This window comes from Camellia sinensis, chromosome 9, assembly GCF_055761805.1.
Source record: "Camellia sinensis isolate YWXY chromosome 9, ASM5576180v1, whole genome shotgun sequence".
NCBI classification, from domain to species: Eukaryota; Viridiplantae; Streptophyta; class Magnoliopsida; order Ericales; family Theaceae; genus Camellia; species Camellia sinensis.
In genome coordinates this window covers 167,085,324-167,157,412 of record NC_138969.1, presented here as the reverse complement: position 1 = coordinate 167,157,412, position 72,089 = coordinate 167,085,324, and the positions used below count along the sequence as shown (strand labels likewise).

Below are 72,089 nucleotides of genomic sequence, written 5' to 3'. Positions count from 1 at the left end.
CCACTGCATTTCTCCGGTTTTGTAAGTGGAACATTGGTGTGAGTTTAATTTTTTCTGGGGTGGATAATTTCGATGCGCCGTGACATTATGGTTTAAAATTTTGTTGATGTATGTCCCATTTTCATGTAATATTATACAACATTGGCCATTCCTGGTGACACCACGTTCCATATGTGAAACGGACAGTAACGTAAGGAAATCGGATGGGGGAATGGTAAAACGCAGTTTGCTGGGTAGTGCACATGATGAAAAAATTGGTAATCACCGTATGTATTTGTAAAGAGAAATTAATACTACGAACATGTGCATTGTGCACCCATCTTATTTGAAGGAAACTTTCACCGAATGCAATGTGGTTCCTAGTGTTATTGAATATAAAAATGTGTCCGACCTTGTTAAGATTATACATTATGTGTGCATCGTGTGTTTATCACACTGGTTCGCCATTGACGGTTGTAGCTGTATTGCAAGTTGTGACCTTTGGCTTTTGGTTTTGGCAAAGATAGTGCATTGGGATTGTAATTTCATGTGGTCATACTTTGTTATAATAAACTCATTACGATCTGTATTACTTGTTTGGTGTGTTATATTTGATGTTGTTACGCTGTGTACAATGTGCCTGTAGGTGAATTGCGGCAAACTTGGGATTACTTTACTTGAGCGGTTCAATTTGAATATATCCAGTGATGACGATGTGGTGGGACATAAAGTAAAAGGCGAATTGAAGGTCCAGATAGACCCAAAAAATGATGCAGTTGGTACGGTTGTCAGGGAAAGGAATGACATCGAGCCGAGCTTTGATTATTGGAGGCCGGACTCCCCAACCGGTGGGCATGTTGACAGTGAACCCAAAACTGATCAAGCCGTGGAGGTTAAGGACGTTGCAGCTGTGACAAGACGTGGATGCGCTACTATGCATGTAGCAAGTGAGGGGTACCCAAACCTGTTCCCAGATCTTCTTGATTTGGCAAGCACACCTGCTGGTGATGATGTTAGCGGTGCGGATTCAGAATTAGCAATTGCGACTCAGAAAATTAAAGATTTGGAGAATGCAAACCTAATGAAGACAGAACGTGTAAACGAGTTGGAAGGGCGAATTGCCACCATGAATCGGCTGATCGGTGCACAAGCAACGAATATGTTTATTGGGTTTGATAGCGTACTTATGGCAAAGGACGATGAGATAGCGTAGTTGAACGCTTTGGTATTGCATTTGCAGGAGAGGATTTCAACGTTACAAGATGAAGTGGATGAACACGAAACACACGCGGTAACACAGTCAACAACAAATACGGAATCATGTAGGAAGATATCATTAGAACACCAAACAAATAAGGGGGGCAGTCATAGTCAGCCACTTAGCAGTGACAGTGAGCAACGTACTGCGATGCCTAAAACCAAATGTTACCCCGTGCTTCCAGTTGGTTCGGTGTGCATTGACATTGCAGAATTCATGGATGTTGAAAACCCTGCAAATACCACCCGGTTGGGAGTCCCAAACCTGCCTATCTCACTGGGGTGTCCATCTCCACCCGTTGTTCAAACTGGCCGAAAGTCTCTTGGGGAAATCCATGTCGATGAGAACGTTAGTTTGACCAGCGTTGTGGTTACAGAGGAAGGTGTGATCAGTTTCCCCCTAAAGGTGTCGTCATTGGTCCGGCGTGCTAAAAACAAATCGAGGCGGGAGTTAAGGTTGGATGATTATGAGTATTTAGATTTTATTGGATGGGTCAGGCAATCTATGAAACTAAGAGCACCGATTCCACATTATGTCGTGAACATTGATGAGACAGACATTGAGAATAAAACATGGAACGGGTTTGGTATGAACAACAAACATGTAGTGTGGACAATGTTGTCGGTAAATGAAAAGAAGCAACCTGAAGATGTGTACCGTCTTCATGGATACGGGTAATTCCCATGTTAGATTGTAACGGATGTGATGTTATGTTAGATTTTGACATCAACTGTACTGATTAGTTGTTTATTTATTTGTAGAGCTGTTGTTTGGGATGGTGGTGATACCGGTGTTTTTGTGTATTTCACTGACATCTAGGATTTGGTGAGGCAATTAAGTATAAGCGGGAATGTATGTGCCATGTGAAGGTTATAGGTGGTTGGTGATGGGGCGTGGGTGGGAAAGGTTTGCTTACCTACTAGTACGTATCAAACGTTTACTGGAGTGATTAATGAAATTGTTTATCATCATGATGTATATTGTAGGTTATTGATGCATATGCCGCCATCCTCACTGATTTACAGCAAAGGTCTTCTGCGCAAGGCAATTATGGGGACACCTGTTACTTTTACAGCAGCATTTGTGTGGTACGTTTGTTCAAAACCTCATACGAAATGTATATGGCAATTGTATTATAATTCTAATGTTACTAACTGAATGAACAGGACATGATGAGAAACCCGAGTGCAACCTCGAAGGAGAAGTACATTTCTGCAAACATCAAGGCTGCGCAGTCACACCGTTACATCCATTACCCCATCTACCATGACAATCATTGGACTATCATGGTGAATGATGCAAAGTGGGGGACTTGGAAACACTACAACTCTATAAGACAACGGCGTGGGATTCGCGATAATCATCTTACAGAGGCTTTGAAAGTGGTAAGTGTAGTAATTTTTGTTTTTTTTGTTTTTTTGTTGTTGTTGTGTCGAATGTGAGAAATTGAGTGATAGACTTAACTGTGAAGTGAATGGAATAAAAGGGTGTACCTTAAATTAGCATGTGCCAATTAGCATGTTCTAATATGCATAAGTGGCATATGTATTATTGTAATGGGGTGATGAGTTTGGCTTGTATATTGCAATGATGTAACTTTTGAATGTATTTACATACAGAAACAGTGGGTGGTCAAACACCAAAACCATGATATGGATAGCAAAATAACAACGAACAATAAGGCAGCACACTGTATCGACGGCACATTGGAGTCGGTGATGGATTGCCCCTAACAAGAGCCTGGCACGTAAGTTGGAACGAATCAGGAGGACTTCTCCTCCATGAATTACAATTAAGGTTTTGTTTCTTTGAACTAGCTGATTGTGTTTATTGGAATTGCAGGGCCAAATGTGCAATGATGGTATGTTTCATCATGCGACAATACGTACACATTGGTGAAATTGGTGCAATTGACAATACCATGGACAGCCTCACCCCTAATGTTTACCAGGCAGCAATGGTGAAAACTTTTGTGAATGATCCAAACAGAGGGCTGTGTGCTAGGGCATTGTGATACACATACAACGTCCCCTGCTCTGTGATAAGGAAAAAATTATTTACAACCAATTTTTGTTAAATTATATTCTATGTTTTGACGAATGTGGATATGTTGGCATATGTCGTTTTTGATAGTTTTTGTTTTTTGGTGTGCTTCGATGCACAGTAGGTGATGTAGATTTTTATTAATGTGTTCGACTTTTGTAACTTGGATTGGTTTGTTACGTTATGTCGATCGTTACAGAACATTGTTTTTACTGTGTGAATGTTGAAGCAGTTAGGATATGAATTTTGTTTGCACACAAGGAGACATGTGGATGATCCATATCTGTTCGTAATTTTTGAATATGCAAGAACAAAGTTGTTGCCTTTATAAAACACACATATTCTGGACTAACTACGTCAAATATGAGGATGATAATGAAATATTGAACATGTTAATGTCATTGGATCTGCCCACAGGATAACATACATATTGCATACATTACCAAACATGAACAAAAATAATTACAACACATGTACTAAATAATTAATGCAGACGTTTGAATGTTTGTGTTGTTACCTTTGCTGCATATGGTATTTTCATCATTCCAACAATGCAATGCAAAGACAAGCAACATATGGCACACCTTGCATAAAACTCAACAATACAAACATATAATACACCTTACAAACTAGATGAACCACACACTGAATTAAATGTTATGAAAAAAAGAACAACAACATAGTGGTCACCCCTTACAGCCATGATGCATAACGAGCGCTAGACCCATCACCTGGCACTTGGTGTCAATACATAACATTTTGCCAAAAAAAGTGCAGGAACATCTAATAATACGCGTATGTGACGTATTTTTTGTTTTTTTAACAATAGCAACATGGATGAACATAGGAAATTGTTGTACTAAACATACGTGTGAATTTAAATGTAATACCGGCTAAATAAGTCATTAACATTTACGTATTACGTAAAACAAACAAAAATGAGAAAGTGTTGCCATAATAAAGAAATATGCAATATAATTTGACGTGCGCTAATGCAACGTCAACACATTCAACAAACTCTAAAATTCGAAAAAAACCGTGCAACTTTACCGGGCAACCCCCAACCAGAAACGAAAATGTAGAATATACTTAAAATTGGCAATGGTTTAGAATGCATTATGGCTAAATCGGTTCCTTGCATGTCTTCCTGTTATGATTACCCATCTTCCCACATTGACTACACCGAATGCGTTGCACCACTTCACCCTTTGACGGAATCCTCCTCCGTTTCGGTCTTTCCGGTGGACGCCTGACAGCAGGCGGTGCAATTAGGTAATCATTAGGCGTGACCATGGGTTTGTCAACCGTCAGAATGGGATAGATGGACCCAGAATACAATGCTTTGAACTCAGTAACATGATAAAAAGCCTCAATGGAATCATAAATGTTCCTCTCACTATTACGGAATGCAACCATGGCGTGTGCACATGGGAACCCATTCAGCTGCCACTAATAGCACGAACATGTCCGCCGATTGACATCAACGAATACCGACGAGTGCGAGTGAACCTCATACACATCCTCATCCGATTGACTTACAATCCACGCTCTACTACTTTTGTATTCATCCTCCAATTTCGTCTCCATCTTAGGGCAAATATGGGCAGCCCACTTGCTACATTTCACCCTATGCTTCGAAATTTGCCCCATGATTTGACCCCTAATAGCATCAACCAATTGCGTAATAGGAAGATGACGTGCTTCTCGAATCTAATTGTTGAATGACTCGGCCTCGTTTGATGACATCTCTCCGTACCGGCGACCCCCGCACACTTACACAATCAATGAAAGGCCCAAAAAATTAAAAACAAATACAGTTGGTTTTTAAAAAATATACGATTACGGTTACGTACCTAAAATACGCGTTAGCCCAATGTTCGGGGTCCAAATCTTTCAAGAAATCCCCCACGATCACCGGACTACACAATTTAAGAAGCTCAATTTTCTAATTGAACGATGTGATCGTGGGTGCGTACGCACATTCGCGTAACTTGCGCATAAGTCCATTTTTTTGCTCGGCGTTAACATATTTCATTCGGTCTTTCAGGTTGATCTGAAGATGCACGAGACAAAATGCATGATGAGCCAACGGGAATACATGCGGAATGGCATGTAGCAGGCGAATGTGATGATCCGAAACAAATGTCAAGGGCCGATCACCATCAACAACCTCCGCCAGTTGACGAAGAAACCAGTCCCAATTTGCTGTGTTTTCGGAATCAACAATTGCAAATGTGACGGGAAACAAACCCGTGTTTTGTCAATGAAACAAAGTGCAATAACACTCAACCCCATATAAATGTGTCACGATTAAAACAACAAAAACACAGATTAATAAATAAAAAATAAACAAACAACCATCCCATGTGGTAGAACATTACACGCACACACCAACAAAACACCCACTAGACAACATCGGTAGACCCAAAAAAAATTGGCCTGCCATATAAGATTGAGATTGGAAACAACCTAGATATAATAAGAACAACCCATAGCACCACAACACACACAACACACACATTACCTTGGTTCCCATCCTTTGCTAGCGGCAAGCAAATTACCCTTAAATCTATCCTTCAAAAACGTACCATCCAGAAATAACAACGGTCGACAATGCTTGAACCCATTTATGCACGCACAGAATGATATAAAATCCCTCACAAACCTCCCGGTTCACTGTTCAAACTTGAGATTTATGCAACTATTTGGATTATTGGCCGTAACTGCATCACTATACCACCTAAGTTGGTCGAATGACATAGCTTGATCACCATATACTTCACCTCTCGCTTTCTCGACACCAAGCCAAGCAACCCGATAACTAATATCCAACCCGTAATCATTTTTCAACCCAAATACGACATCAGTGGGACGCGTCATAGGCTGAGCACGCACCTGATATGCAACAACGTTGGCTACCAAATCGTAACCGGTATGTGGGTTCCTAGATGTCCGTACAGCCGCACCACATATGTGCAAATTATTAAACCTCTTCAAACAAAAAATATCGTTCGATGCTAACACCCTAGCATGTACCAACCACATACACCCCGCCGACATTGCAAACTTACAAACAGTTGTAACACGAACCGAATCATTTTTTGTATATTTAAATTGAAACCCACACTCGACAGCGTACTTGGAAAGCACCGTCCAAAATTCGTTTGCTCCACCCATAAAAAATTGGCCCACGTTTGTAACAGCACTTGCCCACCCAGTCGACAAATACGTCTTCAATCTATGCTGGCAGTACGATGGTAATAAATCAGAACGGCCATCCACAACAAACATCTGCTCCCCGCCGGCACTGTGGTTGTCTTCATCCACCATATTGCGTTTTTGAACACTAACATCGACATGCTCGAGTGCAAAAGACTTAGCAAGCGACATCATATTCTGAACATCCTCATCACAAACAACCTTGAACTTATTATATCCGGGAATGGTAAAGAATAATAATACCATCTCGGGGGACAACCCATCAAACTTTAGGCATATCCCATTGATCAATTCTGCATATGTCAACGTTTGACAAAGCCGAACAACAGCATTGGTTTGCCCGTAAGAACACAACAACAAACTAGCAAACTCCATCCCTACAAACCAAAATACATTACCACAGATTCAGGATTACACATTAGGAAACAAAATCAAAAATTAAAATAACAGATCACATCGCATGATCAAAATATACAATTACACACACCACACTCCGACACATTTGCATTACGAATAAACAGAAATTAAAATATTGCCTTCGCCGACAACCCACAACAGTAATACAGACTTCAACGAACCAGAACGGCAACACAGACTACTGAATACTATCAAACAATAAACCTGCAACATAAAAATCGACATCAACAATCTGACAAATTACACCGAAGACCACGAAATCAAATATATACAAAACGACAATGTACAAATACATTACCACAAATTCAGGAATCAACATCCGAAGACAAGATCAACGCAATCCCCAACAAAGGTTAAAAGAGTAAACTACAACAATACCCAAACGAACATAGAGATTCCATCCCAACTAAATAGGACCTAACGGTTAATAAAAAATAACACAGGATCAAATGGGTTAACATTCCTTGATTTGGGACTTATCAGTAATTTTTCCTAGATTAATCAACATGAGAATTATACATAATTAATTAAGATTAATAAGTGACTAAAAAAAATTATAAAGTCAACTTTATGAGTAGAGTTATTATTTTAAATCAAAAGTTAAAAGCTGAGATGATATAACAAACCATAACGCTTTGTTTGGTTAAAAATCTTTGGAAGGGATTTGGAAAGAAAAAAAGAAAAGATAAGTGAAATATAAATAAAATATATCTATACACTTAATTTCACACATTTTTTCATTTTTTCTTTCCAAATCCCTTCATAAATTCCCTAACCAAACACAACATAAGTGACAAGTTTAATTGAATCATTTTAATATGTAGAACGTTATGAGAGTTTAATTAAAAATCTGATTCAGATTAATAAAGTTGAGAATAATTAAATTAATCCTTAATTGAGATTAATTATATTAATTAAGTTTTATGGTAATCATAATTAATTAGGATTAGGCAAGATCTTTATAAATTTAGAATAATTAAATCAAGACTTAATTAAGTTTAATGGAATTAATTAAATCAACTGTTAACTATAATTAATTAAGATTAAGTAATGTTTAATTAAATTAATATATAATTAACAACTAACTTAATCCCACTCAAACTAATCAGAAAACATGCGTATAATTGGCAGGGGTTGACTACGTTCTAGAGAATTTGAGCAGAGGTCTGTGTGTATTCATTTACCCTTTTTGTTGGAAAAACCTGAGGGAAAGAAAGAGAGAACCGAGAAAGGGCACCGAGAGAGAGAGAGAGATAGAGAGAGAGAGAACTCACGGTGCTGAAGAAGAACAAAGAAGAGAAGAGGAAGACTTCAAGTTTTGTGCTGAAAATTGAAGGAAGAACTCAAGAGATTCAACAAATTAAAGTTCTAGGTAAGAAATCCAAGCATAATTCTTGCAAGAAATTTATCTGACAGTTGAATTCAAGAAGTAATTGGGTTCAATTCCATGAAAATAGAAAGAAATTAGGAAAAGAATAAGGAAATTTCAATTAATTTAGGTACAAAGAAATTTGTTGAGAAATTAATTATTTGAGTTTGATTTCTATCATTTAATTAGCCCTTTATGAATTTGAACTCAATCTCTACATACTCATGATTTTTACAAGTTTTGAGACTTTAATTTCATGATCAAAAGAAAAAGAAAGAATTTGGAAAATATTAAGTTCATGGAATTTTAAGTTTAAATTTTGGAATTAATAAGATTTTGATGGAAAAGAATTGGGAATATGTCATGTTCTTATGTTTATTATTGGAATCCCAAGTTTTGGATGAGGTCTTGCATGAACCCTAGCTGTAGAATCAAGTTTGAGAAGTTGAATTTTCAGGAATTTCGAATCTGTAAAGTCGCAGACTGCTCGAGTGGAGATGTTTGACATCCAGTATTTCCATTTTACAGACCTGAATTCTGAGAAACTAACTTGACCACTCGAGTGGTGAAGATGACCGCTCAAGCGGACACCCTATACCAGCAGATTTTGAAAATTTCCTTCTGTTCATATTTTCTTTCTTTTCTTTTTCCTAGCATCTTTAGGCATAAACTAAATCTAATTAAGAGTTAAATAAGCTAGAAATCAACATAAGTGAATTGATTAGGAAAATAAAGTAAAATTTTAAATAAATTAATTAGAAAGGATGAGCGTAGACACCACATTTTGACCGGTCCTAAGACTTTGGCGTTTTCTTTTGATTACCTGATGATGAAAATAAGAATACGTTTCTCGCATAATCCTCAGTAAGAAATATGAAATTTATGTTTCATTCTCAACCATAAGCCTGTTTCGGCCAAATGTTTAAATCTCATTCTAAACTCTCTTTCGAAACTTTCTTTTCGCACTTTGTTCTGAATATTTTCGTAGTGTTCTGAGGTTCATTTTTAAACTTCAAAATAAGACCTTTTCTAAAGAAATTGAGCAAAAAACAGTGTGGAAATAAGAGGAAATGATGATAATTCTATCGAAAAAATCCTGTTTTGTGCAAACTAGTCAGGCCACAGCCAATTAATTGGCCCGGCATTCACAAAATTGGCCGGCCGGCTAATTTTCCCAGGAGCAGAGCTGTCTCAATAGAATTCTTGTTGAATACGTATGGGTCATGCCATTGCAGCTATTATTGATACATTCAATGCATGAGATACACACCCACCCCTTCCATTATCTTCATTGGCCTCCATTGTCAAAAGGGATTTTGTCTTCTTCCAAAAGGTTGTATCCATTTCAACCACCCTTATCACTCCATCATATGCGTCTCTCACTTTGTCTCCCACCTCCTTGACTTTACCTTCCCTCATTGTCTATATGGATGACCAGAATGTATCAGAAAAGAAGAGAAGAGAGGAATGTATTGAGAGAAGAGATATAGAGAGAGAAAGAGAGTTGTTTTAAGCTTTGAGCCAAAACACTTCCATTTTCCCTACACTGGTATATCAAGTTTTCATATATCAAAACCATCACATAAATTCTGTTATAGCCAAATTTAAGAGTTTTGATTCAAAAGAGAGTGAGTGTTATCAGAAGAGAGAGAAAAAAAAAAACTGAGAGTTGTATAACTTCCCTCGCGCACACTATTAAACAACCCAAAAACACCATTCAAACAAAATTTCAAATTTTCAAACTGAGAATTGAGAGCACACTTTCTAAACTTGAGGGTGATCAAAAGGAAGTTTAGAAATCAAATCTTTTCTTTGGAATGTAAATTTTGCACACTTTCATTTTCTTGTATTTTCTCTCTTATATTGTTTTTCTTGCTTCAATTTCATGTTATAAATTTGTTGTAAGCTAATTAGAAGTGGTTAGTTGAGCCACTTACATATTTTTCGTTTGTTTTTCTAGTGTTTGAAGTAAAACAGAGTTTTTGGCCTGGCCTAATTGGCCAGCCGACCAGCTTACTTTTTGGTCGACCAGCTCATCTTTTGGCTGGCCATCTACTTTCTCCTTGACAGAATCTAGCAATCCCTCGGATGTCGAGCAGAACAGTCTCCGATGGTCTCCGAGGCCCCCTGAAGCTTCTGTTTTTATTGTTTTTATTTAAATTAGAGAGAATTGTGAGGATTTAATTTTGTTGTATATTTTTATTCCTCTCCCCCCGTATTCTGATTTTTAATATTTAAAGTGATGTAATAATTTCCCATCCCCGCTTCTTCCTATCTTGTTCTTTTAGTCGTTTTCCGTATCCGTACATATGTTGTATATTTTGGTCTTGTCATTATATCTGCATTCATGTTTCATGCCTTAAGATCTGGCTAAATTTGCATTTGTGGATTTAATCAATTATTATGTGATTTTGTATGTTACCTCATGTCTTGAGATGATTCACATGTCATATAATAGAAGCCGAATCTTTAGTTGCATTTCATGAGTGAATTGCATTATGATATTGTATATGGGATCATGCATGTTTTTACTAACTATGTTTTGTAATCGTTTACAGGATGTCGGTAAATATGTAAGTTTTTGTGCTAGAGAATCTCACTTGTGTGTTTTTCTACTATGTTTAGCATCCTACTATGCAGCTATATGTTTATTTGATGTATCTCTATGCATATTGGTGGGTGAAGGTTGTGTTGTTTAATTTAGAATAAAATTGAGTTTCATGTGTATAAAACTCAATTTTTTATGTTTTGAATGCTATTCAAAACATTTTCAAAATAATGAAATCAAATTGTTCCAAATTAAACGACACAGTTTATATTTGTTTTGCTTCACATGGTAAATTTTAAGATATACTAAATAAATCAGAATATGAACACATATAGTAAAAAAATTTATATTTTGGCTTATTAGAGTTCGATCTTTTGATCAGTTGAGCAGGGGTGCTTAATTAATGACTTTTTCCCTTCATACCTAAGGTTCCGAGTCAAGTGTCCTTGGTTATGACGAACAATGGTCTTGGCACAAATCACGGGTTTCCTAATTTTTTTCAAACATTAGGTGGCGATTCTGAGATCCGATGACGCAATCCATTTATGGCAAATGTTTTTGCAATAAAACGGATTTGCTATAAAAGTTGTTAAATTTGGACTTTTATCTACGTTTCACATTGTACTCGTGAAACTAGATCGTAGTAATCGACGGTCCGAACTATTATCACACTTGGGTACTCCCGAGCATTGTTATAGTTTCTGGCGACTCTGTTAGGGATATTAAGAAACTTTAATTCGAACTCTATGATATGACTTTTATTTTCAATTATATGTTTATTGCATTTCATGCATTGGTGCACTTAAGTCTCATGCTTGTCACCTGTTATCTTGGATGGCTTTTCGGCTTCGGGCGGATAGACAATCATGGGCTCTAATATGGTGGGAGCACAAGCCTAGGAATCGGGATCACCACATACCGCTCGGTCCGCCGGATTAGGTGGGTATATCAATGTCTCGCTGAGGTACCTTTTTTGACCAAGACTGACCTATTGCCTATAGCAAGCTCTAGTAACTTCTAACATTAGGGCAGGATGCTACCTCATTATAGGATGTATGATGCCACTTGTGTGAATAGTGAAACGTTAGATCATGTCAAATCTAGGATATGATAACCCTACCGTTCATAGGGGTGTTTGCTCTCTTTCCTACTATGTGCAATGTATAGGATCTGGGCTTCTCAAATCTGATAAGTGGATTAGGTATATCATTTTGAGGGGTTGAGTTTAGTGTGCATAATGATCAGTTGAGTTGAAATGTTGTCGAAATTCTGATTTGGGAATTCCGTTTTGTTTTTGCTAGATAGTCGTAGCACTATAGCTTCAGAATGGTTTGATATCTCCCAAGTTTTGTGGACTTGCACTGGTAGAGTTAGCAGAACCATAGATTTGTTTTAGGGATAGCTAGTGTTAGTTTCTCTACTACCAGTTACAAGGAAGAAGGTTAAGACCTCATTGTCAGTACCTTGCCAGCTAGAATCTCTAAAATTTGTGAGCAATCCACCTCCAGTAATGACGGACCCACTTCCAGTAGTGATGGACCCACCTCCAATAGTGGTGGACCAACCTCCAACAATAACGGACCAACCTTCGGTAGTTATGGCAAACATGCTTTTGGCCCTTCAACGAAGCATGGATGCTATTACCAACAAGGTTGTCGCTAACAGGGAGTCTCTTGCTGAATTGCAACGCCCATTTGGGGCGTTCACATCTCATCCACCTCTAGTGGTTCATCCGGATTTAGAACCACATCCTCCATAAAATGATAATTTTAATCTTAGCAAAATATAAAAAAGAAACAAAATTAGAAAAGAGGGAAAAATCAACCTTCAACTAGGACCAAAAAATTACTATTCATAAGAGATCAACACCTTTATATATAGTGAATGGTTTATGTAGTTGATTTTGAATTTCACTTTAGTTCATCTAATTCTACACAGGTGAATCATAGTACAACAAAATTAAAATATATAGTTTAAGTTAAAACTACAATAATTAAAATGGCAATTCACTGAAGTTACAAATACTAATGGTATAATTTATTTTGTTTCATTCAAATCGGTTGGTATTTAAGCCACATAACGACGTCAGGCCCCACTTTTACTAGTTGCTTGAGCAAGATGGTTTGAGAAGAAATTGTTTTTTTTTTTTTGGCTTAGGGACAATATCATGTGGTATTTTAACTTGTTATTTATTGATTAAAATAATGGGATATAATATTTTTTGTCATATTTTTGAAAAATAACTTGATAAATTGTAGACACCCCATTTTTGACCGACCTTAAGACTCAGACGTCACCGATTGAGCGCTTGGTGATATTACATAATGTGCTCGTTCAGAAGTTTCAGAGTCGCGACTGTGAGCCCTGCCTCCGGACTTCCGAACCCTCTTTTGTACTTTGCCTCGGTTTGCGAACCAAGCTCGATTTTCGCTGTTTCTTTTCCTGAGGGGAGGGAGAGGTCCCGTAGACCATTTCTCAGTGGCCGTGGGCTACATTTTGTGGCTATAGGCCATTTTGCCCATTTCGGAGCCCGGTTTCCGGTTTTTCGGGACCGTTGGCCGTATGCCTCGGTTCGGGACCGCTTAACCATCTCCGTTTGCTCTAAATTTTGGCATACATCTTATTTTCTCCCTTTTGAGGGACACTGGGGTCTGAGAAACCCACTTCGTGGCCGAATGCCACTTTCGGTGCTTAACAGCCCATTTTCGGGACCCCGAACTGCATGTTTTGGTCCTCGAACATTCGTTTTGCATCGGTTTCCGTTCATTTTTGGCAGGTACCTCTGTTTCATCACCAGGAAGGCCGTAGAAGGGTGGGAGGCCAGCAATTGTTTCAGCAACCAGTTATATATCCTCTGGCGCCCTCCTACGCCCGTTTTTCTCACTTCCGAGCCAATGTTGAACAACCTTGGGCCATTTTCTTGAACTTTTAACCACATATTTGTGATGTACACACATGGGAGGACCCTAAAAGTTGGTGGTCGGCCACTAATGATGCTTGACCCTTTTGAACCCCTCCTAAAAGTGGCCTATTCTCTCTCCTGTTTTACAGTTTTCAATTTTGAACCACAGGGTTGTGATGAGGGGACCTGGTCGGCCACCAATATCATATGGTCGGCCACTAATTCAACTTGACCTTTTTGACCCTTGGCCGACCGGCCATGGGGGGTGGCCGGCCAACCACCTGCAGCTCCAGAAAGTGGCCGGCCATGATCCTCAGGTTGTGTGCATTACAGCTATGCACTTTTTTCCCCCAAAATATCTGTATCCGGCGGAAATATCTTTTGGGAAAAGGAACTTGGTCCTTTTTCCCACTCTTTCCCTCCCTTTGCTCCCTCCTTTTTGTCCATATAACCAGCTGCAAGCATTGGTTTTAGGGGTTGGAACAAAATTGCTTTAAAGCTTTACATACAACTCTCCCTCTATCTTTCTCATTTTCTCAAAAATATCCAAGTTCTACACCTCATTTCTTCATCATCATCAAGCTCTACCACCACCCCTCCATTCCAGCAGCAAGGGGAGGAATTCCAGCAGCTTAAAGTCATCAAAGTTGGTCCAAGAAGCAACAAAAACATTGGTCTTCAAAGGTGAGTAGCATTTCCCCCTTTTCGGTCCATTTCTTGCACCATTTATAAGCCATACATGCTTGATGATTTGAGCTCCGACCAAAATTGAAAAGGTCATTTTTTTGAGCTCATTTTCTTGTTTCATTAAGGGCTCAACCCGGTTTGAGCCCTCCATATTGCACTTGCTTCAATATCCTCCTTGAATGCCATTTTCTTGCATGCTTTGGCAGCCTATCATGCTTCTGTTTTTGGTCTTTTTACAGGCCTAGAAATAGTCTTATTTTGACCTTCTTAACATGTTTCATTAAGGGTCTTTGGCTGTTTGATGAATGCTTTGCATACTTTGTGTTATAGCCACCTTTTGAGCCTCATTTTGCATTGCATTTCTAGCATGTTTGTATACTGTTTTGGAGTTTTTACAGTTCTGTAAATATGCTTATTTTTGGTCCCTTTTCAATGTTGTAGAAGGGAATTTTTCAGTTTGGGCTGTGCATATACCACTTGCCTCTTTGGCCACCTTTTGGCCCTTTTTCTTGCATAAGATCTTAGCCACATCTATGTTTGTTTTTAGGGTTTTTACAGTTCTGTAAAGTGGCTTATTTTTGGCCCCTCTTCAATGTTGTTGAAGGGCCCTAACCTATTTGGAGTTAGCAGCTATGAGTTGCTTCATAATCCCATGTTTAGGGCCATTTTTGTATGCCATTGTTGCCCTATCCTTGTTTGCTTTTTGGCCATGATTTGTACTGGAAAAATGCTTATTTTTGGGCTGCCTTGCTTCTGTCTTTTCATTCCATGTACCAATTATGCATGCTTTGTATAGATGTATTTCATTCTATGCGCCTAATTTGCATTTCGGGAGAGATTCCATGCATTGGGTGTGTTTTGGCCTCATTTCGGGGCCGTTTTCCCCCACATTTCATTGCTGAAAATCCATTAGCATGTTTGCATATCATTTTAGCCATATTGCATTGCGTATGCCATTGCCTCGGTTTGCGTGCCCGTGTGCACGCATTTCGAGGCACTTCATTTTCATCTACCGACTTCTTATGTGAGTGTGGCTGAGGCTCTCTCATGTTAGTATAAGTCCATGTTGCATTCTGCATGCCATTTCTATGCCTTTGCATTGCGTATGCCATTGCCTCGGTTTGCGTGCCCGTGTGCACGCATTTCGAGGCACTTCATTTTCATCTACCGGCTTCTTATGTGAGTGTGGCTGAGGCTCTCTCATGTTAGTATAAGTCCATGTTGCATTCTGCATGCCATTTCCATGCATTTGCATTGCGTATGCCATTGCCTCGGTTTGCGTGCCCGTGTGCACGCATTTCGAGGCAGTTCATTTTCATCTACCGGCTTCTTATGTGAGTGTGGCTGAGGCTCTCTCATGTTAGTATAAGTCCATGTTGCATTCTATATGCCATTTCCATGTCATTTGCATTGCGTATGTCATTTTCTCGGTTTTCGTGCCCGTGTGCACGCATTTTGAGACATCTCATTTTCACAGCATTGTGCATACTAGGTTGTATCTTAGATCGCATTCTGTCATTTTCTCAGTTTGCGTGCCCGTGTGCACGCATTTCGAGACATCTCATTTTCATAGCATTGTGCATGCTAGGCTGTATCTTAGTTGCATTCATGCATATCATGCATATTGTATCGTGTTCGGGATAGAAGTTAGCCCGGGCATGGGAAACGAGGTGCATTTCGTACTCTGAGTGACGGAATGTGTGTCAATTCCCTAGTCACCGACACTCCGGATCATTCATGATGGAGTTAGGTTCTCGTTGTGTTTATACGTGCATTCATTCTATATTGAGTTGTGCAATTCGACTCCTCTGCCATCATGCCTCGGTATGCGTGATTGGTGGCACGAGGATCGAGACATGCATATATTTGTGAAAATACATTGCTATGCCCCTTTCCTGCTCTCTGTTGCAGCAAAATGAAGAATCAGCAACTTTTCGGAGCTTGGCACGCTTTCCAAGAATAACTGCTAAACAGAGGCTAATTGTGGCATCCCAGTGGATTTCCGCGCAAGGCAGCCCAGACATGCATCATTCATCAGAAGCAAGGCAGTCCCCGGCTTGCACGCCAGTTTTACAGCTTTCTTAGTTAATTTGATTGATTAATTAAGAATTTGTATATTATTTGGACTGTAATATTTGGACTGTAATATTCTTTTATTCGGGACTGTATATTTATTCGGACCCTCTGCGCGAGGGCACAACTGTAATAGGTGTGCGTGTGTGTGTTGTTTGTCTTCCAACCCCACGTCTTTCTTCCCTTTTATTTTACATGCTTATGATGGTTAGATTAGGGCATATTTAAATTAGCATACAGTATGACATCATGTTTGCATCATTCATCTGTTTTGCATGCACCGGGCTCGGCGTATCGTACTAACTGCATTGTATTTCAATTTCAAAGTTGAATACGTGTTTGCTGTAGCATTCCATATGCCATGTTTAGAATAGCCGAGCCTGCTATAGTTTGCATTTTTGCATGTGTTGCATTAGGCATTTTTGTATACTTAGGATCATGCATGATTTCTAATGTAGTTTCTATTTTGGCTTGGAGTACTCGGTAAGTTCTATGCTTTAGCATCCTTGCATGCGTGTGAGTGACTGCCATGATAGCATGCTTGCCATGAGGCTAAATGCTTATGTGATATAACTGCCTGAATGCCTGTGGGTGAAGGTTGGGTTACTTGGATTGGAATAAATCATCAAACTGTTTGTTTTAAGCCCACTAGATAGTGGCAAAATCGTATTTTCTGAGCCCACCTGAGGGTGGCAAATCCACGACTTAGCCTACTTGCGAGTAGCACCATCAAACCATTTTCAAACAAAAACAAACATGAAATGTTTTGTTCCAATTCAGGCTACCCAGTCTATACTTGTATGTTGTGCGCATCACATAGTAATCTAGGCTAATAACCGGAATAAGAACACACAAAGTTTTCAAAAATAGATATCATGGTTAGTAGAGGCCGATCTTTGATCGGGCGAGCGGGGGTGCTCACGAAGTGACCTTCCCTAATCGTACCAAAGTTCCCGAGCCGAGGCAACTTTGGTGATGACGGACACATGGCCTTTGGCACCGAGTCAGGGTTTCCTAAATTTCCCATTATAAAATATTTAGGTGGCGACTCTGTATCTGGCAAAGCAGTCCATGTTTGGCACTTCTTTCAAAAATCTGTTTTCTCAAAACGATTTGCCGGATTTGGACTCTTTGGTTCAGACTTAGAATCGTGACAAATTTGAGAGTCCTGAGCTGTAGTGACCCCAAAATGAACAGAACGGGAGCTCGTTCCTCCCGGGGCGTTCGGGGACGTCTACAGTTTCTGACGACTCTGCTGGAGATTTAGAGAACTTGACTCGAACTCATGATATCTGTTTTTGACTACACTTGTGTGTTTCTTTGCATTGCATTTGCATTGGTGCGCCTAGGACACCGTGTTTGCCATCTGCTATTCCTGAACGGTTTGCCGGAGGCTTGTCTTGTCAAAGCATGACCATAAGGCTGACCGGTTGTGGGCTCTGCCAGTATGGGAACACAAACCCCGGTTTTACCGGGGCACCCTCTTTGACCATTCGACCTAGTGCATAGTCGGATCCGTAGTGACCATTCCAAACTAGGACAGGTTGCTTATCCGTTTATAGGTTGTTTGAAACCGCTGCGTGCGTAGTGAAACCCTAGCTCCTGACAAAATAGGACAGGGAAACCCTACCCCAACATAGGGGTGTTTTGGCTCTCACTTGTCTGCTATGTGCTTTAGAGTGCGTCTCTACAGGAATGCATGTATTAGTTTGCAAGTTTGGGCATCAGGTCTGCGGGCACCAGTTTGCGAATTTAGGCATTAGGCCTGCGGGCATTACTATCAGTATTTGGGAGTCAGCTTTACCTGTGGGTATCAGACTCAGGTTTTGAGGCCGAATTTTGGGGCAGAATTCAGTAAAGGGCACACTCATTCAACTATGCTCGTATCTGTTCAGATGGAATCAGGCTAAGATGTTGTCTGTTTTCTCTTTTGCTAGGGTAGTCTGGGAACCATAGCTTCAGAAGGCTCCGATATCCCCCGAGGTTCATCGAACTTGTGCTGATAGACTTTGCTAGGTCAGAGATTCAGTTCAAGGGCAATCAGTGTTCCTTTGCCAGCGGCAGGGTAAAAGGGCTAGTCGGGCACAAATCACCAGTTCAGCAGATACCAGATCAGTGGCCCTTATCCACCCCACCAGTGAACAGTCAGGCTGAGGTCTCAGTTTCTACTGTAGGGATAGATACCAGTCAGTTAGATGGATCAGCAGAACACATCAGAGATGGAGGCAATGATGCGCCAGATGCAAGAGAGTATGAAACTCATGCATCAGGATGCTGCCCGTCAGGAGGAATTTGCCAAACAACAGGCTGCGATCATGGCTCAGCAGGCCGAGCTCATCACCAAGCTGCAACAGCAAAGCGGTGCGTCCGCTTCACAGCAAGTTCCTCCCCCAGCAGGAGCTCCAGCACCTGGGGAGACGCCAAATGTCCAGGAAGGTACGGACATTCTAGGCGGGCCGGCTCCGCTCCCAATTTTACCTCAACTATCCAAAACACCTACCAATCTACCGGACTCTCCCTCCGAGTTCGAGGTTGACCCCACAGCGTTGAAGTTGAGCAAGCTCGAAAAGCTGTTCAAGAAATCCCAAGGGGTAAAGTCCATCCCGGGCATTGAGGACGGGTACACCGACGCAGCTGTAACTCTGCCGGACAGGTTCAAGATGCCTCACATCGACCGTTTTGACGGGTCAGGAGATCCCATGGTCCACTTGAGCTCGTTTTCAGATGTTTTGCGCCCGATGGGTTTGACAAGATTACAGAAGCTCTCCCTTTTTGGCAGGACCCTGTCGGGTATTGCAGTCACCTGGTATACCAAATTGGAGGATTCAGTGAAACAAAGCTGGGAGGAGATGGCCAAGGCCTTCGTCGCACAATATTCATACAATACCCAAATCGAGATTACGACCCGTGATCTTGAGACGATGAGGCAGGAGCCGAAGGAGAGCTTCTCAAAATTCGTGACCCGCTGGAGAGCCAAAGCCTCAATGATGACCCTTAGACCCACTGACAAAGATCAAATTCGGATGATTGTGCGCAATCTCCAGCCCAAGCTAATGCAGAAAATGATCGTGATCCCTTTCCCTACCTTTCCAGACTTGCATGAGATGGGAGTGCAGATCGAGGATGCTATGACGCAGGGCCTTTTTGACCAGGAGAAGGAGCAGCCCAGGAGGGCGTTTTCCCGCAGTTCGAATGCGACCACCAGTGGTGATGCAGCTGCAAGATCTTCTGATGTGGGCATGGTGGCTACCACCGTATCAAAAACAGCTACCCCATTCACCGGTGCGTCCGGAAGTAGCTCGCAAGCAGCCAAACATCCACCCCAAGCCAAGAAGGTTTTCACCCCACTTTATATGCCTTTGTCAAAGGCTCTAGGGGCTTTAATCAAGAAAGGGCATCTGAAGCCCCTGGAGCCGCAGCCATTACCAAAGAACCTCCCTCTCTCGCACAACCCAGCCGACTACTGTGCTTTCCATCAGTGAGCTGGCCATGACACTGACATGTGCTTTCGTCTCCGCCACGAAATACAAGATCTGATCGACAATGAGGTCATCCCTACACCAGGTCCTACAAAGTCTATCGGCACTTGATCAATGAACTTATGGGGGGATAATGTGATGTGATCGAAGGATGAACCAGCTGCGGGTGGCACTGGATTTACTCCAGACGTGGGAAGGACAGGCACTATTTTGGGCATTTGCGAATGCCAATTTTTGACTTGGGTATTGGGTCAGTCTTGTTGTTTTGTTTTGAGTCTGTCTTTTTGTTTTGAGTCAGTCTCTTTTGTTTTGGGTCTGTCTTGTTGTATCGAGTCAGTCCTATTGTATAGAAGTCGGGTGATTCCGGGGGATGTTACCTCGGGCGTCACCATTTTGTTTTATGCTTGTCTTTTCGTTTTGTTTTGAGTCTATTTCTGCCAGGGAGCCAGTTGTGCCAACAGATTTGAATGAAACAGCAGTGATTTCCGCACCCTTGTGTTTGCCTCTGCCATGTGCTAGTTGTGCCGGGATTTGAATGAAACGGTGGTGCATCCCACCTGCTCTCTCTTGTGCCTTGAAATTATTGCATTGACCTAAGTTTTTCAAAACTTTTTTGAACACTGCGGTGAAAACGAAGAGGAAGGAATTCCTCGGGATTTGCAAAACTTTGATCAATTGAGAGAAAGAGAGGCGTGCTAAGCCCTTAATGAATGAAATCATGCTTGTTAGCGTGAGTACTGAGAAGGACCCTGGCTTGATCCAGACTGGTTTCACACTATCTTCAGCGCGAGCGATTTGTCGCTTTCTTAAAAATTTTCAAAAACAAAATATTTTGCGCGGTCCCGCGAAGACCTGTGTGGAATCGCTCTTGAGATTATGCAGCTTAGGATCGCTCTCAGCCTCGAGACTTGAGCCCTAGCTTTCAAACCTTGGGCCCATTCAGAACGTTCAACGGTCAACTACAATGTGAGGCCTGTGTGGCCAGATTCAAAGCAGCCCTCGAACAAGAGGCAAGGAAGTCAGATCAAAAAGATCAGATATCATCAAAAGAAGCTTGCAAAGCAAAACAGCAGCCATTCTCCTGGATTCAGATGACTTCAGGATCTCAAAACCATTTGGCATGGACAAAGCTACACTTTTACCCTTGAGAGGCTTGCTGGGCCGAAAACCCGGAAGGGCGACCCAGGCAAAAGTTAGACCAAGAGAAAAATACAAAAAAGAAGCAATACAAAAAATGCAAAAAGAACAAAAAAGAAAATCAAAAAAAGGAAAAAAGAAATGAAAAGAATTGAAAAGAAAAGAAGAACAAAGCTCGCAAGGTCGAAAACCCGCAACGGGCGCCTTGGCAAAAGTTAGAGCCTAAAAAGGAGAGGTTAATACCCGAGTGTACCTAAACCCCCGAACTACGTAAGGCTTGATTCCCATCATTGGGATACGTAGGCAACTTCATTCTGAAGTCCAGCCCTAAAACACTTCAAATTCGATCATGTCCATGTAATGGTTCTGATAATCTTTGCCTTCTCTGTATCCGAGAGTTCGGTTGCAATCATCACTTCGAGGACTGATTATAATGCGCTGCGGTGCCATTCAGACAAGGGGCAACTTTCCGTTGCCATTCAATGCGCCGTGGCGCCATTCAAACAAGGGGCAACTTTCCGTTGCCATTCAGAACGCCGCAGTGTCTTTCAGACAAGGGGCAATTTTCCATTGCTATGGATCCGTGGTTGCGCATCTCAAGAGTAGGTTCCGTGCTCGTTGAGCAGTGGTCGTTTGCAAAAATAGTTTTTGAGAATTTTTACTAAGGTTGACTAATCTGCTCGAAAAGTACTCCATTTTTCAAAATTGGACCATTTCTTGGACCCAAAAGAGGAAAATTTTCAGTGCTCACAGCCTAACTTGCATGATTTTAAATCAGAAAATCGAACAAGCATGTTAATCTAACTCTCATTTTGGTCAAAAATTTTTAAGAGAAAACTAAAACAAAAATGGTCAAAATGATGAACTAAGGGCACAGTTGAGTCAGGTGTTCTGTCTTTTCCCCTTTGTCAAAATACTTGCCGGAAAGGGCACTCTACTTGTCGGAAAGGGCACCTTATTCGCCAGAAAAGGGCACAACAAAGGGTTGAAAGCTCACAACATCCTCCAAGCAGCGAGATATCAAGTCAAATGCGAAGCACGAATTGGAATGGATCAAGATGCTCCATTCCCTCATCCGGCGCATCGAAAGATGTCACCGAAGGAAATAGCCGCGAGCTGATTATGTTGGGCGTGAGCCCGCAACTTCCTGTTCATCCATCAACCACCCAGGGGAGGGATGAAAAACGAGAGATTGAAGAATAGAGAGATGTACGATGAGAGAAAAGTGAGAAATGGGCTTTCTTTTTCAGAAAAAACAGTGCCTGAGGGCCGAGTGATGTGAGAATCACAAATGAGAAATGGTGGGAAACACTACCCGGTGAAACAGGCTTCCTGTGCACGTCTGTGTGTCGTGTCTTTTGTTTTGTTTATCTCGATTCTTGCTTTGAGTCGTTCTGAGCGTGTCTCGATGTGTTTAGGTTGTTTTACTTTGTTTTTCCTTTGTTGAGTGGTGTTTAGGTTGTGTGCCTTTTATTTCCTTGTTGAGTCGCTTTGCTGTGTTTAGTCGTAGGCTCAATACCTGGTCGAAAGCTCATCTCTGAATTTCAAAAATAAAATCGTTTTGTGCTCCGAGTGCCGTGCCGTTCTCCGCATCTGTGCAAAACAAGATTCGTTCTTTCATAAAACCGCAGGGTTCAAACCAGGTCATACAAGAACAGTTGAACTAGGACCTATTTGAAGCTATATGGGTTCCAGACTACAAAGCAAAAGCAAAAGAGGAAATGTCGAGCATCTGAGTTTGTTTCAACTTCAGTAAAGTTCTGAGACTACATTCTGTGTGTACCTCTTCAGGCCTTGTCAATGCTCCGAAGTATGAGTGCGCCTCTACCTCAAGCTCAAGATCAAGTCTGCTTCAAGCCAAAGTGGCAATCGAAGTGCTCCCTCAGAAAACCAGCCCCTGCCAGATGCATCTTGGCTGTGTTTGCAATAAGTTCCTAGGAGACCAACTGCGACGGTGGAAACTAGAGTTCGGACGGCTATTGCCTAGAACGCAAAGGTTCAGAATTTCTGAGACTAAAGTCTGGTTTAAATACCCAGGGGTCTATCCTCGGCTTGAAATCTGTATGGCAGCCCCATAGATTGAGATAGCATGTGAATGCGCCTCGATTCTGGATACTGAATCAACCTAGTCTGTCACCCCGTTGGAGAATAGGGAAAGTTGTGAACATGACCAGGAAGGAAAGGTAGTAACTGCAGTTTGGAAGTACAATCAAGAAAGTGCAAGAAGAACCCACTCTTTTTAGCTCAAAAGGTTTCTGCGGAATTTTCAACTCATGACTTCGATGTGTAGCTCATCGTCGGTTGGTATGCACGAGGTGTATCCTTTTTGGAATGTATCATGAACCCTCTGAGAGGTAAATCGGAGGTTGCGTTTGGAAATTGGTCTACTTAAGGCTTGTATTCCCTTGTTCGGCATTTTGTTTCAAATATGCGTTGTCACGCACACTCCACTCGCATTGTTATGCATCCTTCCACCCGCATTGTTATGCACTTCTCATTACTTGCATTGTTATGCATCCTTCCACCCCATTGTTATGCACTTCTCATGCTTGCATTGTGATGCACGTTCCAATTGCATTGTTATGCACCCACTTCACTAGCATTGTTATACCCATTGCTTGCATTGTTATGCACATCTATCTAGCATTGTTATGCTCATTCGTTGCATTGTTATGCACATCTATCTAGCATTGTTATGCTCATTCGTTGCATTGTTATGCACATTTATCTAGCATTGTTATGCTCATTGCTTGCATTATTATGCACATCTATCTAGCATTGTTATGCTCATTACTTGCATTGTTATGTACACTTCACCTGCATCGTTATGTACCTTTTCACTTGCAATTGTCGTCTTTTCTCCTCTCGCATGCGGCGCGTTAGGACATCTTCGGTTTCGAACATTCGGACGAGTTCCGGTGTTCATTCATACCTTTTCTCTCTTGCATGTGATATGCTGAGAGGTTTTCTCTTGCGTGTGATACGCTGAGAAGTTTATCTTTTCTCTCTTGCATGTGATATGCTGAGAGGTTTTCTCTTGCGTGTGATACGCTGAGAAGTTTACCTTTTCTCTCTTGCATGTGATATGCTGAGAGGTTTTCTCTTGCGTGTGATACGCTGAGAAGTTTATCTTTTCTCTCTTGCATGTGATATGCTGAGAGGTTTTCTCTTGCGTGTGACACGTTGAGAAATTTACCTTTTCTCTCTTGCATGTGATATGCTGAGAGGTTTTCTCTTGCGTGTGATACGCTGAGAAGTTTATCTTTTCTCTCTTGCATGTGATATGCTGAGAGGTTTTCTCTTGCGTGTGATACGCTGAGAAGTTTATCTTTTCTCTCTTGCATGTGATATGCTGAGAGGTTTTCTCTTGCGTGTGACACGTTGAGAAATTTACCTTTTCTCTCTTGCATGTGATATGCTGAGAGGTTTTCTCTTGCGTGTGATACGCTGAGAAATTTATCTTTCCTCCCTTGCATGTGATATGCTGAGAGGTTTTCTCTTGCGTGTGATACGCTGAGAAGTTTGTCTTTCCTCCCTTGCATGTGATATGCTGAGAGGTTTTCTCTTGCGTGTGATATGCTGAGAAGTTTGTCTTTCCTCCCTTGCATGTGATATGCTGAGAGGTTTTCTCTTGCGTATGATATGCTGAGAAATCTCCCTTTCCTCTCTTGCATGTGATATGCTGAGAGGTTTTCTCTCGCGTGTGATACGCTGAGAAGTTTACCTTCCCCCTTTTGCGTGTGATACGCTGAGAGGTTTACCTTCTTCCTCTCCTATGTGTGATACGCAGAGAGATGTTGTGTGTAAGACTCCGGGTTTTCTCAGTAGTCGCTTTTAGCCTTCTCCGCGTGAGACGCAGTGAGAATTACATAATTTTCTTACATCCTTTCTGCATGAAATGTAGTTAGATTTGTATTCACTTGCTTAAAATTGTCGCATATTTGCTTCATTACAGCTCTCTTTGCAAGATCATGAGTGATAACCGGCTTCGCGTAGTGTATAAGTCCAACTTTCAAAACCGGCTTCGCGTAGCGTATAAGTCCAATCTTCAAAATCTTCTTGCATTGTTTTGCATCTTGCCCCCCCTGCCTGCGGGCATGCCTGCGGGCACGTCCCTGTTTACTTTGTACGTTTGTCTAAGTCTTCAGCCTTGTCAAAAATGGGTCGTCTCTGGGCTTTGGCATTCACTCCCGTCACTTGTGACTTCCGAGTTCTGTCAAAGAGGGGCAACTGTAGACACCCCATTTTTGACCGACCTTAAGACTCAGACGTCACCGATTGAGCGCTTGGTGATATTACATAATGTGCTCGTTCAGAAGTTTCAAAGTCGCGACCATGAGCCCTGCCTCCGGACTTCCGAACCCTCTTTTGTGCTTTGCCTCGGTTTGCGAACCAGGCTCGGTTTTCGCTGTTTCTTTTCCTGAGGGGAGGGAGAGGTCCCGTAGACCATTTCTCAGTGGCCGTGGGCTACATTTTGTGGCTATAGGCCATTTTGCCCATTTCGGAGCCTAGTTTCCGGTTTTTCGGGACCATTGGCCGTATGCCTCGGTTCGAGACCGCTTAACCATCTCCGTTTGCTCTAAATTTTGGCATACATCTTATTTTCTCCCTTTTGAGGGACACTGGGGCCTGAGAAACCCACTTCGTGGCCGAATGCCACTTTCGGTGCTTAACAGCCCATTTTCGGGACCCCGAACTGCGTGTTTTGGTCCTCGAACATTTGTTTTGCATTGGTTTCCGTTCATTTTTGGCAGGTACCTCTGTTTCATCACCAGGAAGGTCGTAGAAGGGTGGGAGGCCAGCAATTGTTTCAGCAACCAGTTATATATCCTCCGGCGCCCTCCGACGCCCGTTTTTCTCACTTCCGAGCCAATGTTGAACAACCTTGGGCCATTTTCTTGAACTTTTAACCACATATTTGTGATGTACACACATGGGAGGACCCTAAAAGTTGGTGGTCGGCCACTAATGTTGCTTGACCCTTTTGAACCCCTCCTAAAAGTGGCCTATTCTCTCTCCTGTTTTACAGTTTTCAATTTTGAACCACAGGGTTGTGATGAGGGGACCTGGGAGGCCACCAATATCATATGGTCGGCCACTAATTCAACTTGACCTTTTTGACCCTTGGCCGGCCGTCCATGGGGGGTGGCCGGCCGGCCACCTGCAGCTCCAGAAAGTGGCCGGCCATGATCCTCAGGTTGTGTGCATTACAGCTATGCACTTTTTTCCCCCAAAATATCTGTATCCGGGGGAAATATCTTTTGGGAAAAGGAGCTTGGTCCTTTTTCCCACTCTTTCCCTCCCTTTGCTCCCTCCTTTTTGTCCATATAACCAGCTGCAAGCATTGGTTTTAGGGGTTGGAACAAAATTGCTTTGAAGCTTTACATACAACTCTCCCTCTATCTTTCTCATTTTCTCAAAAATATCCAAGTTCTACACCTCATTTCTTCATCATCATCAAGCTCTACCACCACCCCTCCATTCCAGCAGCAAGGGGAGGAATTCCAGCAGCTTAAAGTCATCAAAGTTGGTCCAAGAAGCAACAAAAACATTGGTCTTCAAAGGTGAGTAGCATTTCCCCATTTTCGGTCCATTTCTTGCACCATTTATAAGCCATACATGCTTGATGATTTGAGCTCCGACCAAAACTGAAAAGGTCATTTTTTTGAGCTCATTTTCTTGTTTCATTAAGGGCTCAACCCGGTTTGAGCCCTCTATATTGCACTTGCTTCAATATCCTCCTTGAATGCCATTTTCTTGCATGCTTTGGCAACCTATCATGCTTCTGTTTTTGGTCTTTTTACAGGCCTAGAAATAGTCTTATTTTGACCTTCTTAACATGTTTCATTAAGGGTCTTTGGCTGTTTGATGAATGCTTTGCATACTTTGTGTTATAGCCACCTTTTGAGCCTCATTTTGCATTGCATTTCTAGCATGTTTGTATACTGTTTTGGAGTTTTTACAGTTCTGTAAATATGCTTATTTTTGGTCCCTTTTCAATGTTGTAGAAGGGAATTTTTCAGTTTGGGCTGTGCATATACCACTTGCCTCTTTGGCCACCTTTTGGCCCTTTTTCTTGCATAAGATCTTAGCCACATCTATGTTTGTTTTTAGGGTTTTTACAGTTCTGTAAAGTGGCTTATTTTTGGCCCCTCTTCAATGTTGTTGAAGGGCCCTAACCTATTTGGAGTTAGCAGCTATGAGTTGCTTCATAATCCCATGTTTAGGGCCATTTTTGTATGCCATTGTTGCCCTATCCTTGTTTGCTGTTTGGCCATGATTTGTACTGGAAAAATGATTATTTTTGGGCTGCCTTGCTTCTGTCTTTTCATTCCATGTACCAATTATGCATGCTTTGTATAGATGTAGTTCATTCTATGCGCCTAATTTGCATTTCGGGAGAGATTCCATGCATTGGGTGTGTTTTCGCCTCATTTCAGGGCCGTTTTCCCCCACATTTCATTGCTGAAAATCCATTAGCATGTTTTCATATCATTTTAGCCATATTGCATTGCGTATGCCATTGCCTCGGTTTGTGTGCCCACGTGCACGCATTTCGAGACACTTCATTTTCATCTACCGACTTCTTATGTGAGTGTGGCTGAGGCTCTCTCATGTTAGTATAAGTCCATGTTGCATTCTGCATGCCATTTCCATGCCTTTGCATTGCGTATGCCATTGCCTCGGTTTGCGTGCCCGTGTGCACGCATTTCGAGGCAGTTCATTTTCATCTACCGGCTTCTTATGTGAGTGTGGCTGAGGCTCTCTCATGTTAGTATAAGTCCATGTTGCATTCTGCATGCCATTTCCATGCCTTTGCATTGCGGATGCCATTGCCTCAGTTTGCGTGCCCGTGTGCACGCATTTCGAGGCACTTCATTTTCATCTACCGGCTTCTAATGTGAGTGTGGCTGAGGCTCTCTCATGTTAGTATAAGTCCATGTTGCATTCTATATGCCATTTCCATGTCATTTGCATTGCGTATGTCATTTTCTCGGTTTGCGTGCCCGTGTGCACGCATTTCGAGACATCTCATTTTCATAGCATTGTGCATGCTAGGCTGTATCTTAGTTGCATTCATGCATATCATGCATATTGTATCGTGTTCGGGATAGAAGTTAGCCCGGGCATGGGAAACGAGGTGCATTTCGTACTCCGAGTGACGGAATGTGTGTCAATTCCCTAGTCACCGACACTCCGGATCATTCATGATGGAGTTAGGTTCTTGTTGTGTTTATACGTGCATTCATTCTATATTGAGTTGTGCAATTCGACTCCTCTGCCATCATGCCTCGGTATGCGTGATTGGTGGCACGAGGATCGAGACATGCATATATTTGTGAAAATACATTGCTATGCCCCTTTCCTGCTCTCTGTTGCAGCAAAATGAAGAATCAGCAACTTTTCGGAGCTTGGCACGCTTTCCAAGAATAACTGCTAAACAGAGGCTAATTGTGGCATCCCAGTGGATTTCCGCGCAAGGCAGCCCAGACATGCATCATTCATCAGAAGCAAGGCAGTCCCCGGCTTGCACGCCAGTTTTACAGCTTTCTTAGTTAATTTGATTGATTAATTAAGAATTTGTATATTATTTGGACTGTAATATTTGGACTGTAATATTCTTTTATTCGGGACTGTATATTTATTCGGACCCTCTGCGCGAGGGCACAACTGTAATAGGTGTGCGTGTGTGTGTTGTTTGTCTTCCAACCCCACGTCTTTCTTCCCTTTTATTTTACCTGCTTATGATGGTTAGATTAGGGCATATTTAAATTAGCATACAGTATGACAGCATGTTTGCATCATTCATCTGTTTTGCATGCACCGGGCTCGACGCATCATACTAACTGCATTGTATTTAAATTTCAAAGTTGAATACGTGTTTGCTGTAGCATTCCATATGCCATGTTTAGAATAGCCGAGCCTGCTATAGTTTGCATTTTTGCATGTGTTGCATTAGGCATTTTTGTATACTTAGGATCATGCATGATTTCTAATGTAGTTTCTATTTTGGCTTGGAGTACTCGGTAAGTTCTATGCTTTAGCATCCTTGCATGCGTGTGAGTGACTGCCATGATAGCATGCTTGCCATGAGGCTAAATGCTTATGTGATATAACTGCCTGAATGCTTGTGGGTGAAGGTTGGGTTACTTCGATTGGAATAAATCATCAAACTGTTTGTTTTAAGCCCACTAGATAGTGGCAAAATCGTATTTTCTGAGCCCACCCGAGGGTGGCAAATCCACGACTTAGCCTACTTGCGAGTAGCACCATCAAACCATTTTCAAACAAAAACAAACATGAAATGTTTTGTTCCAATTCAGGCGACCCAGTCTATACTTGTATGCTGTGCGCATCACATAGTAATCTAGGCTAATAACCGGAATAAGAACACACAAAGTTTTCAAAAATAGATATCATGGTTAGTAGAGGCCGATCTTTGATCGGGCGAGCGGGGGTGCTCACGAAGTGACCTTCCCCAATCGTACCCAAGTTCCTGAGCCGAGGCAACTTTGGTGATGACGGACACGTGGCCTTTGGCACCGAGTCAGGGTTTCCTAAATTTCCCATTATAAAATATTTAGGTGGCGACTCTGTATTTGGCAAAGCAGTCCATGTTTGGCACTTCTTTCAAAAATCTGTTTTCTCAAAACGATTTGCCGGATTTGGACTCTTTGGTTCAGACTTAGAACCGTGACAAATTTGAGAGTCCTGAGCTGTAGTGACCCCAAAATGAACAGAACGGGAGCTCGTTCCTCCCGGGGCGTTCGGGGACGTCTACACAAATATCAAGTAATTAATGGTGTGAAACAATATTTCAAGACCACCAAATAATCACTCAGAGTTGGAATAAACAACCCCACTCTTGAATAGAGACTACCAATTCCTCTATAGTCACTTTCTTCATGACCAAAAATAACAAGGCGAAATTACACTAGTTGTCAGAAGAAATATTTATAAAATATAAAAAAAAAATATTCATAATATTAATAATTAAAAATTATAATTTTTTAATTAATGTATAATAATTTTTAAAAATCCCCCTGAATAGTAATTTCTCCTGATAACAATTCCCCTTAAGGTCACGTTCTTTATATTTACTAGTTAATGATTTCTTTATTTTTGGCTTCAATGATTCTTATTATTTAGAAATTACAGAAAAATGGTAACAAATGCAAAATATTTCAAAAATTGAGAATCTAAAATATTTACACTTGACATGAAAATTTAAAAAATACTAACAATTACATTATTATTGTCCTCTAACTCTTTCCATTTTCCTTCTCTTTTTATGTACTCACTGTAAACCTTAATCTGCTGCCAACCATTCTTCATCCTCTTCCGCCTTTTCCCTTACCCTCTCTCTTTCTCCTCACTCTTCTCTCTTTTCACTCTCTTCATTCTCTGCAAACCCCAACTTGTGTCACCGCCATCCCTTCTCCAACTACCACCAACAATTCTCATAATCTCCTCCTTCCTCTGCCTCTCCTTCGCATTCTTCCCTCTTCTCTCCTCTTCCATCTACAGACCCTAACCTGAGGCTGGAGAAATGGCTAATGATAGAAAATGATTTATAGAGAGTAAGAAAGAAAGGGGAAGAGAGAGGAGCTAGACTGAAATAATGTAATCGTTACAGTGCCTTATTATTTTGGAAGATTGACCAATAAGTTCCATATTTTGGACTTGTAATCCATATAGGCCCATTTTTTATTTTTTTTTCTTGGTGATCCATTTAGTTCTTTTGGATGTGTAATGACTCATTTGTCCATCACATTGGAGTGTCACGTTTAAAACAAATACACTAAGAATTTTTTTAGTGTCACATCATACCTGCCACGTTGGAGTGCCACATTTGAAAAAGGTAAACTAAAGAGTTTTTAAATTTTTTAGAGTGCCACATCATACTCGCCACGTTGGAGTGTCACATGCCACGTTTGGAAAAAGTACACTAAGGAGTTTTTAATTAATTTTTAGAGTGTCACATCATACTTGCCACGTTGTCACGTTTGAGAAAAGTACACTAAGGAATTTTTATTTTTTTTTGGAGTGTCACATCGTTAGAGTATCACATTAATACCTGTTACATTGGAATATTACATCATACCTGTCACATTAATAAAAAGGTATAACTGTACACCAAAACACTACCAAAATAAAAATTAGGACCACAAGGAAAGAAACTCTCCACTTATAGGACTTAACAGATCAATAGAAAAAAACTTAGGACTAATTGGAGTACTTGTTTGTGAGATGAGATTTATTAATAAATATCCCTTTTATTTTTAAGTTTTTATGTAAATTGCAAATATTTTAGATTCTTACTTGTTTGGCAGTTGTTTGTATTTGTTAGCATTTTTTTTTTTTTTTTTGCAATTTGCCCTTTTTTCTTAGTATATTTTTATCTTTAGTGAAATATTTTCAATTTGTTTTGAGAAAATCTTGTAATGCACCATAAACATACATAAGAAATCATAGCATGTCGTAATGTAAACATTTAATCTTAAAAAACCATAAGTTATGGCACAATAAAATTATAAAATTTCGTAATCAGTCCACAAAAAATGTACCTTGTACTCTAAAATAGTTAACCGATTTAGACGTAAGTTGTAATAAGTGTGTAAAATATTCAAGGGTCTACATTAATTCAATCAAATTTAATGGCTCAAAACTTGCAACTTTCAAGTCTTGCACAATGTAACACTTCCTTTCTAACATTCATAGAAAAAAATAACAATATTATTAATTGGACACACAATTATATAGTCTTTTGGACCCATATATAATTGGGCAAATCACATCACAATGGTGTTAGCAAAAAATAATAACAAATAGATGGTAAATATTATAAATATTAATAATTAAAATTATAAAATTTACCATTTATTTGTAATAATGTTTTTCTGATACCACCCTTATAATAATTTATGTGGGTTACGAGTTTGTGAATAAGAGACTCAAAAGAAATCAAGGTATTCCCTCTTTAGAGGCTTTTGAAATAAGGGAAATTTTTGTAGATCTCATACTTTTACAGTTTTAGTACATTAACATACAGAATATTAGCAAGGCTCAGCAGTGCTTGACTTAAATACTCTTATGTGAGACACACAAACAAATTAGAGACATATATACTATTTGATTTAAAAATTTTAAATTCCATAAGTTCAGTTTTATACATTTGTTTTTCAAAAAAGTTATATGGGGTAAAATTCACTTTATTTCCTTAATTTGGGTCATTTGTACTTCACTTGTATTTCAATCATAGGCATAGAGTCCTTTTGTGGTTTTGATTGTTTAATACTTTGCTCTATTTCATTTAAAAAATCAGTCCAAACAAATAAAAAAGGAGAAATTCTATTTACATACTTCAATACACACCATTCCTCTATTTTTTTATTACAATTTTAACCCACACTTAAGTTACTTCTTAAGACAAATTTCTAAACCCTAATCTCTCAATTCAAACCATCATCATCACCACCACCCCACAAGCCTCTGCCAACTTCGACTGCTGTCCTCCACCACCACAATGACAACCTCATCTCCAGCTACCATCGCAGTCTGATCTCTACCGCCGGCCACCACCATCACTAGCAATCCACACTGCCATAACCAATAGAGAGAGAGAGTGAGATCTAGAAAACTATTAGATCTAGAAAATAAGAAAAAGAAAAAGAAGAAGTATAGCGATTCCAGTTTTAACCCGACTCTTGTTGCATTCTAGACTCGGGCTTATAGTTTCTGAATGTTGTTCATTGTCGTTTTTCCCCTTAATCCCCCTTAAATTTGGTTATGGGATTGTAGTTGTGTGTTTGGAACAGGTTGGTTGCTTGATTTTCCAAACCTTGTTGCCGAGATTTTTGCTTCTCTGCTCGAGTGGCCATTCTCGCGCTCCAGCGGGCTTTGCAAACTCTCAGTATTTTTGCAAACCTGCAACTACTGAAAGAGTGTATACTACGCTCAAGCGACGTTTCCTACACCCGAGCGGGTGGACGCTTGAGCGTCTAATCTTGAGCTCGAGCGATGTTCTTCGTCTGCAAAACTTCTGAAAGTATGCATTTTGCCCTCGAGCGTCACTTCTTGTGCTTGAGTGAAACATTGTGTTTGACGCTCGAGCATCTCTTTTCACGCTCGAGCAGACTACGTGTATAACAGATCGCGAAAATGACATTTTTCATCAATTTTTCATTCCTCTCTCTAAAACTTTCCAAAAACCTAGATCTTGAGTTTCTCTCTCTAAAACTCATCTTTTCTCTATTATTTCACCTAGGTCCATTGGGATTTTCACCCTAGTGCCTTTGAGAAAAGGTAGAGCGTCTCAAGAGCTCCATTTTGATTAGAAGTTGGTTTTGACGTCTTTGAAGTTTCTCCTTTGTTACTTTGGTTTTATAAGTTTGAGGTAGGAATTTTCTACATTTTCATATGGTTTTTAAGTTAGTTATTTGATGATTGTGCAACAATGGTGGGCTTTGGGTATATTATGGACAAACCTAGGGTATGGGTTGTAAAATCAAAAGAGGGTTTCTAATTGTATGTTGTGAAAATGGTTATGAGGTTAAATATAAGTTGTATGGTTACAAAATAGTTGATTTTGGCCTTTGGGTTGATATTTGGAAAAAATGGAGTTTGCCCTAAAATGATTCAAATATTTATTTTGTACAAATAAATGAAATGGGTGTTGTAAATATGAAATTGGACGAATATTGAAATAAATGGTGGAGTTGGTTATGTATTACCTCACACCTATACATTATCTATCCTGAGATTGAATATCTATTTGGAAATAACTGTATTAGGCTATCGGTGTAGATAGAAATTGCATGAGGATTAAGTGAATTAAAACTAATCTATTGTTGGTTGTCATTGAAAATGACTATGTTTTTAATACATTGTATATGTATGGTGTTTGGGAGGAGAAAGGGGATGTACTCCATGTTTGGGACGAGATAGGGGATGAACTCCAATGAAATTCAGTTGGCCGGAGTGTTGTGGGTGAAAGTCCCGAAACCGCGCGTATACATGGGTGCCGATCCCACGGACGAAATTTTCGTAAAATGGCAGATTAAAGTGTTTGTGTGGTAATTGTGTTGATTAGATAACCACTGAGTTGTAGTCTCAGTTGGGTAGTTGAAAGATAATGAAATTGACTCATGAATTGAAATGAATTGAAGGAAAATGGAATAAGATATGAAGTTGGTACTTTATGATTATATAAAAATGTGAATGTTTTGTCACAGACATTGTATATGCATATTGTACTTATATCTTTCTTAAATCTCATGTATTGTGTTAGATTATTCCTACTGGGCTGTGACTCACCCTATTTGGGAAAAACCATTTTTCAAGTGTTAGTGATATGCCTCCACCAAGACAATAGTTTGGAGGGACATTTGGGAGCAAGAGCGTGTATTCTTTTGTATAGCCAAGGGCTTTAACTATATTGAGCTAGGCTCATTTTGTTGTAACCAAGCAATGACTTGGAAAGATGTAAGTCTATCGGGCATATGAATACTTGTTTAGTTTTCAATTCTCTTATTATTGTAACACACGCTGTAGATTTAGGATGAACAGTTTGTGAATGTATATTGCATGTATTATCTTTTGTATACGAACTTTGATAAATGAAAGCAAATTACTTCTATTATCTTTCCGCTTAGGGGTTATATTTACTGTATAATTTTGGGGGCATTGCAAGAAGAAGAAGAGATTAGGCTATGGTGGCTGTGGAAATCGATACAACCACCTTTTCACCTTCGCCTGTTGTCTCCGAGCTACCACAATGACAACTTTCCTTTTCGGCCACCATCGCAGCCCTCCACCGCCATCGCAACCCACACCGCTTTATCTACCACTACAACGCGAGAGAGAGAGAGAGAGAGAGAGAGAGAGAGAGAGAGGGAGAGAGAGATCCAACGCTACGGTTATGGTCTAGGAACCAAGCCAGGGTTGACGAACAAGATGAGGATGACAACAGCGATGGGAAGAGAGAGAGCCTGAATGGGGAGACAAAAATAATCAAATTTCACAACAAAAAGACAGAAATGCCCTCTCGTAATTTTTTTTTATCCAAAACTCTAACTAAAACTAATTATTCACATTATTACAAACATACAAATTAGTTTAGTATTTGACTTAAATTTATGTTTAGTTGAATTAGTATTTGATTAAGTTCGAAACTAGGAGAAAATTTAGTAAAAAGAGAGTATTAATAGAGGAAAGAGAAAGCAAATAAGTGTATGAAGAAATAGATGGTCATTTAATGTTTATCATATAGGTTTTTCTTTGAATCTTTCTCAACTATAAAAATTGGTTATTAATTGAAAGAGAGAGAAGTTTTGAAGTTGTCAAAAATCTCATCTCTATTATCAGCAGTTTGTCATCGAGAAAATTTTCAGATCTAGACTTAGATCTAATTCTTCACCGAGATCCAATACTACTAATTAACGTGCTTTTATACTTTAGACAAACCACTTTAGACTAGAATTTTTATTTTGTAATGTAGAAGCAGGAATTAAGGTATCACAGTTACCAATTGTGATAATAAATGAGCCGTAAAGGTGATTTGTAATGTTTGTTTGGTGGTGATTGTTTTGATTTTATTTTGTTTTATTTTTATTTATTTATTTTTTGTGTTGCAATAATGCCTCTTTGTATAGAGGTTTTCTCTTTTCATAGAGATTTTCTTCTCCATGTGTGGAGATATATTTTTGTTCCTATGTGGAGATGTGTATTCACTACAAGAAATGTCACTTTTGGCTACCAAAATATTGGTCGCCAAAAGTCCGAAATTTGGTCGGTGAAATGATTTTGCGACAAAAAATTTTTGTCACCAAGGTCGTCGCCTATACCCTGTCGGCGATAGTATTGGCGACTAAACTTTATTTGGTCGCGGAACGTGTCACATTTGCCTACTACATTTCTTTTAGTCGGCAAATGTTAGCTTTGGGTCACTAAAACCATTAGTTGCCCAATGTGACTTTTGGCTACTACCATTCGCGTGGTCGGGGAAGGTGTAACTTTTTGCTATGAAAGAATTAGTCACCGAAACTTAACATTTGGCTACGAGTTCGTAGTTAGTCGGCAAATGTGACATTTTGGCCACTAATTTTTTAGTCTCTAAAGTTCTAAATGTAAATTTTAACCAACTATAGAAGACTAAATATTTTGGTCAGCAATACAATACATATTTGTAGCGACCATGTCATTTCGTCGTGGTCACTTTTGCCGACTAAAATTGGTCGTAGCCAAAAACTTCTTAAGTTTCACTTAATTACTTTTTGCCACCAAATGATTTAGTCGCCAAATGATACCCTTTTTTTTCGTGACTGAAAAGTTTAGTGCCCAATAGTTTCTTTCTCTCATTCTCAATTGTTTTAGCTATTAACTATTTTTTCGGAAATAGTTGAGATGGTTATCTTTTTACTACTAAATTATTAGTCGCCAAAAAATTCCGACTACGTATTTGGCTACCAAAATATTTGGTGGCCAAATATTTTTTGTTTTTTTGTTGTTTTTAAAAAAAAATTCTACACAACCTATATCCATATTTAATAGAACCTGTATCTTGTATAACCAATATAATCCATCAACGCTAAATATATTATCAACCATTCAAGCATTCAACAACGTGCACACATTCTAGTTCCAACCATCCAAAACATTAAAAATAAACATCCAATTGTATATATAATACATATTCCATACGAACCAAGTCTAATCCGACGTCAATAATTTCATTTCATACATAATACAGGACTAACCAAATTAATTTCCAAAATGGACATATGTACCACAACATAAATTAGCATATATGCAAATTTCAACCATCCCAAATTAGCTGATATGTACCACACCAAAAAAGTTATTTGTACAAACCGCTATATATACGGACAGACGTATAAAAACAATGCCCTTCCATACTTGTCAACAAAAATCATATCCACATTTGTATGTCCAAAACAATCTGCAAATAAAAAAAAATGTGATTAGTTTGGTGCCTATAAAGGCAATTCTATTCGAATATAGCAATTGTATTAATTTCAAACCTGAAAACACAAGGAGAGTAATAGCTATTAAGTAATGAAAGACACCCAAACATGGAATGGTCGACGTACATCGATTCTATGAAAGAATGCCAAATGACATGTTAATGGCAATTAAAGGGGCCACGGCCAACAAAAGCAGTAAATAATTTCACATAAATATAACCGTACAAAAACTAATATATGAGAAGAGTTAAACAAACTATAGTGTAAGATGGTATTACCAAAATAGTTACCCATGACATGGGCATTTCATGTTCTACCACATAAACACATTGTCGCCACCCAAACGCTTTTTTTGACTATTTGTTATGACATTTTCAACTCTAACTTCCAACGTAGGTGTCCTATTTACGTACCGTCTATCCCTACATGTCACATTTCCCACCAAGAAGCTTCCCGTTACGTTAAAACAAAGGTTCGGGGGTTGTTTTCCAATTTCGCTCCCCGAACTCCCTTTTCCGATTACATTTATGACATTTTCAACTCTAACTCCCAACGTAGGTGTCCTATTTACGTACCGTCTGTCCTTACATGTCACCTTTGTCACCGGGAAGCTTCCCGTTATGTGAAAACAGTGCATTGGGGGTTGTTTTGCATTTTCGGCCCCACAACCCCTTTTTTGTCGACTAAATTTATGACATTTTCAACTCCAACTCCCAACGTAGGTGTCCTATTTACGTACCGTCTATCCCTACATGTCACATTTGTCACCGGAAAGCTTCTCGTTATGAAAAAACAGTGGCTCGGGGGTTGTTTTGCATTTTCGCCCCCCGAACCCCTTTTTGTCGACTAAATTAATGACAGTTTCAACTCTAACTCCCAATGTAGGTGTCCTATTTACATACCGTCTGTCCCTACATGTCACATTTGGCACTGGGAAGCTCCTCGTTACGTTCAAACAAAGGTTCGGGGGCTATTTTCCATTTTCGCCCCTCCAACCCCTTTTCTCGACTAAATTTATGACATTTTCAACTCTAACTCCCAACGTATGTGTCCTATTTGCGTGTCGTCTATCCCTACAAGTCACATTTGTCACCAGGAAGCTTCCCATTATGAAAAAACAATGGCTGGGGGGCTGTTTTTCATTTTTGCCCCCCGAACCCCTTTTTGTCGACTAAATTCATGACATTTTCAACTCTAACTCCCAACGTAGGTGTCCTATTTACGTACCGTCTGTCCCTACATGTCACATTTGGCACTGGGAAGTTTCCCATTATGTTAAAACAGAGGTTCAGGGGTTGTTTTTCATTTTCGCCCCCCAAACCCCTTTTCTCGACTAAATTTATGACATTTCCAACTCTAACTCCCAACGTATGTGTCCTATTTGCATGCCGTCTATCCCTACAAATCACATTTGTCACCGGGAAGCTTCCCGTTATGAAAAAACAATGGCTCGGGGGCTGTTTTTCATTTTCACCCCCTGAACCCCTTTTTGTCGACTAAATTCATGACATTTTCAACTCTAACTCCCATTGTGATCTCCAACTAAATCAAGCCGAAGTGTTCCACTTAGACGAGGTGGACCACATGCGTCTTTTTTTTTTCTATTCTGAGATTCATTTTAGGATTATTGTTCATAAAGAATCTAATGGGGATTTTTACGTTTTGGTTGTTCGGCTAACCCTTCTATTAGGGTTTTAGTTATTTGAATTTTATTGTGAAAGGAGACTATAGTATAGTTCTCAGTACAGGATGACATATTGGAGAGTTTTGAAGTCTCATCTATCCTTTATGAGCATTTCCTCTCTTTGGGTGGTTCTTCTAGTTAGATTGCATCTGCTGTTTTGTTTCCTAGGAAAGGATGTCTTGTCTTTTCACTTTTTCCCTTGAACATATGCTTCCACTAGTAACTGTACACATACTGTCCTGCTGGCAGACTCATATACATTCCTATTCCTTATGCTGTCTCTTGTAGTTATTATGGTCTTAATTCTTTCTAATGTGCACAGGTATATTTCAGCGTTTTCGTTGGATTCTCCATGAAGAAGAAATTGACAAAAGAGTTCAATTTCTGATTGAAGGTTTATTTGCAATAAGAAAAGCCAAGTTTCAGGTGCGGTCTTATTTGTTTTTGTAGATTATTAGTAGATTAGTTTCTGTGAGTATTTAGCAGTGAAGAATGGTCTTAACCTAAACTGCTTCATGTCTATGTGCATATGTAGGGATATCCAGCTGTTCATCCAAAGTTGGATCTTGTTGAGCAAGAAGATCAGCTAACTCATGAAATCTCTCTTCAGGAAGAGGAAATAGACTCATAGATTGCTTTACGTATATGCATATCCTTTGGGCGTTTTAACTTTGGTGATATATCATTCTAATGCTTGTTATTGCCCACATCTAGATATTTTGGTTCCGGATCCACAGTTCTTGGAGAATGAGAAGCGATATGAAGAAGTGAAAACGACAATACTCTGTGAGGAGTCTGAGGATGATGCAGATGCAGGTTCAAATGCAGGCTTAGATGATAAGGATGATGAAGAATCTGATGAAGAGGATGAAGAGAAGATGGAAATAAAAGATGAGACAGACAAATCTTGTAAACCTTTGGAGGACAATGAATTGTCAATGCAACTTAAATGTCTCCTAATTGTCACCAACAGAATTCTCTTCCTTCACAACTTCTCATTTGAAGTATTCTTTTTTCTAGGTAAGAGTTCAATGAATGACAGTCTTCGATGGTAATGATACAATGTATTTCATAGTTGAAATTGCGAAGGTTTTTGTTGATGGTTCGTGGGCTGCACAGGGGTGGGTTTATGTCATATACAAGCATATGGTGGAGAATAGGAGAGAGAGAAGCATAGAAGAGTTATATGTAAAGTAGGTGTATAAAGGCTTTAGATTATCTTCATATGCAGTAGTCTATTGTATTGATTAATCAAGATGAGATGCCAAAAAATGTATACAGTATCAAAATGTGATATTTCATTGACTTGGCTAATAGGCATTCATTTGGGTGCTCTCTATATAAGTACAGATTTAAGGGATAGTTGATGAGTACAAAGCCTTATATATGTGCTCACTTCATATACTGTGAACCATTCGCATTTTTATACATCAAGATTTCAGTGAGCCCTAATGATACGTCTTATTTGTTTCGAACATAATCTACCTTAACTAACATCAGTTCTCATAGTGTCTATTTTGTATTCATTTACAGTGGCCTCTAACAAGACTAAACTTTGCACCAATTAAGGAGGCAACATTCTACAACGTACGAATGTTGTTAGCCAATAGAAATCTAGAATGAGTACCACATAATCAGGTTAGAAACTTAAAAGCATAAGTTAAAGCGAACATATTAAACAACTCCCATTGAATTAATGAGGCAGACTAACTCCCACATTGATGGCATTTTCAACTCTTAATGCGAACATATTTAAACAAAGTAAGTGTGACATTAATGATATTGTTCTTACCAAAAAGCAAACGTCGGATGCCTAACTTAGATTCCCAAGAGTTGGGATAGTTTGGCGACTACGCTATTAAGATGCTCAACCTTTATATTTGTCTCCTCCCTTGCTTTTTGTTCCTCCTCTCGCTCTTTCAACATCTCATTAGCTAATTGAATGCGCTCCTCTCGCTCTTTCAACATCTCATTGTAACATCTCTCGCACTCCTCTCGCTCTTTCATTAACTCGTCGTGATCTTTTTGTCACTCCTCATGAAGTGCCTCCACCTCAGCGCGCATTGCCTCCATGTCCTTATCGCGTGCTCGTGATGCAGCTATGATAGAGGGTTGTGGGCCACTTCCAAATCCAAGCAAGTACCTTTTCTTCTGTCCAAGCACTTTCCTTGAAAGCTCCTCGTGTGTCAATGGCGCCCTCGACTCAATGGCAGCCGATTGTACATTGACCATCTCTTGCTATCATTGCAAATACATAAGACAAAGAAAGGTAACTAATATATATGTATTATTGGTCACTATGTAAAGTCATATTGAACACAATTATTTCATTGTTACATACTTACATGCAGCCCACTGCATTTCGGATGGATCCAATCATTCGTTTTCTTGGAAGTGTGGCTGTCCTCGTAGAACTTAGGAAAATCCAACTCTCCAGTTTTTGTTACCTGTTAACACATCAATGTATAACAGAATGACATTTTATGCACGAAATTTGAGCCATAAGATTTTTTACAGACACTGTCACACCCCGAACTTGCCCCTAAAAGTTCGGCCATGACCCATTCAAAACAGACATATAACCTGGTATATATAACATATGGGGCCTTGACGGAAGCACAAAATATTAGAAGAATATAAAACCAAACAAACTCCATTGAGCCATTTCTAACATGCCAGGATCTTATACATTACATGCACCATAATAGGTTGATAGAATCCAAAAATATTCCTTAGCAGTACTTATACACAAGCACATATACAGACCCAGCCCTGTAGTCGGGCGTATAATAAAAAAAACTGTTGAAGTTATATACATTCAACCTTGGAAAGATAGCCAAGAAGTAAGCTAATTATCTTAATAGACTTCGCAAAATAAGTGGCCTCAAAAGTGCTTGGGTACACGAAGGTTGACAAAAGAAACTGGGCGTCATGGTTTAGGATTGACCACCTGGTTGATTGCCTACAGAAACAGACATAACAAATAGTGAGCCGGGCTCAGTGAATAGTAATACATGAATGAAACAATGCTCAACCTGAAACAATCACAAAGTTAGCCTGATTCTGTATTCATCTCATAATGGCCTTAGGCCCAATCTTGAACATAACAGCTTGGCATATCACATTCTTAAGTCATAGTGGCTTAAAGCCCTTGAACATGGTGGCGTAATGCCCTTGAACATAGTGGCACAAGGCCCTTAAACATGGTGGCACAAAGCCCTTGTAACATGTGGCACTAAGGCCCTTGAAAGTGTGGCACAAGGCCCTTGTAACTTGTTGGCATTGAAGCCCTTGAAAGTGTACTTATACGAACTCAAGAGGTGTCTCACACGGATTCTAGAGGTGGCTCACGTCGTAGCACTTAGTTCCGTGTAGCACTTTGTTTCATATCATAATAACTTATATTGAATGGCCGTAGGCCCAGAGTCTTATAGAACAAAGGTGTTTTATCTTTCCCATCTCATTCATTACATACTTGGAACATACTTGAGCATGTTAAAGTTGCGTACTTGAGACATTAACATAGTTGCGTAAACGAAACGCTAATGAAAATCATTAGTCATATGTAAAGAGGATAATGATACTACTACTCACAGTGTTGCGATGATGTGCTTGTTCTTCCCGGAGTGTGCCCTGCACACATTCAACCTTACACAATTTAGTTTCCTTTCCATATTAGATCACTTTCTGTTTCGTTTTACTTCGAAGGAATTTATACATATTAAAAGGCATCAAATACATATTCCAACAACATTGGAGGGTTCTACACGCAAAACGGAGCAAACAGTATTTTTCAGCATGAGCCGCACGTGCGGCTGTGAGCCCCGCACGTGCGGCAGTTGGCCCCGTACGTGCGGCCCTGAGGTCCCGCACGTGCCTTCTTAGCAGAACAAAAGCCCCAAAATTGCCCTTCTCCCGCACGTGCGGCCACAACCCCCGCACGTGCGGCAGCACTTCCCGCACGTGCGGCCATGACTCCCGCACGTGCGGCGATTCTGCACTTCCAGTCCGAAATTTGCTAAAAAATTCCATTCTTTTAGGAGTGTTTTCAAGGCTCTAAATTGAAACTTCTAGGTGCTAAATCAAGGCTAAAACAACATATAAATTATACATACAACACACCAAAATTCATCTAACTTGAATTGGGCTTATGAATATAACTCAATTGATTTGGAGCAACCATAGAAGTTCATCCACATATCATTGTTCTTGAAGCTCTTAACTTTAAACCCACATACATAAATATACAAAACATGGCATAAACATGGATAGCAATTCTTAATCAAATAACTTGAATTGGTCCAACATGCACAAATAGTAGGATTATCATACCAAGTCTTTAACATACACATGTTTCCAAACTTTTATCACACTTAGCTCATACCATAGCCAAATCTTACTACTTCAAATTGAAAAAAGAGAGTTAGATTAGGGAAGTTGAATTCACCTTAGCTTCAATCTCAATTCCTCCTTGCTCTCATCCCCTTTTCTCTTTTCTCCCAAGAAGATGCTATGGAAAACTTGCTAAGTCTTAAGGTCATAAGACTCTTATAAGCATGTATATATATAAAGCTTGAATAGGGACAAAAATTAATCGTTTAAGCATCCCCAAATTGAAATTTCACAGAAGTGCTTAATATTACTTAAAAAATATGCTTATTATATATGTGAAATCAATTCCAGATAATTAAGCCTCTAAGGCTTCCAATTTCTGATCTAAGCATTCTCATGTAACAGATACTTTCCTTATTGAACAGATAGACATTCTTAAACATATGCTTTAAACATAGAGTTAACTTTCTTATCCCTAATTTCTCATGGAATTACACAGTAAGCATTCAAAATCACAAAATAGGATCCGAAAATATAACAAAGAACATGTACGAGGGTCGGGTTATTACAGACACTATGTCAATACGGGAAGAGTTGTTGCAGACAGATTTGTAGTTTATGCAGAGTTCGAATTCAAAGAGAGTATCATTAATAGATTTATATTTGTCAGACAGATCTTTTGCAGATTTTTTCCAACATAGTATCATTAACAGATTTTTTCAAACACAATTGTACCAGAATTCAAACAGATTTTAAATTAAGATTTTTGCAGATTTCTTCCAACAGATTTTTGCGAACAGATTTTTGCAGATTTTGTCAAACAGATTCTGTCCAACAGATTTTTGCAAATAGATTTTTGTAGATTTTTCCAAACAGATTTTGTGAAACTGATTTTTTTCAGATTTTTTCACACAGAATTCAAATAGAATTTTTCTGATAGATTTTACAGACAGTTTTTGAATTCAAACAGAATATCATTAACCGATTTGTAGTTTAGGCAGGTTTCGAATGCAAACATGTGGCAAAGCTATCATTAACATATTTTATAACTGGCCCAAATCATTAAAGTTTGATAATGATCGGTACAGTTGGTTAGGGAGAGTTAATTGGTAGTAGAGTTACATTGTAGTCATCTTATATACAAGAATTGAAGTGTGATAGACGCAAAATCTTTCAGAACAAAAAAAATTTGAGAATTGAAAAATAAAAAAAAAAAAAAAAACCCTCTAAAGGTCCAGTGGGAAAATGAGGAAAGTCACCATCACGATGCCATTCAACATATGAACTTATGCAAATGAACATTGTATTTGATTTGAACAACATATGTGGATATCGTATTTGATTTGAACTGATTGACCAAAATTGTTATATCATGGTAAACCAAAATCTGCTCATGCATACAATCACACGTCAGTCATCTACTGATAGCCACTTATAATCACATTAGATTATGTGTATTCTAACATGTGTGTGTACAGGTATATCTGCGTACTGTGAATGTATTGGATTAAATCTAAAACAAATAGAGCTAAAAGACTAATACATGCATATACAAGCAACATCCCTTATTTGGTGTGGATACCAAGATGACTAGTAACTTGGTATCTGCATACTGTGTCTGTATTGGATTAAATCTAAAACAAATAGAGCTAAAAGACTAATACATGCATATACAAGCAACATCTCTTATCTGGTGTGGATACCAAGATGAGTAGCAACTGAGTTAAGGACCCAGGCCATCATATAGAAGAGAATTTAAATGCAAGGAATCTTGCCTCATTCACCTATCGTGAAACTAAATGTGAGTTTACAACTTCATCATCACCACAATCAAAATCATGTGGGAAATGCACAACCATAGAAATCTAGGAATGGGCCATTTTTGCTTAAAAGATTACATTTGAGTTCAAAGTTTAACGGCAAGGGAGTCTTCGAAATCCACCAACTTGATCCAAAAACTGCCAATCAAATTCGAAGACTTTGAAACAAAAACCTACAAAATCAATCACCAACTTCTCCAGCGTCCATTAAGGCATATCATTAAGAGCTCTAAAGTAATAATTCAGAACCCAAAACGCAGATTGGAGCTTGACTAATAAAGTAGGAGATCTCGTTAGAACAAAAAAGGTTTCAATAGAATTTATCTAACATAAATCTCTACCATTTTGATGAGTGGTGTTTTTTTTTTAATTTTTAATTTTTATATATCTATCTATCTATGCTATTATAAAGACAAGGGCCAATTTGATGTTTTTGTCTCACTTTTTATCTATACTATTATAGAGATCTCTAACATTTTATTTATTTATTTATACATTTCAAGGAACGGTTATGTTGTCCATGGAAAATAATCATAATGCGCACACAATCCCTAATTTTTTTTTGTGATAATGCAACTACTTAGCTCTTTTTCTTTGCTTTATACTTTAATAACAATACTAATATACTCCAAAAATATCCCCTATAAATCACAACATAACATTTGCATATCCAAACAACATATAATGGATTTATGTTTAAAAAAAATCAATCTCACCATAGCAGCCATGGCGATAGGAAATGAACGAGACCCATTGGTATGATTGTACGACAATTGACTCCTATTACTCTTGCCAGCTTTTGACCGTTTCTAAACATAAGACAAGTAGATGAAAAATTTTTTGTTAAGTATTAAGGCATATCACATTTTTGCATAGATGTATGTACTCTTTCATAGCCTATTATTTTACCTGGTGAGATGCATCTGGCCATGCCACATCGATCAAATGCTTCCCATCATCTAAACTCACCCCTAGGGGCGGATGAGCATAGATCTCATCACGTGGAAGTCCCTCTAACAGTTCGAATTCTTGCTTCAAGGTGTACCTCCAATCTTTGTACAACCCATACGCCTTCTTATCGACAATCTGTTGTGCTTGTAAGTCATTGTGGAAATCGTCTCCAATTTGAAACTTGTCCTACAAGCATAACAAATGGAAATTGTAATCATTAAATAAAAATATTTCTTATAAGTATACATAATACAATTAAATGTTGTGGACAAGTAATATCAATTACAAGAACAGCTTGGATAACGGCAGATTTTGTAGTATCATCAAGATCCTTCCATGACTTTACATCTTTCACAGAGCACAAGCTCCTAATTTGAATTCCTAACTCGTTAGTTGCTAGAGTGGCATACTTGCCAGTCATTACGTTCAACGCACGATCGATTTGAACATAACATTTTTTCCCTTTCTTGGCTCTAATTATTTTTTGTATTCCTTTGCCAAGTGTCGGTCTGTGTACACGTCAGGGCTTCGAAGTCCCTGTTAACAAAATATCAATACGAAAATTGCCTATAATGGCAAGTGATAATTGACAAATTTGATACACTTTAATCTTACCTACGCCACTCGACTGCGTTTCGGATGGGGCCTGTGTCTCATCAGAATCAACCATTGGTTGGCTAGTGGCATAATGAGATGGACCCACATTTGACCATACAGGGACAAGAGGAGATGGCGTAACGGTTGATCCTAAAGGAATAGTAGCCGGCGAGTCTGTTATTGTGCTCGTGATTGTTTTTTTCTGAAGCCGACCAGTCTTTAAGCCAGGAACCATTTTCCAATCTACAATAACACAAGCACCACTATAAAGCATGATATACATGAAATAAAATACATTCTAACGCATGAACTACATAGATAAATTAGACAAAATTAAAGTACACAGCATGACATAACTAAACTAATACATGCTTAATTACATTATAAAGCATGACAAACATGAACTAAATTACACAAGCCTACACTAAAAATAAATAAAAAAATTGTCACAGAAAACAAGTACTAAAATAATGATTGATTATTGCACTTTCCAGCTACAAGAATAAGGAATGGATCACCTCAGGGCATCTAATTCTTATGTGAATACGGGACAAAAACTATAAGTCTACCGACCTTGAACTGAGGGGTTGGCCTGTGATCTGCCTGCTGCCGTGCTCTGTTCTGAATATGTTATTGGTCTGCTATGCCATACTACCGGTTATGCTGCTAGGCAGCTCTGTCCATAGTTAGTTTTGTGTTGTTTGGTGTATGGATTGTAGCTGGCTGCTAGCTGTAACACATCCGCGAGGGACCCCGCTACAGTTCAGGACTCTCAATTTGTGTCACGGTTCTAAATATGAACCAAAGATTCCAAATCTGGCAAATCGTTTTGAGAAACAGATTTTTGAAAAGAAATGCCAAACATGGACTGCTTTGCCAGATACAGAGTCGCCACCTAAATATTTTATTTTTGGGGGAATTTAGGAAACCTTGACTCGGTGCCAAAGGCCACGTGTTCGTCATCACCAAAGTTGCCTCGGCTTGGGAACTTGGGTACGATTGGGGAAAGTCAGCTATGAGCACCCCCTCTCGCCCGATCCGAAGATCGGCCTCTACTAACCATGATATCCGTTTTTGAAAACGTCATGTGTTCTTATTCTGGTTATTAGCCTAGAATTACTATGTTATGCGCACAGCAAACAAGTATAGACTAGATTGCCTAATTTGGGAATAAGCATTGCATATCCGATTGTTTTGGAAAAATGTTTTGGAATTTGCTACTCGCAAGTAGGCTAAAACACAGATTTCAATGAATCATTCCAACTCAGACAATCCAACCTTCACCCACAGGCATTCAAGCAGTTATATCACATAAGCAGCTAGCCTCATGGTAATCATGTTATCATGGCAACACTCACACGCATGCAAGGATGCTAAAGCATAAATACTTACATCATACTCCGTGTCAAAACAAAAACTAGTTAGTAATCACATGCATGATCCTAGTTCATGTTAAAAATGGCTAGTGCAACACATGCAAAGATGAAATCTAGACAGGCTCGGCTATTCTAAACATGGCATGTGAAATGTTGCAACTAACACGTATTTAATTTGGAATTGAAACACAATGCAGTTAGCATGATGTGCCGAGCCTGGTGTATGCAAGACAAATGTATGAATGCACACATGCATAGCATAAGGTATGCTAATTTAAATATGACCTAATACTAACCATCAAAAGCAGGTAAGTAAAAGGGAGAAAGAAGTGGGGGTTGGAAGACATGCACACACGCACCCACACTTATTACAAATTCACCCTCGCTCGGAGGGACCAAAAGAATAATACAAATTAATTAACCTACAAGCTAATTAATTATTACAGACCAATTAATTAATTAACAAATTAACTAATCTAATGAAAGCGGTAAACGGCCTCGGGAAGAGAGCCCAATGCAATGTGCGCTCAGCTCCGCTCGGAAAGTCACTGCCATGCACAAGTTTGCCTCTGCTTTGACTGTTCTGCTTCTCTAAAAATTGCACAACTTCCAAGGTTGCTTCTCTGAGTGTTGTGAGACACTACCGGCTGAGTGAGATCATCACCGGCCATTTAGAATGGTCATCGGCTAGACATTATGCTCTCGGCCAAACCTGTTTTGCCGGTCGGCACCTAACATTGCCGACCGGCCAATTATTCCTGCTGAAACCTGTTTGACAGCAGCAGAGGGCAGACAAGGCATGGCAATGTATTTCAAGCAAATGTATGCACCAACCACACTCCTTATCATGTTTATGGCTCAAAGGAGCATGGTACTTGATTCTCGGACCACCAATCGCGCATTTCGATGCGTGATGGCCCAAAGAGTCAAAGTGTGCATTTTAATGTCAAATGTAATGCACACAAACACATAGGGAACCCAACCTCAATCATGGTGATTCAAGAGGCAAGGCATGCATGCCAAATGCAACCTAAACATGTGAGCTAAATATGCAATATGAGCATGCTAGCAAGTAATGTACATTAGGCACACAACCTAAGCAAACAAGCATGCAAGGCATGAAGCAATGTAACAACATTTGAGCAACATGCAAAAGGTGGACTTAGGCTAATTTGGGCAGCTCTCAAATAAGCCCGAAACAGTGGTCAAATGCTATGGAAATGAGGGCGAATGTTCATACAAACATGCATGCACACATGGTCTAACACTTAAGCACAAAGTAGCAACTTTTAAACACATTTAAAAGAGACTATTATGGACAAATGGCAAGCACATTAAACTCTGAAAAATACATGAGGGATGATGCCAAGTCAACCTATCAATGCAAGCAAGGCATGCAATTATGTTCAAAACTCAAGGCAAGCCAAGGGGCTTAAACCATGGCTATATGAAACAAGTCCCAAAGGGCCGAGGGGACTTAAAACAGTCCCAATGTAGGTCGAGACAAGGCCCAAAACACACTTAGATGGCATCTAAATGGCCTACACAAAGAAGCATATACAAAGGTCGAAACATGGGGCATGAATGTAACAACCCTCATACTGTTTATCGATTAATGACTGATAGATTACCAATAAACACTGATTACCGTTAAACTGAGCTGATTAAAGTACTGAACTGACTGACTGAAAACTGGAACTGAATTGACCGAGTATGAGTGTTAATCTGTATTCTATCTGTTTGATTGTTTATTTGATCTGTTCACGTTCCATGTTTAAACTGCTAATTGAAGGCCTTATCGGCGGTCGAACTGGGAATTGATTGATGTTTCATGATCATCATGATTTATGTGATTTTATGGTGTAATTATCAAAAAAACTGATTAGGTATGATTAAATTAGATTAAAATGAGTTGAATTGCAATGGTTGCCGTAATTACACAATTGCCACCCTTAGTGGCCCACTCAATATAACATATTTGAGCCTTACACTTGACCACATAACACATTTGATCAGCCTTTTCCTTGAGTTCCACCGAGTAGAGAGAGAGATGAGAGCTTTAAGAGAGAATTGAGTTCATGTTTGTGAATTGGCTTGAGAGACTTGAAGGAAATTGAAGTGTATTTGCATATTTGAGCTCCCTCACTCCTAATTCTACACCTAAGGTAGATCATTCATCTTCTTAATTGTGTCTTTGAGTTGTTCTTGCATGGTTCATGTCTAATTGTAGAGCTAAGTCATGAATTGGTTCATTAATGGTGAATTGAAGCTCACTTCATGCATGCATGTTTGAATTAATGAGTTTTCGAGTTGAATTCATGGTAAAATGGTGCATGCATGTTCATAATTTTGTAATGGTCCATGTTTTCAACTTGTTTTGGGATCAAGTAGCTCCTTAGAACATCAAACTGGAGCTTCAAAATGATTTGAATTCATGCATGTTTACATGTTCATATTGTTCATGAATTGGTTTGAAATTGAGTGTGAATTAAACACCTTTGGGCTTTAATTTCTCAAAATTGAGCTTTGAACCGTGTTATTCTATATGTTTACAAGTGTTTTCTGGAAATTCAGCCCAAGAGGATCAGTTTTGATGCTTTTGAACCTGGGTTTTGGCTTGGAGGTGCAATCTGGAATTCCCAGATTTTGCACATCCGCTCGAGCGGAGGAAGTTCCGCTCGAGCGTGGAATCCGAGCATCCAGTATCTTTGCACTGTTTTACAGTCCGCTCGAGCGGGGGATTGGGCGCTCGAGCTGATTCATGTGTCTCAAGCTCGAGCGTCCGTCGAGCGGAGATTTCATCCATCCAGTACTTTTACAGTACGCTCGAGCGGGAAAGTTGACGCTCGAGCGTGTACCTTTGTTGCATGTCCGCTCGAGCGGGTAAACCTGAGCTCGAGCGGGAATCTGTTTTTCTGAAAATTCCGAAACTGTTTTCTGATCACATCTTTGCATCCTCATCCCATTCTAGGCATTCTTAGGCCTAGTTTAAAGCATATTGTTGAGGAGACAGATGTAGAACACACCGAGACATTAGGGATTAAATTATGATATTTCCCAACTGTGTAGCTTAGTGTGTGTTCAACCTGTGAACTGTGTAGGGTTGGCGACTAGGGAGACACGCTCTAGCACACTGTAGCCCGAACACTGTGAGTAACAATTGTGTAAAGATATGTTCAACTGAGAATGTTTTCTGACTGTTTAACGAAACTGCTTTCTGAAGTACTTATTGTTAATTGTTGAATGTATGTCCTATATTCTGAAATGTATTGTGGCATCCTTAGCAACTATTGTATATTGTTACTGCTACTGTTACAGAGATCTCTGTCGGTTCCCTCGCGGAACCACTACTGTTTACTGACTGATGGCCATCATTACTGTTTGGTCTTTAAGACCTACTGTTTACTGCTATGCTAATGGATGTACCACATATGACTGAATAACTGTTCTGACTGAAGGACTGAAGTATTGTTTAATGAACTGTTTTCATTACTGTAAGGACATTTCATTCTTAACCTCTTTACGCATTATGTTATTCACTGGGCTTTAGCTCACTGTTTATATATATATGTAGGTGCTCAGCCACCAGATCGGAGCTAGGAGCGCAGGTTAGACTCCAGTTTTGTCAAGCCAGCCTTTGTGCCTCACTGTGAGGTTCCGAGTTGCCATGCTATGGCTTTGGGGTGTTTTGTTTTTCCCCCATCTGTCCCCACACTGTTGGACTACTGTATAGACTGTCAGCTGCTAACTGTACTGTTACCAAGGGATTAGGTCCCTGTACTGTGTAACTGTAAATTTTGTATAGACTGTACTGCTTGTATATGTGAATGCATGAAAAATCTTTTTGGCATGCAGACTGTCACAGCTCAATGGACATTATTTATTTACTGTATTGGCTTCCGCCAGGCCCTGTACTCTGTTTTACTATGTTATTGTTCTGCAGGCCTTCGGTAATCTCGGATTACTGGCCGGTTACGGTGCTAAACCCATAGGGCCGGGTTTGGGTCGTGACAATGAAACACCAACCTTTTAAAGCATTAAAGAGGCATCAAATGCAAGCATACAAGCATAGAGAACGGACTGAAATATCATAGCTAATGGTGCCAAACCACTGAAATGATGCAAATAGAGCATGGTAGAGGAGCCAACACTCAAAGCATACAAGCTAGATTGCATGGTAGCTATACAAAGCAAGTCATGGATGACCCAAACAACCAAAATTAGACCTAAAGCACACTAAAACATGCATAAAAGCTTCACAAAGCTAAGCCAAAACAAGTAAGCATAGTGGTCTAAATGCTAGATACATGTTAAGGCAATTTCATGGCATTACAAGACAAGTATGCAAAGCAAGCATGGTGTGTCTAAAACAAGTAAAAACAGTGCTATATCATGGAAAAATAGGCACAAATAACATTTAAGACATGGCCAACATGAACTTAAAAATGGTGCTCACTCATGAGGCTAAAATGGCACTTTTTGAAGACAACAAGGAGAGGGGATGACCCTCTCCTTCCTAGGACCTTAAACCACCATCCTCACCACTGAAATCCCTCAATATTTCAGTGGTAAGGAGGCCCAAACAAGGTGGTCCCGAAACTCACCAAAAATAGCACAAAATGGGGCCAAACAAGGCCTAAGAGGGGGGTAAACGACCCCAAACACAAAAGTGACCTTAATGAAGTATCTTAAACACAAAAAAACAGAACTTTTTTATGTTATACACAAAGCTCAAATCAGCAAGAAAGACAGGCTAAAAGGGTGTACAAAAACGGAGAATAAAGAGGGAAAATGGGTTACCTTTGTAGGCAAAAGGGGACAGCAGCCTCTAGACCCAAAAATGCAGCCCTCAACCTCTGAAAACAAGACCCAAGGACCTCCAAGTGACGATGGAAGTGTTGTGCTAGGAGGTGTAGTTCAAATGGCCAAGAACTAGACCCTTTTGCACCCTCTAACCCACACAAATGTAGAGAGAGAGGGAGATATAGAGAGGGAGTGATATATGTTTCATATATCTGATTTTTCTAACCCCTAAAATGGAAGGAGAGGCTCTCCTTATATAGAGAAACCAAGGGGGCAAAGCTTCTCTTAGAAGCTTTGACCAAAAAGGCCAAGCTTCTCTTAGAAGCTTGGATCAATAAGGCCAAGCTTCTTAGAGAAGCTAGGCAAAGGGGTCAAGAGGTTCAAGCTTCTTCAAGAAGCTTTAAAAAAAAGGGTCAAGCTTCTTGGAGAAGTTTAAAAAAGGGTCAAAAGGTTCAAGCTTCTTGGAGAAGCTAAAAAAGGTCAAGCTTCTTGGAAAAGCTAAAAAAAGGGTCAAAAGGTTCAAGCTTCTTGGAGAAGCTACAAAGGGTCAAGCTTCTTGGAGAAGCTAAAAAAGGTTAAGCTTCTTGGAGAAGCTAAAAAAGGGTTAAAAGGGTCAAGCTCCCTCAAGAAAAGGTCTCGGTCAGGACAAGTGGCCGATTGATCAAAAACAGTGGCCGGCCGACCAAACATAATGCCGACCGACCATCAAGAGTGCCGATCGGCCATCACCAATGGCCGGTGGCAAGGAAACAAGGCTGGTGGCCTCATGCTACGGCCGGTGAGGTGTGGGGATGGCCTACAAGCTATTTCCCACCCTAAGAAGCAAAACAACAAGTGTTTGGTGCAAAACCAGACACAAAACCAGTCGAGTTGAGAGATCCTAAGGCACGGCGCGTAGCCGAGACCTCTGGGAACTCAAGACGAACACAAACAAGGATGGTCATCGAGTGTTCAAATGATGACGTCCAAGTCTTGAGGACGGTCAAAAATGGGGTGTCTACACTAGCCTTGGTAGTTGTTTAATCTTATTTGTTTACTGCTATTGTTGAGTAGTTTGTGCTGCTATTTTTGACTTTTGATGTTTTGTTGCCTGCTGCTATTTGCGGAATGGTGTGTCACAGGATGAGCTTTGATCTGCCTGATGCTGTATCTGTTTCAGTGGGCTGTGAAGGGCAATCTGAACTGCTGTATGTGTTGTTGGTCTGCTATGCCATTCGGTCTGTTATGCTAAATGCTAGTCTGGTCTGAATTGCTGAATTGATGGGGTGCATAGGGCAAACCTCAATGTTGTAGCTGTTGTTGGTCTACTATGCCATTCTAGGCTGCTTTGTCGAAATATAGTTTTGTGGCTACTGCTGCAAATAATTGGAGTTAAAGCTGAATCAGTTTTGTATGGAGGTAGGACTAACATTTTGTAGACAACTTCCTTTTTATTTATTTATTTTTGCGGGGGTGCCCGGGGCCCCTACCAGTCCCTTGGTAGGTCATCCCCTGCAAACATGCTAAGGGTGTATCTACTGCATTAGAACACTTTAAAAATAAAAATAATAAAATTGTGAAAACTGTTTTGTAGTAGAAATTTTCACATGGATAACTAATCTTATATCATTCAAAGAAGCTGCTGAAGATTTGAATCAGTCCAGGAAGCCATGAATCTAGATGAATAGAATATTGTATCTTGATTTATATATAATGGTAGAAAAAAGGATCTCCATGATGCCTTTGATTTGAAATAAACAAACTAAATATATACATGTTGTCTTGATTTTAGTTCCACCCAATGTCCACAATGACACACTGTTATAAGACAACCTCCAATGACACATCTTAGTTCTCATGCCTAAGCAGTTGAACATTTTATATTCTGTATGAAACTTGGAAAGGACATTGCATTTGGCAGAGTTTTTGAATAAAAAAATCTGTTCAAAAATTCACAAAAAGTTATTCTTTCAAAACTATTTACAAAATATTGGACAGTGAACAGAGAGACATTTTGGGGATAGAGAATCTCATCCCAACTACTTCTTAAGTTGTATTGTAACAGTGTCTTCAGTGAGACAAGTAGCCAATAAACCAAAGTTAATATTTTTTTTTAATCCGCAAAACAAAAGGCAATTTATGGATGAACAACAAAACAAAATACAATAGAACTAGGAGAGTGCCAAAAGCATCATTGCAAGGCACATCCATCCCAGCTAGTTTGGCATAAAAGAACTTACTCAATCGTATGCTAACACAACCCAAAGAACAAACCAGTTGGGGAGGCTCCGTTTAGCAATAGTAGAGAAAAAGAAAACAAGAATACTAGAACCAAAAAGTGAACAGAAAACAACAGAGGCTACTTAGTTTGTCAGAATCCTTACATCTCACTAGGGGGTGAAGGAATGAAGTCTTGCCACAAGTAAGATTCCCCTCCCCTAAGCTATGGCTTCCAATGTACCAAAAGAAATAAGTTAAAACAAATCTAATCAGAATACTGTAAAATTCATTTGCAAATAGGACCCAAACAATAGAACCTTCATTCTTATAGAATTAGGATGCTAAAATGATGGGATTGATACCTAGGCAAACATTTCTATTGTGCAAACACTAAATAATTTCTTATTTGTAAGCCTCTAATCATCAGTAAGAAAGAAAAAAAAATACCGAGGTTTATTTATGGATTAAGTAATTACATCTTGATCATCCATGACCTTTTTTTTGGGTAATTATCATCCATGGCCATCCATGAAGTACGATCCAAAAAGTAAAATTGTGCAGGTAAAACAACGGCACTTCAATGGGGGTAAGTGAAAAGAGACTAAAAGATATACACAACTACAATTAATAGTAAGAGAAACTATATACAAGTATCAGCAAACAATCAAGTTAACTCATCCAACGTTACCATGGTAAAAAATGTTGTAATGGAAGATGTCATTAAATAAATTAAATAATAATAATAATAATAACAATAATAATAATAATAAATAAATTAAATAATAATAATAACAAATAAGAGAAGGTAGTAAATTGAGACAATTTTAAAGGAAGCAACATGTATTAGGTTGTTATCACTAGTCACTAATAGTACCATTAGTGTTAGTTACTAGACTAATATTAAAAGTTATTTTCTACTGATATGAAAGAAAAGAAACTATTGAGAATCCATGATTTTTATAGCAGCATGTTAGCATGAAAAGAGCAAACTACTATAACATATGTGATATTAATATTAATATATGCTATAACAAACAAGTGCATAATAAGCGCATAATGTATCATATGAAGTATCAGTAAGTTCATTGACCACGGTACCGGTTACTGAATCCTGATTCCTACCTCAACAAAAACATCATAATGCAAAATCTATTACATACTGCAAAGCAATCAAGCATACTGCTTCCGAAATAAAAAGGTTGCACCATACAATTCATGAAACAACATATTTGAGCTATCTACTAAAATAAATAGAATTGCACTGACATATTTACAACAAAAAATAAATAAATTAATAAAATAAAAATAAAAAAAGCAGTACAAACTACCAATATATATATATATATATATATATATATATATATATATCTTAAATGAAGTATGAAAGGTTGAACTAATTAGAGTTTATTAAGGCTTGATAGAGTAGGACTCTAGGGAATAAAATAAAGGCTAAACAATAATTTTGCTGGTTCTTGTAAACGAGAAGAACAAGAATCTCATAACCTAATTTGGAGGTTCACCTGGTCTAACTTTAACTTTAGTGCAAATTTGGTCTTATTGCACATGCTTTATCATCCTGCTAGTTTTGAAAAGATTTAAATCTCCCCATAAAAACTCATACAACTAGTGTTTTATATCACGACATATTGACATTTACAAAGATAGATCCCCCTTCATTATAATGAGTTTCATTTGCATTTGTGCCCCAATTAAACATTCACATTGCTCTAATTATGACATGAACTAAAGCATGATATACATCAAGACTCTACATCAACATCTGTATCAAAATCACTTTGTAGGTCATATTCTTCGTCTGTGTCGTCACCCTCCCTCATTAATCCATCTTCATCAACACAGATGAAGGCATCATCTGTAACACCCTTGGCTTCTACACCTCTGACAGATTGCAAAACATCCATTGGAATAATTTCATATTCAATATCATGTCGACGCAAAACCACATCATCATCAATAGCAATAGCAGATACAACCTCGGTGGTTTCTTCTTGTCGGAACACATCATCAGGTTGTACGTCATCCATCTCTGGCATATCCCAAATTCCTTGATGTTGAAACTTCTCTACGACTCTCCAATTGGTACCTAATTTGGTGTCATTAACATAGAATACTTGTTCAACTTGACTTGGTAATACAAATGAGTCATCTTTGTACCATCGACTTGTTACATCAACTGTTGTCAAATGTGGTTCTACACGCGTAGTTCTGGTACTACCGGTATTAAACCATTCACATTGGAACAAAACAATCCGACGTCTGAACAAATAGTTCATTTCCCACACTCTGCACAAGTGTCCATAAAAGTGTATGAGTTGGCCTTCATGCCCCCCTTCCGCGACTAATCCACTATTCTGAATTTTACGACGGTTGTCACGGTCGATAGTATGAAAACGGACACCATTACAACTACATCCTGAATATGTGTTCACTAAGCCACTAGGACCATTGGCTAATTACCACATATCATCAGTTGCTTCGGGGGAAACTTGGCTCTGCAATTCATTCATCTACATGAAGAACATGTGTCATGTTACAAGCATGCACAATATGAACGTAATGTACCATTGATGGTACGATATGAGCATACTAGCTTACATGATCTTTGAACCATTTGGGGAATTCTTTCCGATGTCTGTTTTCGATGTCAAATGCACCGGCTCTTTGGTGTAACAAGTTCTTGTGCTCCCTAGTTACAAGAAATACGATTCAAAAATTTTTACTAAGATAAAGACTAATCAATTTACAACTAACACATTCTAAATACGTTTGAAGGATTCATACTCTACGTGTATATCCACTTCTGTGCTATTGTGTAGGACAAACTAATGAGCCATCTCGTGTTCAGCTACGGACACATCGGACGCCTTTGTCATTAGACCAAAGGGACGGACATTTTGAGTGAATACCGCCAACCCTAGGCCACGGTCACCCATGTCAAAATTCTTTTCTGGGCGGTTAAACAATGTTTCAACTCCATCCAAATACATTGAACAAAATGTTGTACATTCTTTGGAAATGTAAGCCTCGATAATAGAACCTTCAGAATGAGCTTTGTTGGCCACAAACCCTTTTAGACGGGCAAGCAACCTAATGATCAAGCCGATGACAATGTTATACTGCAATCTTTCTATCAGCAGTAAAGCTTTATTAAAATTTGACAGTAATAGAAGGGCTGAGTTAATACCTCTCAATTGGGTACATCCATCGATATTGCATTGGGCCTCCAAGCATAGCCTCTCGAGGCAAGTGAATTGCCAAATGGACCATGACATCAAAAAAAGTCAGCGGAAAAATCATCTCAAGCTTACAAAGTATGACTACGATTTGTTCATCCAATTTCTGCAAATCTGAACGCCTCAATGTCTTTGAACACAACTGTTTGAAGAAATTTCCCAACTCAAAAAGTGTCGTTCCAATTTCCTTATTAAGGTAGCCACACATCCCAATTGGAAGAAGTCATTGTATAAGGACATGACTGTCATGACTTTTGAGGCCAGATAATTTTCCAGCTTGAGCGGTCACGCAATTGGAGATATTTGTTGTATAGCCATCAAGGTACTTCATTGATTTCAAGAAATCACAAAAGCCTTGTCTCTCTTTCACAGACAATGTGTACAATGCGGAAGGCTTCTCAAAGGACCCATTAGAACGCATCTTCAAGTGTAACTCTTTACGTATTCTCATGTCCTCCAAATCTAAGCGTGCTTTGTCTGTGTCCTTGTTCTTTCCATCTACGCTCAAAAGTGTCCCAACGACATTGTCACATATATTGTTTTCAATATGCATGACATCAAGGTTGTGTCGAAGCTTTAATGTTTTCCAATAGGGCAAGTCAAACATAATGCTTCTCTTGCTCCAATTCAAATTTTGATGTTCATTCCTTTGTCGTTTTCGATTTTGTGGGTGCTTTCCATACAGCTTGTAAGTCGCAGAATTAATTTGCTCTAGTATTTGGTCCCCCGATAAGTCCAAAGGTTTGGACCTAAGGTCCGTTTGACCATTGAAGAGCTTACTTGTTCGCCAAGTGTGGTTCTCAGGCAAGTGGCGACGAGTACCCATATACCCTATTTTACTTCGTAATCCCTGGGACGATGCATTAGTGTTACAATTAGGACAAGCCAAGTAACCCTTTGTACTCCACCCTGACATGTTACCGTACGCAGGGAAGTCATTTATGGTCCACATTACCGCCGCATGCATTCTAAAAATTTTCCCGTTCGATGCATCATATGTTTGCACACCATGCTCCCACAAATTCTTCAATTCTTCTATTAATGGTTGCAAGTAAACATCAATGTCTCTTCCAGGAGCCGAACGTCCGAGAATAAGCAATGAAATCATGAAATATGGCTCTTTCATGCACTTCCACGGTGGGAGATTTTAAGGCATTAAAATTACAGGCCACATGCTATATGATGTGCTCATATTTCCAAATAGATTGAAACCATCTGTTGCCAGCCCTAGCCTTACATTTCGAGAGTCATCAGAAAACGTCGGATGCTGCTTATCAAAGTCCTTCCATGCTTCACCATCGGCCGGATGCCTTAATATGTCACCATCCACACGCTTCTCATTGTGCCATCTCATATCTGCGGCTGTTTTTTTGGACATATACAGTCTTTTCAACCTCGGTGTCAAAAGAAAGTACCGCAATACCTTGTGTGGAATCTTTTTACCACCATCATCGTTCAACTTGTATCTACACACGTCACATGTACGGCATTTCTCCAAATTAGCACTCTCCTTCCAAAATAGTGCACAATCATTCTTACACGAATGAATTGTTTCATATCCCAAACCCAAGTCACGTAAGAACTTCTTAGCATCATAGTGTGTCCATGGAATAGTTTGATGACATTCTAGTAGAATGTCCTTGAATACCTGCATAACCATATCGAATGACTTGTTGCTCCATTTGTTGTACACCTTCACATGAAGCATCTTAATGATGAATGATAACACAGAGAACTTTTCACATGTCGGGTAAACTTTGCGTTGTGCATCTTCGAATAACCTAATGAACTTATGCAAATCCTCCCTCTCCAAACCATTAGTTTCCTCATCGATAGGATCATCCATAAGACCACTCACATAAATTTCTTCCAACATAATAGGCAATTCATCCATGGGCGGATCTTCGATATCTATCACACATTCGCCACTATCTCCACATTGGTCATTTGATACACTAGGATGAGACACGGGAACATGTTCCCCGTGGTGCACCCAAGTTATATACGAAGATGCCATTCCTCTTCGGATCAAGTGCATCCACACAACTTGTCTGCTATATTTTGTGTCATTAATGCAATCGACACACGGACACCTAATTTCATCCTCTATGCCTAAATTTTTCGTAGCAAAATCAAGGAATGACTTCACCCCTTGTTGATACTCTTTACTTGTCAACCTATTATTTATCGTCATCCAACTCTTGTCCATTTTGTCACCTACAATTCACACAAAGATTAACCGAGGAACAAATGAGAACACGCATTTCAAGTTGAGATAGATTTTGTTGTTTTTCATTCATTGTTTGGCTTGTCACATAAATCTCTTTTAGGGTGGGACCAAATGACACGGTTTGTACCATGCAATGCGTAATTATGGAAGTTAATTTAAGAAATGACCCGTAATTTTGGACCACTAGATAGCATAACTAGTAGAGCACTAGTACTAGTGAAACCTGTAGACACCCCATTTTTTACCGACCTTAAGACTCAGACGTTATCGATTGAGTGCTCGGTGATGGTGCATGTTGTGCCCGTTTAGAGGTCTTCGGAGTTTCGGCTAAGAGCCTTGCCTTCGGGCCTCTGAACTCTTTTGTGCTTCGGCTCGGTTTGTGGACTGAATCTTGTTTTCTTTTTTCAGAGGGAGGGAGAGGTCTTGTAGACCAGCTCCTTGTGGTCGTAGGCCACTTTTCTTGTTTGGAGACTAGTTTCCGATTTTTGGAGCCTTTGGCCGCGCGCCTTGTCTCGGGACCGCTTAACGTTCTCTGTTTGGCGTGGTTTTTGAACCACACCTTGTTGCCTCTACCTAGAGGAACACTGTGATCCAGGAGACCACTTTTGTGGTTGCATACCACTTTTGGTGCTCGTCGACTAGTTTTCAAGGCTTTCGGCCACGTGCTTTGCCTCCTGATCTCTCGTCTTGCATCCGCTTTGGTTTGTTTTTGGTACAAACCTTGTTTTCCTTGTTTGGAAGGTGGTACAAGGGTGGGAGAGCACTTTTTCTCCTTGGAGAGAACTTTTTCTCGTTGGAGACCACTTTTCCTTCTGCCAGCCAGTTTTCTGGTTGGATAACTGGCTTGCTTGGTCTTTGGGCCACATTTTCTGGTCGGCCACCACACCACTAGTTTTCTTTCATGCTCTAGACCTATCCCACCTATGGCTGACTAGTTGTTGCTCTCAGAGATCATTTAAAGTGGTCGGCCGACCACTTTAAGTAGCAGGCCGACCACTTGAAGTGGTCGGCTGCTTTTTGACACCTTTTTGGAGATATTTTCCTCCAGCTGGCACAGCTGGAGGACTTTAGGGCCATCCTCCATACACGTGTATGGAGGGATTGCCTTGGTGCTTAGCTTCTCCTAGAAGCTTTGCCTTTCCTCTTCTATAAGAGGGAAGCTCCTCCTCCCTCCTCTAGGGTCAAAAAAACTAGCTGAGAGGGATAGATATAGTGTTGTATCTATATCTCCTTGTTTCTTCATTTTTGTGCTTTAAAAGTGTAGATTTGTCTTAGTTTAACACACAAACACACACTCAAACACCATCCTTGGGTAGCGGAGGTGCTAAGGAGTTTTTTTTGGTGTTCTTGGACTGATTTAAGCTCAAAGAACTTACTGGAGTTGCAGTGGTAAAGAAGGTCTTCAAGGGTGACTCTTTGACCTTTAAAACCCTCATTCTTGCTTAAGTTTTTGAGCCTATTTTCATATTGTTTTGAGCTTAACTTATGACTGACAAAAGTTCCATTTTTAAGTGCTTAAAATAGTTGTTTTAGGTCACTTTTTCGTTTGGGGTGATTTACCCCCTCTTAGTCCTTGTTAGGCCTTGTTTTGAGCCATCCATTTAGGCTCTTGTTGAACCCTTTGCATGACCTTTCTACCACTGAAATCTAGAGGAATTTTAGTGGTGGAAAGGTGATTTTGGTGTCCTAAATAGGAGAGGGTCATCCCCTCTCCTTGTATTTTGTTTACTAGCTTCATATGCTTTATGTTTAAGCACCTTTGTTAAGCTTGTGTTGGCCATATCTTAGCTTGTATTTGTGGTTATTTTGCTGAGGCATACCACTTTTTTGGATTGGTTTGGTCACTCCATGCATGGTTAATACACTTGTAGTGTAAATCACACAAACTAGCTTTGTATGCTTCGTGAAGTAGCATGTCATTCTAGCTTGTTTTTTTTCTATTTTAGCATGTTTTTGGTGATGTTTTGCCATGTCATGACTCTCTTTTGATTTGGTTTGGTTGGCCCTTGCATGCCTCATGCACTTGTGGTGTAATCCCATGAAATAGCCTAACATGCATCATGTTGTAACATGTCATTTTAGCATGCTTTTGGCTTAACTTCAAGAAGCTTTTGTCCATGTTTTAACATGTCTAAGGTCTGATTTTAGTTTTTTTGGCCATGCATGACTTGTTTTGTATAGCCTTGGTTCAATCTAGCTTGTTAGCCTTATGTATTGAGTCCTCTAGCATGCATTGCTTGGCCTATTTCAGTGATTTGGCATCACTTATTATGTGATTTCAGTCCATGTTTCATAGCCATACATTCACATTTATCATTTATTCAATGCATTGGAGGGTTTCCCCCTTTATGCCTTAACATGAATCATTGCGTATGCCGTCATGCCATAGCTTGCGAGACATCATTTCAGTGTTTATTTGGGTTTATTTTGCCATGATATAACTCTGATTTTTGTTGCTTGAGTCATCCCATGCTTGGTCCTAATTGGTGTAGTGTAATCCACCTTATTTGCCTTGTATGCATCATGCCTCATGCTCACCATGCTAGCTTGTTTTGGCATACTTCCGTATATGTTTTAGACTCATTTTGACATGTTCTAGGATTGTTTTGGGTTGCCTTGGTCACATGCTTCATGTTTTGTATACTTGTAGTACAAATGCTCTTGCTTGCCTCAAGCTTTGAGCACCATTGCATGCTTCATTTGTGTCGTGTACATGATTTGGCATCACTTAACATGACATTTCAGAGCCTTTAGCATTGCCATGTTCCTACCTCAATCATGCTTTAAGTGCCTTTGAGTGTTATACATTGTTGCCTAGTTTATGCCTTAGCTCGTATGCTTGCATGCTTAGGCCTTTGAGCCCTCGTCTCAGCATATTTAGGTCCTTATTTTGACCTACTTGAGCTCTGTCCATGCTTAGTTCATGCATTTGTGCCATGTATTGCATGCCTCATGTGTAGTCCTCTTTACTAGCTTCATGCTTTAAGGACCCTAGCATGCCATACTTGTGTTGATTAAATGATTTGGCATCATTTCTTACCTCATTTCAGTGCATTTAGTGTTGCTACACTTCCATGCTTTTCACTCTTTAAGTGCTTTTAAGAGTTGTAACTTTGTGCCTTAATTGGTGAGCCAATTGGTATGCATGTTTATATATGCTTTTAGTGCCTTTGGTTTTAGCATTATGGCCACTGTTTTGGCATGACTGAGGTCTATCCATTTCGGTTTAAGTCCATTGAATATGTGGTTTGCATGTTGTTGCATGCTTGGTGTATTGCATATTGTTGCCCTTGTCGCATTGCATTGCGCATGCATGCATTACATTGTGTTAAGAACCCTATGATTGCCTTGCATTGAGTATGCCATCTAGTTCTTAGCATTTAGCATTGGGTATGCCATGTTATTCCTTGCATTGTGTATGCTAGGTTGTTAGTTGCATTGTGTATGCCATGTAGATCATCGCATTGTGTATGGCTTATACCTTGCATTGTGTATGTTTAGGTTACATCATCGCATTGTGCATGCTAATTGATATTTGCATTGTGCATGCTAGTTGTTGCATGCATTAGTATTGTGCATGTCATTAGCCTTGTTAGGTTGTTCAAGTTGCATTCCATGCTTGGATCACATTGCATTGTGCATGCCATGTTATTTGTTGCATTGTGTTTGGAATAGGTGTTAGTCCAAACATGAGAAACGAGGGGCGTTTCATACTTCAAGTGATGAAGCGTGCCTCGATTCTCGGGCACCGACACTCTTGATCATACATGATAGAGTTTTAGGCTTTATGTGTTTACTTGTGCATTCATTTTATATTGAATTGTGCAACTTCGCCTCTCGGCCGTCATGCATTGAAATGCGCGATTGGTGGCCCGAGGGTCGAGAATCGCACTCCCTTGAGCTAATGACATGATAGGGAGGGTGGTTGTGCACACATATCTTGCAAATACATTGCCATGCCCTTTCTTGCTCTCTGTTGCAGCAAATTGGAATTCAGCAGCAACAACTGGCCGGCCAACCAGAAAAACCAGCTGGCCGACCACTTTTCTGATTTTTCAACAACCAAAAGTGGTCGGCAGGTGTCTGGAGAGAAAAAAAGTGGTCGACCACCCTCCCACAGGACTCCTAAGGTGAAGTTTCAGCTTTCTGGAGCTTGGTGCAAGTTTCTGAGAACAAATGAAAACAGAGGCAAATCGGGGCATCGCATTGGATTTCCAAACGAGGTGACGGGGCATGCATGCATTCTTCTCCCTCTCGACGCTCCTGTTTTATTGCTTTCCTTAGCTGCCATGCTTAGATAGATAGCTTATGCTTTGGTTTGTACTTTAATAGTTAATGCGTTAGCTATTCAATTTGTTTTGTAATAATTAGTTAACTAGGATTAGTTAATTAATTGTGCTGTAATAATTAGTTTAATTAGCTTAGATTAGCTAGTTAGCTTCTTATTTGGTCTCTCTATCGAGAGGGCACACTGTTGTAATAAGCGTGCGTGTGTGTGATGCATGTTTTCCAACCTCAATTTCTTTCTCCCTTTTACTTAACCGCTTACGATGGTTAGTTTTAGGGCCTGTTTAATTTAGCATACCTTATGCTTTGCATGCGTGCATCCATTCATCTGTTTTGCATGCACCGAGCTTGGCGCATCATACTAACTGCATTGTATTTCCAATACATTTACTTGAATACGTGTTCAACAGCATGTTACCAAGTTGCATTTCACATGACATTCTAGAATAGCCGAGCCTATTTTAGTTACATTTTCGCATGTGTTGCATTAGCCATCTTAACATGAACCAGGATCATGCATGATTTCTAACTAGTTCCTTGTTTTGGCTCGGAGTACACTGTGAGTGTTTACGCTTTAGCATACTGCATGTGTGTTATTGACTGCCATGAAAGCATGCTTGCCATGAGGCCAACTGCTTACTTGATTAACTGTCTAAATGCCTGTGGGTGAAGGTTGGATTATCTGAATTGGAACAATTCATTAAAATTCGCATTTTAGCCTACTTGCGAGTAGAAAATTTCAAACCGTTTTCAAACGAACATGCAATGTTTTGTTCCAAATTGGGCGATCTAATCTATACTTGTTTGCTATGTGCATCACATAGTAAGATTAACTAATTAACCGGAATAAGAACACATGTGTTGTGAAACCCCGAGCTTTTCGAAGGCAGTATGTAGTTGAATTTCGGGGACGAAATTGTTTTAAGGGGGATAGGTTGTGAAGCCCCTGAAAAATATTTTCTCTTTAAAAACCCTAATGTTTAACTTATTTTCTTAAAACCCCTCAGTTACTAGAATTATTTCGAACTAGTGTTTATAATGTGTAAATTATTTTCCAACTAGTGTTCATTTAATCCAACTAGTGTTCATTCATAACCTAACTAGTGGGTTAGGGTCCTTTCATTTTTCAAGTAGTGGTTCTTTCATATCCTAATTAGTAGGCTTTTATGACAAACTTGTTCATTTAATATCCTTATTAGTGGTTCATTTACTATCCTTATTAGTGGTCCATTCATATTCAAACTTGTCCTTTCAAATTCCTAACTAGTAGGCTATAATGACAACCTTTCAATACCAACTACACCAAGGTTGCCTATAAACATCACCAAGCAACACTCTCACACTTCCACATTCGACCTAAGGAGAGAAAAGAGAACAAGAGAGGAATTTTGAGAGGAAGAATAAGGGAGAAGAGAGCCATCTTGTTCAAAACTTAGCAGGTAAGCCACAACACAACCTTCTCTTTCATTTTCCTTTTTTTCAAATACATGTCTTAGGGTTCTAGATAATGTTCTAGATCTGTTATTTATTAGTTACTTGTGTTAAAAATGCTAAGAGTTGAGTATTGATTCTATCTCTTTTGTATTTTTCCCATCTCGGTATAAAACCATCTTTTTCTCCATATAAATCTCTCAACTTTCCAAGGACACACCTTCAAGAAAACTTTCTGAGTTAAATATATGCTAGTTAGCATGTTTTCTTCACAAAAGAAATGAAAACTTTCCTTTGGGTGGAACCCTTTTCTTATAAATCTTCTTGTTTTGGACATCTACCCTAGAAACTATTTTTACAGCCCACTTTCAAAAATTCCAGAAAAATGTATGAAATTATTCTTGACCTCTATTTTAGGTCAGCATTTTCCTTAAGGAGTTAGCTTTCAAATAAAATTAGTTTCATTGAAAAACATTAAGCGGCTTGCAAGAAAATCAAATTTTCGTAACGATCAACGGGTCTGGACAGAATCTGGACAGCACTGGAATGTTTTCTAAATAACTTAAAATCTGGAAAAGCAAACCCATTTCCGAAAAATGTTCTAGAAACTAGATCAAATTCTCTACGAATCATAGGAAGACCGAGTCCGGTGAAGGATCTAAACTAGCCTTTCATTTTAATCTTTATGTGATATTAAATCTGGAAATATTTGTTATGTATGGATGTTTTATGTCCTGGTATTCATGAAAATGTATTATGATCATATCTTGGCAAGATATTTTATGTGTTATGTTATGTTATGTTATTTATCTTTCTCATCTTAAGGATGCATGTTTATGTGGATATTATTATCTTGTAAGTTGGACTAACCTTGACTTAAAACTTTTAACTCAACGGGAAACCTAATTGGGAGGGTATTGGGGTTTTGAGCACTTGAGTAATGGAAAGATGAGAAAAAGTGTTATATGGTTGTTGGGATGCGTCCCTAATTGGAAGTTAAAGTCTTGCGCAAGTGGTTTTCGGAACCCTTGAACCGAGCGGTTGTATTCGGACCCTAGGTGGTTTGGTGTGAGGAGGGTTTCGGGCAAGACCCTATTTCACCGTCTCTTTTGAGGCCCTGCGCAACCCAATATGCCTAGGTTCAACCCTTAACCCACGCAACCCAATATGCGACTCTAGAAGCCCTTACCCCTTTATCTTATTTTATCTATCATGCTACTATATTTAAGGTAGACTGACAAATAAAAATCTTTTTCCACCTTAGGATGTCAGCGGAAGACTATCCAGGACGCGATATCAGTCTCGACTCGTGGGGTACTTTCCGTATGCAAGGAAGGAGGGCCATATCTGTCAGCCCCAACTTTAGCCGCCGACGCTGTGTGAGTGTCGCCGAGGAAATGATCAGAACGGAGATATGTAAGGTGGAAACGGAGTACTCCCGTTATACGTGGGAGCAAAAGAGGTCTCTGGTGCGGCGCCGCCTACAATTTTTGAGCCGGGCAGCGAAGAAGGTGGTCCAAATAGAGCAATATGATCAGAGGATAGACTCCTTGATACACCGAACTTTGACCACCATAGCATACCACCGACCACCGACTCAGGCTGAAAGCTACGCATCTTGTTATCAGGGGCCAAGCAACAATCAACCAAGGAATATAGAGCAACCACCAAAACAGAATGGAGTAACCCCAGCCTACCTTATAGAGGTGTCGTTTGAACGCAATCCCCCCTCACCAACGTACACCCCCCGCTCTCCGAACCAAGCCACTAACTCCGCTGAGGAAGATCCAAAAGAAGACTTTGATTGGTCGGGAAATGAAAACTAGTTCGAGAAATAGTAAAGCTAGACTTTTGTAAGATCCGCTGATAGGATCCTTAGAATAAGACAGCCTGAACTTTGTAATGCGTAGATGCCCTTTAAATGTAACTCCGATTAGGAGCCCTTTTGGAATGATGCCTATTATAATATACGAATGATGTGTTAATCTATGTTTTTTACTGTTATTTGTTTTAGTACACTCTAAGGAAACTGAACTTTCATTTCAAATCTAAATAGTAAGATTTTCTAAAATTGGAACCAACTCACCACGTGCCATGAACAGAATGGTGGACACGCGCACTAATGACTATGCCGAAACTAGCAACAACGCACGAAACCGCCCCAGAAACCAACACGGACCCGTCCCCACAGGGACTGACATTCCCAATAATCCAGGACATCAAATTTTGGAAGGATTAGGGCAAGTAAGGAACAATCGACAGAATGAGAGGACTCGACTCTTTTCTGAGTTTCGAAAGCAAAGGCCCCAAAGTTCACTGGTGTGCCGGACTCAAAGGTAGCTGAAAACTGGCTTTGACGGATAGAGAAAATGCTAGACACCATGGGCATAACCGAGGCCGCTGATAGAATAGCTTTGGCAGTATTCGAGTTTGATGATGAGGCTGACCATTGGTGGGAGTTAATCAAGAACACTCGTGACGTAGCGAGCCTATCATGGAACCAGTTCAGGGAACTGTTCCTAAATAAATATTTTCCAAATACGGTCCTTCGAAATCGAGTCAAGGAATTCCAAAACCTGGAACAAGGAAACATGACCGTGACCCAGTATGTTGCAAAATTTGAAGAACTAGCCCGTTACGCAGCTAGATTTGTAGCAAATGATGAAGAGAAGGCAAAGATGTTCGAGTGGGGGTTGGACCTTACAATCAGGGGAAGAGTTCTTCCGCAACGACTCCCCACATTTGCTGAGGTGCTGGATACGGCGTTAGAGTCTGAGAGGGAAGTAACAGACACTAGAAAGGCTTGGAACAAGAGGAGAGGGAGTCAGAAGTCTGTTGGACCTCAGAGGAACCAAAAAGGAAACATGACGCCAAAGCCCTACTCCAGACCACAACCACAACCACAACAGCAACAGATCCAAAGAGGAGGCTATCAACAAAGGCCGACGGGACAAATCCAGTGCTTTCATTGCCAACAATAAGGGCACAAAAAGAGCGAATGCCCCCAACTCCCTCCATCTAGGTACCAAGGAGGAGGTTCCGGAGCAAATGCCTAGGCATTAGGTGGGCAGAAGCCTTGGATGAACAAGACATGATCGACTGGACTGCAGCACCAGAAGAATGGAGGAACTCAACACACCAAGACCAGTGGCAACCAGAAGGCAACCGGCAGAGTCTTTGCCTTGCAAGAGGAAGAAGCAGACCCGTCTGTTATTAAGGGTAATTTAGTATTATACAATTCTTGGGTGCATGTTTTATTTGATACTAGAATGTCAGACTTCGATATTATTTTGGGCATGGACTGGTTGTCTGCCCACCGAGCAGTGATCAACTGTCATCAGAGGAAAGTGGTAGCTCACACATTGGATGGAACTCGTTTCCAGTTTAAGGGGGATAGACAAGACCCCATGGCTTCAACAAAACATAGGACGCAGTGGTGCGATCAAATTGCGGGCAGGATAGCAAGTCTGATTTTGAATGAGGAAGGCCAAGGAGAATTAGAACTTCCGCGCATAGTATGTGAATATGCAGATGTATTTCCTACGGAGTTAACGGGATTGCCACCAACCCAGGAAGTAGATTTGAGCATAAATATTTTCTCTTTAAAAACCCTAATGTTTAAATTATTTTCTTAAAACCCCTCAGTTACTAGAATTATTTCGAACTAGTGTTTATAATGTGTGAATTATTTTCCAAATAGTGTTCATTTAATCCAACTAGTGTTCATTCATAACCTAACTAGTGGGTTAGGGTCCTTTCATTTTTCAAGTAGTGGTTCTTTCATATCCTAATTAGTAGGCTTTTATGACAAACTTGTTCATTTAATATCCTTATTAGTGGTTCATTTACTATCCTTATTAGTGGTCCATTCATATTCAAACTTGTCCTTTCAAATTCCAACTAGTAGGCTTTAATGACAAGTAAATCCTAATGTGTCCTTTCATATTCCAACTAGTATGTTACACCAAGTTGCCTATAAATTGAGCCACCTCTCAACTTCTTTCTATGGTTCTTCCCATATCTCTCTTCATTTGTTATATAGATTTAGAGTTTAGATTAAGAATGTTTAAAGTGAGAGTAAGCATTTTCATAAAGGAGGAGAGCTGTAGATTTTGTGAAACCTTACATACCTTATGACTTAGAATTTGAAGATTCAAGGAGAAAGATTGAGATTCGAGTGTTGGAGACGGAGGAGATTGATTTGAGGTAATTCGGGTGGTATACAATATGTTTCTCTAAATCTCTTTGCAAAGAGTTTATTTTAATTACCGTAAATTTGTACTCCTCTTGATTATTCTGATCGTTTGATAAATTCTGTGGAATTATTCGTTGTTGATTCATTTGATTACTCTGGTCATTTGATGAACTCTGTGTAGTTATTCTGTGTTGGAAATGTTGATTTGTCTGGCTAAATGACGTGGAAATGCTCCGTACATGGATCGAGCGGACTTTGCTAATATGCTCTGTACCAATAGCCCGGATAAACAGTTGTGCTTGGGTGAAGGGGGTAAGGCCAGTTACTGGTCGTGTACCAAGTAGGACCGGGTATTTGGTTCTAGATAAATTATCATATGTCGAGTTGTCTTGTTTGTGCAATTTGGTAAATTGTTTGATTATCGAATCTAATCGGTTGTGTAATTGCTGGATCTCTGTTAATTCATTTCCTGTCTGAGCCTTGTTATTCCTGTTGTATTGTATACTTCCCGAATTAATTTATTTTTCAGGCATGGAGCAAATTTAGTGGTGGTTGGAGTTGAAGCATCTAAAGGTTGATTTGAGGTTGTTTTGATTTATTAACGACCCGGAAGTTGGGGCGTTACATGTGTTTTCAAAAATAAAATATCATGCTTAGTACTTATAGTAGCTAGAGAACAAAACGGATTCGCGCCCTCGTAGCGTGGAGCCCAGGGAGTTCTCGGGGCGGTGTAGACCGCGCTGCGAGGGCGGTGTAGAAGTGGAAAACACTGGCTGCTCCAAACTGAATCTATAGTTCTGTGACTACCTTGCAAAAGAAGAAAACAGACAGCACCTTAGCCTGACTTCACTAGAACAGATATAAGTAAAGCTGAATGACTACAATCTCTTCTGAATTCTACCCAAAACTATGCCTGTAAACTGATACCCTCAGGTAAAACTGATTCCCTCAGGAAAAACTGATTCCCCCCAAAATACTGATGCCCTTAGGCCCGATACCCAGACTTGCAGACTGATACACACAACCTGTAGAGACACACTCTGATAACAAATATCATGCAAGTGAGAGCCAAAACACCTCTATGTTGGGGTAGGGTTTCCCTGTCCTATTTTGTCAGGAGCTAGGGTTTCATTACCCATACAGCAGTTTCAAACAACCAATAATTGGGTAAGCAACCTGTCCTAGTTTGGAATAGTCACTATGGATTCCGATATGCACTAGGTCGAATGGTCAAAAAGGGTGCCCCGGTAAAAATCGGAGTTTGTGTTCCCGTCGTGGCAGAGCCCGCAACCGGTCAACCTTATGGCACGCTTCTCAAAGCAAGCCTTCGGCAAACCGTTCAGGAATAGCATATAGCAAACACGGTGTCCTAGGCGCACCAATGCAAATGCAATGCGAAGAGACACATAAGTGGAAACAAAACAAGATATCATGAGTTCGAGTCAAGTTCTCTAATTCCCCAGCAGAGTCACCAGAAACTGTAGACCGCCCCGAGAACTCCCCAAGCTCCGCACTGCAAGGGTGCGAATCCATTTTGTTCTCTAGCTACTACAAGTTCGGACTCGTGTCACGGTTCTGAATCTAATCTCACAAAGTGCAATGTGAGACCGATAAATCACCAAAGAGTCTAAATCCGACAAATCGTTTTGGAAAACTGATTTTAATAAAGAAGTGTCAAACATGGACTGCTTTTGGGGGAAATTTAGGAAACCCTGAATCGTGCCTAAGGCCATGTGTCCGTTATCACCAAAGGTGCCTCGACTTGGGAACTTGGGTACGAGAGGGGAAGGTCATGCAATGAGCACCCCCGCTTGCCCGATCAAAAGATCGGCC

The 72,089-nt window shown here is 39.7% G+C and overlaps 2 protein-coding genes and 1 long non-coding RNA gene across 3 annotated transcripts; 2 read left to right on the top strand and 1 right to left on the bottom strand.

The window, feature by feature from the left end:
- Nucleotides 1-8,014: 8,014 nt before the first annotated feature.
- On the top strand, nucleotides 8,015-10,648 carry LOC114294775 (uncharacterized). Its single transcript, XR_003640611.2, has 2 exons — nucleotides 8,015-8,288; nucleotides 10,246-10,648. It is a non-coding gene; the product is annotated as an uncharacterized LOC114294775 (long non-coding RNA).
- A 48,612-nt stretch (nucleotides 10,649-59,260) lies between these two features.
- On the bottom strand, nucleotides 59,261-60,322 carry LOC145799886 (uncharacterized). Its single transcript, XM_082889527.1, has one exon. The coding sequence runs from the start codon at nucleotides 60,320-60,322 to the stop codon at nucleotides 59,261-59,263; it is 1,062 nt and encodes a 353-aa protein (XP_082745653.1).
- An 8,120-nt stretch (nucleotides 60,323-68,442) lies between these two features.
- On the top strand, nucleotides 68,443-69,042 carry LOC114294783 (uncharacterized). The gene has a single exon (XM_028238928.2). The coding sequence runs from the start codon at nucleotides 68,443-68,445 to the stop codon at nucleotides 69,040-69,042; it is 600 nt and encodes a 199-aa protein (XP_028094729.2).
- Nucleotides 69,043-72,089: the final 3,047 nt, after the last annotated feature.

Coding starts and splice junctions, on each gene's coding strand:
- LOC114294783 (XM_028238928.2), top strand. CDS start 68,443: ATGGGCATAACCGAGGCCGCTGATAGAATAGCTTTGGCAGTATTCGAG.
- LOC145799886 (XM_082889527.1), bottom strand. CDS start 60,322: ATGGACAAGAGTTGGATGACGATAAATAATAGGTTGACAAGTAAAGAG.